Source organism: Rutidosis leptorrhynchoides, chromosome 2 (genome assembly GCF_046630445.1).
Source record: "Rutidosis leptorrhynchoides isolate AG116_Rl617_1_P2 chromosome 2, CSIRO_AGI_Rlap_v1, whole genome shotgun sequence".
Taxonomy (NCBI): Eukaryota; Viridiplantae; Streptophyta; class Magnoliopsida; order Asterales; family Asteraceae; genus Rutidosis; species Rutidosis leptorrhynchoides.
In genome coordinates, this window is record NC_092334.1 from 519,063,753 (window position 1) to 519,135,841 (window position 72,089).

Here is a 72,089-nt window from a genome sequence, read left to right on the forward strand (position 1 = left end):
TGACGTGGCACGAATAACAGTTAACGATCGTTAAATAATTAACGGTAAAAGATAACGGAAAAAGTAGGGTCGTTACAGTACCTTCCCGTTACGGAAATTTCGTCCCGAAATTTAAGCAGGTGCAGGGGTTGACCTCAGCATCTGGGAACAAATGCGGGTACTTCTACTTCATCTGATCTTCACGCTCCCAAGTGAACTCGGGACCGCGTCTGGCGTTCCATCTAACCCGAACAATAGGAATTCTGCTCTGCTTGAGAGTCTTAACCTCTCTGTCCATAATTTCAACAGGTTCCTCAATAAAATGAAGTTGCTTATCAACATGCAACTCCTCAAGAGGAATAGTCTCATCGGCTTCGGCCAAACACTTCTTTAAATTCGATACATGAAAAACGTCATGAACATCACTGAGTTCTTGTGGCAATTTCAAACGATAAGCCACGGGTTCAACACTCTCAATAATCTCAAAAGGTCCAACAAAATGAGGATTCAACTTTCCCCTTTTACCAAAACATATCACGCCCTTTCAAGGCGATACCTTCAACATAACACGATCACCGACCTAAAACTCAATATCGTTCCTTCTCTTATTGGCATAGCTCTTTTGCCTACTTCTAAAGGTTCTCAATCTCTCCTTAATCTGTACGATCTTCTCGGTAGTCTCATGAATAATTTCTGGACCTGCGAGTTGAGCATCCCCAACCTCATTCCAACAGACAGGAGACCTACACTTCCTACCATACAGTGCTTCAAACGGTGCAGCTTTAATATTTGCATGATAACTGTTGTTATAAGAAAATTCAGCTAGTGGCAAATATTTATCCCACCCATTACCAAAATCAATAACACACGCTCGCAACATGTCTTCTAACGTTTGAATGGTCCTTTCACTCTGACCATCCGTCTGCGGATGATAAGCGGTGCTCATATCCAACTTAGTTCCTAAAGCTTCCTGTAAGGATCACCAAAACCTCGATATAAATCGACTGTCTCGGTCTGAAATGATTGATACAGGAACACCATGTCTAGAGACAATCTCCTTCAAATATAAACGAGTAAGCTTCTTCATCGAATCTGTTTCCTTAATCGGCAAAAAGTGAGCTGACTTAGTGAGTCGATCTACAATCACCCAAATAGTATCATAGCCACCCGCAACTCTCTGTAACTTCGTAATAAAATCCATTGTAATACCTTCCCATTTCCACTCGGGAATCTCAGGTTGCACCAACAGTCCTGACGATTTCTGATGTTCAACTTTAACCTTAGCATAGGTCAATCACTTAGCCACATACATAGCCACATCAGCTTTCAAATTAGGCCACCAATACAGCTCCTTTAGATCATGATACATCTTTCTTGAACCAGGATGAATAGAATACCTAGACTTATGAGCCTCATCTAAAACAAGTTGTCGCAGATCACCATACTTCGGAACCCAAAGACGTCTCACAAAATATCTAGTACCATCTGCTCGTACCTTAAACTTCTTAGCCATGCCTCTGACATTCTCGTTCACAAAATTCTCCTCCTTTAAGGCTTCTTGTTGTGCCTCAAGAATCTGCCTTGCGAGGTTTGTTCGAATCGTCATATTCAAAGCTCTAAATCTGCGGGGTTCAACCCTTTCTTTTCGACTCAACGCGTCGGCCACAACATTCGCATTTCCCGGATGATATAAAAGTTCGCAATCATAATCATTCAACGTCTCAACCCATCTTTGTTGCCTCATATTCAACTGTTTTTGGTCAAGAATATGTTGAAGACTCTTGTGATCCGTGTACACTGTACTTTTGACCCCATAAAGATAATGTCTCCAAATCTTGAGCGCAAACACAACAGCTCCCAACTCTAAATCATGGGTTGTATAATTCCGTTCGTGGATCTTCAACTGACGCGACGCGTAAGCAATGACTTTCTTTCGCTGCATCAAAACACAGCCAAAGCCCTGACGCGAAGCATCACAATAAACAACAAAATCGTCATTACCCTCAGGCAGTGACAATATCGGAGCGGTAGTCAACTTCTTCTTCAAAGTTTGAAAAGCAGCCTCTTGTTCATCCTTCCACTCATACTTCTTCCCCTTGTGCGTTAAAACAGTCAGAGGTTTCACTATACGAGAGAAATCTTGAATGAACCTTCTATAGTAACCTGCCAACCCTAGAAACTGACGAACCTGAGTAGGAGTCTTCGGAATTTCCCACTTCTCAATTGCCTCAATCTTAGCAGGATCAACCTGTATTCCCTGTTTACTAACGATATGTCCAAGGAATTGAACTTCTCTTAACCAGAAAGCACACTTAGAGAACTTAGCGTACAACTCTTCTTTTCTCAACAGATCAAGCACTAACTTCAAATATTCTTTGTGCTCTTCATCACTCTTGGAATAAATAAGGATGTCGTCGATGAATACAATAACGAATTTGTCCAGATAGGGTCTGCACACACGGTTCATGAGGTCCATGAACACTGCAGGTGCATTTGTCAATCCGAACGGCATAACAAGGAATTCGTAGTGACTATAACGGGTGCGAAAAGCAGTTTTCGGAACATCAGATTCTTTAACACACAGTTGATGATAACCGGAACGAAGATCGATTTTAGAATAAACAGACGAACCTTGAAGCTGATTGAACAGATCATCAATTCTTGGAAGAGGGTAACGGTTTTTAACATTAAGCTTGTTCAATTCACGATAATCAATACACAAACGAAACGAACCATCTTTCTTCTTAACAAATAGAACAGGAGCTCCCCAAGGGGACGAACTAGGATGAATAAAACCCTTGTCTAACAACTCACGGATTTGACTCGACAATTCTTGAAGTTCGGAAGGCGCAAGTCGGTAAGGAGCACGTGCTACAGGAGCAGAACCGGGAACAAGATCGATTTGAAATTCTACCGCGCGTTGCGGTGGAAGGCCAGGTAAATCTTCGGGAAATACCTCGGGAAAATCCCTAACAATATGAACATCACCAACGCTCTTCTCTTCTCTATCAGAATCAACAACATGGGCTAGAATAGCATGACAGCCTTTGCGGAGATGTTTATGAACTTTCAAACAGCTAATAAGATTTAACTGTCTGCATTTCTTATCCCCATAAACCATCAGCGGCTCTCCAACCACATTAGTAATATGAATAGCTTTCTCATAACACACAATCTCAGCACGATTCGCAGACAACCAATTCATACCAATAACAATGTCGAAACTGCCTAGGTCAATCGGTATCAAATCTATCTCAAAATCTCTACCAGCCAAATTAATGTTACATTTACGATACACAGTCTTAGTAGTAAGCACTTTACCATTAGCTATCTCTACAACATAAGTATTGTCTCGAGGAGTTAACGGAGTTTTGATTTTTGGACTTAATTTATTGGACACAAAACTTAAATCAGCCCCTGAATCAAATAGTACATAAACTGATAAATCGTTGATCGAGAACGTACCCGTAATAAGTTTAGGATCTTCCTCAGCATCCCTGGCATTAATGTTGAATGCTCTTCCACGTGCATTATCAGTAGTCTTCTTGTTAGGGCAGGCATCACTAAAATGCCCCGGCTTACCGCATTCGTAACAAACTCTCTGATTACCACCATTTCTTGGCTTCCCATTACCATTACCATTACCACCATTATTACCAGCATTATTACTACCACATGCAGCAGGAGTAGCGAAACCCGGCATAAGCACCGTACAATCTTTAGCAATGTGTCCCTGCTTGGAACACCTCTTACAAGTAACCGTACAGTAACCATCATGAGCCTTATAACATCTAGGACAAACACGCTGATTACGGTTATTAGTACCAGAAGTATCTTGTTTCTTCTGCTAACCTTGGTTCTGGTTGCGATTATTATCCCACTTCCTTTTCCCATTATCAGCCTTCTTAACAACTTTCTCACTGGCATCGGTCACAGCAGCCTTACTTCTCCTCAAAATCTTATCATTAAGTTTATGAGCCATAGACATAGCAGCTTCAATAGTCTGGGGCTCACTAGACTCAACCTCATGCTCAATTTTCTTAGATAATCCATCAATATAAGCTTCAATCTTAAGATTCTCATCAGCATAAACATTTGGGCACAACAAAGTCAACTCCAAGAACCTTTGTTCATAGGCATCTAATTCGGTGCCCTTCATTTTCAAGTTCTTAAGCTCAGCCTCTAACTTCTTAAGTTCACCCCGGGGACGATAACGGGTGATCATTATCTCTTTAAAGTTGTTCCAAGTCAAACCATACGCCACATCGTTACCCAAACTACTAACCAAGTTGTTCCACCAAGTTAATGCACTATCTTTAAGAGTGCAGCTTGCGAAACTAACCTTGTCCTCCTCTCGGACTCGACTAACCATGAAAATAGACTCAATCTTCTCAAACCAACGAGTAAGTCCAATGGGTCCTTCAGTGCCACTAAATTCTTGTGGACGACTTGCCATAAACGTTTTGTATGAGCATCCCACCTGGTTGTTGTTATTCGCATTAACATTAACATTTGCTGCCATAGCAGCTGCTATTCCTTCGGAGATAAGTCGTTGCATACGGGCTTCGTTGGACTCGCGGGGAGGCATGATCTTCAAAACAGAATAACACAACCGTTAGTACTAAGAATAATACCAGTGTTATAAGGGAATAGATCGAACACGAAAAGATTAACCATTAAAATAATAGTCAATAAACACTATGAGTAATAACATGACAGTTATGATAGTTATAGAAATAGTCACCACATGCATACATACCTTATGATATAAATCATACAACATACATAGCAACTAACATACATGAACTATATTACGCATAATATAACATGCCAAGAGTCACAACATCAGAAATAAAATATGATAATGATAATAGATGTCATAAAGAAATAACCATCCATACATAATGAAAAATATCCCATAACAAAATCCTTAATAAAATCCTCGGCAAAACGTCGTACATCATCCAAAAATGACTGTATAAAAGGACATTAAGTCTTATGAAATAAATAATCAATCATGAATCATCATATCACATCTGCTTAGAGCGGGTGTGATAAGCTGGGCCGGTATGAGGCTCAGCAGGAGTCTCATACTTCCTCAACTTTCCTTTCACCTCCTCCAACTCTGACTTCAGACCACGAACTATGCTCTCAAGAGCCTCGAACTTAGCGTCCACCTCATGGTTACGCTTCTGGGTCTCAAACTCAACATTATGCTTGAAACTGATAAACGAATCCATACTAGCTCTAATCTCGTCCATCATCTCGTTATGCGGCAAAATCCGCATACAGTCGCTGAGAGCATTAATACGCGTCTCATTCGAGTATGCTCTAGTCATATGAGTGATGGTAGCCATGTAGTGGTTAACAGGATCATCGATCAAAGGCTGATCAGCAAGGCGTCTAGCAGCGGACGAAGGAGCAGTAGCAGGAACGGAATTGTTGTTCGAAGTCGACATCTGCAAACTTTAAAGCCACATACCACATACAACATAGAAGTAACATAAGTAATAACTTATAATTATTCCCCATACGAAATGAAATGCATAATAATGCTATATCAAGAAGGGTCGGGCTGTAGACTAGACTCTAATGCACCCTAAAAACCACGGGTTGACCACATTAGACCGCCTAGTTCCCTACAACCTGAGCTCTGATACCAACTGTGATTACCCCGTCAAAACACTTAATGGCTCCGTCACTTGGTCCCACAGCTTGATCGAACTTAAATGAATTTAATAAACAACATTGCATTCTTTTATTCAAAAAGTTTCCTAAAAAGGAAATATACCAAAAATATGTAGTTTAAGTAACCCAACATATTAAATACCAAAGTTGACATAAAACATTGTCAACAGAACCCACAAGTTTAAATTATTCCAAAATAGAATGCAAGTTCAAAGTTTCATAATTATTTAATAAAATCTTTCTAAATGCATGCAGACTCTTCTAACACAGCGGAAGCATCAAACAAACTCAAATACCTGTGAAAACATGCGAGTAAACTGTCAACAAAAATGTTGAGTGAATTATAGGTTTAAATAATTGAATAAACTTTAGACCACAAGATTTAAAATGTTAGAAAACATAAAACATTATTCCATTATCAATGAGCCACCTGGTAACCACTTAACCCTTTATTTACCCTTGCCAAACACAATAATAATATACACTGAACAAGTGTATCTACAACAAAATACGAAGTACTAAATATTCTGATTATAAATTGCTAGCGCGACTAGCTCGAAATGGAGTTGTCAAACCCGATAGATCTATCTGTAGGATTCGCGTTCACCAGTAGAAACCAGTGATTACAGTTACCAGACTAGGGAATATTTTTGTTCAACTCATAATGAATAATTTAAATTTAATTGTCACTTGTGTCTAAACGTAAAATAAAATGCATGTAATTACATCCCAAAAATATACTTTGAAAAGTATGTAAAAATGGGACTATAACTCACCTTAAAGCAAATGAAGTAACCACACAAAAAGCGAACAGCAAACGAAGTAAAGTGATCAGGAATGATCACAACGCCGACCTATAAATACAGCAGGTCGATATAAATAACTAACTTAGGTCAAGTCTTAGTATGATACCTACTATACATGTTGCAAGTAGACATAGAACAACACTCAACATGCATCGGTTTGATCGAAACAGCGTACGGACACACACTTTCTATTTTTAGAAAGTTTTTATTTTTAGCAGGTTTCCTTTTTTGGAAAGTTTCTATTTTAGGAAAGTTTCTATTTTAAAAAAGTTTCTATTTTAGGAAAGTTTCTATATTTAGAAAGTTTCTATATTTAGAAAGTTGCTATTTTTTGAAAAGTTTATAAGTTAGGAAAGTTTCCTTAATTAGAAAGTCAACAAAAGTCAACTGTAAGTCAAAGTCAACCGAAAGTCAACCGAAAGTCAACTCAAAAGTCAACCTTGGTTAAACATAGTCAATGTTAATTTTAAAAGTATAAGTTATATTAATAATATAGGTTATAATGTTAATTAAAGTCATATATGTATAATTATGTCATAACATAAGTTTAATTAAATTAAATTGAATTATTAAAGTTAACATAAGTTTAAATGATATAATTAATATAACATAAGTATTTAATTAATTAATTAATTATTAGTCATAATATAGGAATTATTAATTAATAATAGATTTTAAATCATATCATAAGTATTATTAATTAATAATGAATTATTAATCATATCATAAGTTTCTAATTATAATTTTTAAATCATAAGTATTTAATAATTAAATTATAATTAAATAATAACTAAGCCTTATAATAATTAAATAATTAATTAATCCTTATTATAAGTCTTATTATAATAATTTCATAATATAAGTTTAATACTTACCATAAGTATTTTTCATTAATAATAAAAGTATTATTAATCATAAGTTTAATTAAATCATAAGTAATTAATAAATGATATAATAAATATATATATCATAAATATTAAATTAAATAATTACTTTTTATATCATAAGTAATTTATTAATAATGAAATTCATTATTTATATCATAAGTTATAAGTAATAACCATAAGTTTTAATTAAAAGTTCAACGGGTCATAACTTGAGCCCCGGGAATCAGTTTTCGGCGAGTCTTATATATATCTTTGCCTAACCAACCCACCCGACACATTAGTGTGCTCAAGAACACCCCAAGAACAGCAAACAAGTCGTGACTTACAGCCATGAAACAACTTGTAGCTTTAATCCGTTCAAAAACATGTTTTAGTCATACCGGGTGATCCGTGGCTCGGATTTCGATGACCCGAACATGAAAGTTCATCCCATCATCAATCCTAACACACTAGTACACCCTAAAGACTCCAAAAATAATCACAAAGTCGGACCATACCTGATTCAATTCGTTTTCACATTTTAATCTCAACAAAACACCATTTTAAGCATATCTAGAGCTCCGGGAATCGAAATGACATGAATCCGGAGTCTAAAATTAATGTCTTGATGAGAGGAACTCATCTAAACACTTTTATTTCACTTTTATATCAATTATATTTACAGAAAACAACAATCAAACCGCTTTCCCAAAACAATCAAACCGAAAACATGAATTAACGAGCACTTCTACGCATACAATCAACAATACAATAATATATAAGCATCATACTATCAATATAACATATAAAAACAGAAAAATATAAGAAAAATTGAAAAGCTAGGGTTAGGGTTTATACCCTAATCAAGAATTGATTAATATGAGCGCGTAGAGAACGGAATGAGGAATCCGATTATGTGAAAAGCCCTTTGATCCAAGCTATTAATTGTTGAAGGATGATGATGATGGTGATGTTGGGTGCAACAGCCAAAAGGAAGGGAGGAAGGAGAGAGCAAACTAAAATTTAGGTTTTGATAATTTAGAAGTGAATGAGAAAATGATGAAAAAAATGCAAAGTGGAAGGGTGATGTGTGCGAGATGGTGTATAAAAAAGTTATATTTTTGCTATGAAAAACTATTAAATACGATACAATTTTACACAAGTTATTTATTTATTTATAGAGTGGATATACCTAAACCTTGCTACAACACTTATAGGCAGTGTACCTAATCGTACAGTAGTGTAGTTTTTAGTAAGTCCGGTTCGTCCACAGGGGACTCGCCAAGTTTAACGCTATATTTTTTTAAAACTATATTTGTATAAATATAAATATAAATATAAATATAAGTAGTATTATTATTATAAAAGGGGTTTTTACCGTTTAATGACCGGTTTGTTGATTTTAAAACTTTAGTCGCAGTTAAAACCTAATGTAAAATATTAAAAATAAATATAACTTAATTTAAAGCGTAAAGTAAATAACGATAATGAAATTGCATTAAATAAAAGTGCGATAAAATAAAATTTGCGATAATTAAAAGGTACGATAAATAAAATGACAATAAATTAAAGTGCGATAATTAAAAGTGCAATTAAATATGAAATATATAACATATGCTTATTTAAACTTACGTAATCATGATGTTTGACGTGTTGATTTTAGTTTATTACCATGGGTTAATTGTACTTTGTCCTGGATTATTCAATATGTCCGTCTGGTTTTTGTCCATAACAGTCCATCAGTCATAAATATAAAGTGCGAGTGTCCTCGTCAAATTATCCTTATATCCGAAGTCAAATATTCCAACTAATTGGGGACTTAAACTGTAACAAGGTCTTAATACTTTGTTTAATAATTACACCAGGATATCGACTGCGTGTAAAACAAGGTTTTAATACTTTATTAACAATTACGCCAAGTGTCCTTGTACATAATTCACCCCTGTTTTAATAAGTCTATTAACTATTAATCATTTCCCGTGTCCGGTTAAATGAACGATTATTCGTACATATAAATATCCCGCCCATCGTGTCCGATCGAGTGTATATGGTTATTTATAGGTACGTCCAATTGTAAATCTTTATATTAAACTAACAAACTATCATTTAATTAAACAAATATAAAGCCCATTAATAGCCCATAGTCTAATTTCCACAAGTGTCGTTCTTTTGTCCAAACCCCAATTATGGTACAAAGCCCAATTACCCCGTTTTAATATTTTAGCCCAACATCATGATTACTTCGGCTTAAATAAGCATAATAATAACTTAGCTACAAGACATTAATGTAAAAAGGTTGAACATAACTTACAATGATTAAAAATAGCGCGGTGTTACACGGACAGAGTTTCGACTTACAAAACCTTTAAACATTCGACTAATCTACCCTTATTATTATTACCAACTTAAAATTAAAATTACAAATTGATATTACGAATTGAAGTGATAATTGATACATATGTATATGTATAATATAGAGGGAAGTAGAAAAAGAGGTGTAAAATTCAAGTAAAATTCGTGACCTTTTATAGGCCTACAAACTCCGCGAGTGTGGAGTTTTTATACCTTCAAACTCCGCGAGTTCGGAGCCTCCAGTTTCACCTAACATTCCTTGAACTTTGACTGCCGAAGGATTTTATTATATAAATATAATATATATATATATATATAATTTATATAAATAATTATATATTATATTATATTTATTTACGTAATTAATTTGTAACTTTCGGTCCGTTGCGTCGCGCATTATTAGTTGGTTCATGTCCCGGTTTCGGCTTTTCGAACGTCCTTTCGTACGATTTAATATTTTGAACTTTGCTTTTCGCGGCTCGTTCTCTTGTAACTTTTAGACGTTTCTTATCAATAAATTGAACCTTTTTAATTGTATCTTGTATTTTTTAGCTTTTTGGACCTTTGCGTCTTTAATTCGTCGAATCTGCCTTTTGTCTTCACCTTTTAATATTTAAACGAATATTACTTGTAAATAGGACAACTGCAGCTAAAAGCTTGTCTTTCTTGAGGGATAATGCTATGAAATATGTGTTCGTTTTTAGCATTATCAAATATTCACACACTTGAGCGTTGCTTGTCCTCAAACAATATAGTCTTGAAATAAAAATATACATGAATCACTTCTTTATTCTTCACACTTTGTACATCAGTGATTTTAATACGGCGGTATGAACAATGATAGTAACGATGTGGTTTACAGTCCTGCATGACTATAAAAATTTAGATCCATTAGGAAATTGGATCTTTATGAAATCATTTGATCTTTTGAAAATTTAATCTAGCTTTTACCCTAGATAAGTTTTTCGGAATAACCCTTCACCGGTGTTTGCAAAATATTTTTGTGGGTTTCATATTTGAAAATTTTAGCTCAAAACTTGCGGTTTTGTGTCACCCATTTGCTAACCTTGTATTGGGAAAGCAACACATCCAGTATACTTGCTCCGTATATTACCTTTCGGTAAACTACCGTCCGGTTGTAAAGGAAAGCGTTGAACAAGCAACTGTTAAGGCAATGTCCAGTGACATGCTTTTGATTATGGTCTATATCGTGTCGGATGCAATTACTATCCCTTGTAGGAGCATTAGTAAAGATCACCCTATAGTTTTTTCGATCTGGCACAAGGTCCTATCTTCGACCATGCTATGCAACCACCGTTCTTATGGTTGACACCCGATTTGATTCAGGTGACCTAATGAATTCCAGGTGAATTCCTAGGATTTTACGTTCAATAGTAATGAACACATTGAAAATGGGTTTTCAGAAAACAAATCGGTTTGTAATTTTGATCAAAATATTTTCTCGTTCAAGCTCGAGTTTAGATATCATCGAATTCCATGAGTTTGAATTCTCAATCTTTAAGGTCAATCTTTAGGATTGAGTATTATCAGTCTTAAAAGCTGATTTTTGATCTTTTAAGGAGATTATCCTTTCTGAGGATCTGATTCATTAGTCTTATAAGCTAATTTGCACGGTGCCCCCCATTGTACGAGATAGATCCTCTCATGGTTAGGATAAGTCTGAGCACTTGGCGACCCTGTTTGATACTGAGGTCCGTAGATTTCCAACTGATTTTCGAGAAAATTTTTCAAGGTTTTTCGTAGACTCTACAACTGGTCTGGACGATAACTTCCTGACCTAAATCAAGAAGCGCGTGTCTTTTTTAGAAGACTTTACTTCCTTTTAATGATGGAATTGATTCATCGTGTAGATCCATCTTTATTTCAAATATATTACAGTAAATCAGGTAAAACTGATTAGTATTGTCCAAAGCAAAAGTATCTTAAGTTATTTGTTACAAAAATATGTGATATATGTTCAAAATAACTTGGTAATTTTTCCCACACCTGGCTTTTATTTTCCTTTCTTTGCCTTTTTATTGTCCTCTATTCCATTTTAAATGAATTCTAACATTTTGGGTTGTTTCTCAATTTATGTCCTTTCTGAGGTAACAATAATTTCGGTGTTAACACCTAGTTTTATTGCTCATAAATATGTATAAACATGATTTTTAGTTCATTTAATTGAAAATTTTTCAAATTTTCACAAAATTTGGCAATTAAACTAAGTGTAAACCCGAGAGAATTTATAACCCTTCCCCACACTTGAGATCATGCAATGCCCTTATTTGCATGAAATCAGACTATAATTATAAATTCATGAGGGTGATTAGTGTAGAAAAGTGATTAAAAATACCGAGTTTGTAATTACTAAGGTCGTCGAATGATAGATGGAGCGCCTCATCGTTCATTCCTTTTGTTGTAATTTCACATATGTTTTGCGTCTTATCGTCAAAATTAGTAGCTTTTGCTGAACTTAATCTTTACAAGTGCGATGTTTTACCCTGTTTTGTACATAAGATAAACTACAAACATATATATATATATATATATATATATATATATATATATATATATATATATATATTATAAAAACCTTTATTTATTAAAACAATTTAAATGAATAATTTTTTTAAAATTGTGTTTCCTTTTACTTTAGGTAGTTTCGGTATGTTTACCTAGTCCGTCCCTTGACAAAATTTAAAATTTGTCGTTTTTAAAGCGATTGTTTTAAAAGCAAAGATTTTTGTGGTTTTTTAAATTATATTTTTTTGGTATACTTTAGATCAATAAATTAAAAATAATGATAACAAAATTTTTTGCCCCGCCCTCGGGTAAAGCAACTTCGGTTCCATGACCTAGTCTTCAACTTACGATGAATTTTAGAAATCATTTTTTAAACTTAATGAAATAAAGTAATTTTTCGGGTAAAATTCACACAAAACTTAAATTTAAAAATGCATATTAATTTCATACAAAACCTACAAAACAAAAATTCAGAATGGGGGGAGAAAACTAGTTCTTTAGTGTCTGTTAGTGGAAAAGGCCAATCGGATTTCATTCTCGGAACTACACGAGAACAGAACAATTAACTATAGACAGCATTATTTCTTAGAACATTTGAATCTCCCCACACTTAGGTAGCTGTGGTTTTGAAATTGTGATTAACTTCATCGTCAATTTCGTTTGGACCATAATCAACTTGCATATATGTGACTTTTGCTTTAAGCCATTGGTCGGATTCCTGTGTAATTTCCACAAATTCAACTAGTTTCGCCTTTTCTTTAGGCGATAGATTGGATACTAACCGGTTACATAACTTAAAGTTCCCCATGGTTCTAGCATCGCGAATCCGTTTAATAAGTTTCTTCATTGAACTGTTAATAACGGAGTCATTAAATTTTGTATCAACAACGGGGTTCTTTGTTATCAAGTAATCATTATATTTTACTTCATTTTCCCCACACTTAGGCGTTGTATTATCGTTAAGCACTACCGTTGGAGTTGGTAAAACAACATGGTTCTTACCAATCATTTTTGTTGGTTCAGCGGTTTTGGTTGGTGGAGATTTAGACTTTCGACTCACAAAGGTGATCGATTTTTCATCATTACTAAGTGTCATTCTACCTTTTCTTACATCAAATAACGCCCCGGTGGACGCTAAGAATGGTCGAACTAAAATTAGAGGAAGGTTTGGGTCCTCTTCTATGTCAATGACAATGAATTCGACTAGAAAGGTTAAATTACCCACTCGAACAGGTAGGTCGTCAGCAATTCCAACTGGGTGCTTAATGGTTTGATCAAAGAGTCGAACACTCATTTTCGTTGGACTTAACTCACCTACTCCTAATCTCTTATATAATGAAAGAGGCATAACACTTATACTCGCACCTAAATCTGCTAGTACATCATACATGACACAATCACTAAGTAGACAAGGAACAATAAATTCTCCCGGATCACCCAACCTAGGTGGAGGTTTTGGTGGAACTGTCTTCACCGGGTTTACTTTTACGGTTTTTGTTTCTTGTACCTTCTTATTTTTCTTCTTCTTTTCAGAGGTTTCACAAACTTTATTACCTATTACTTGCTCATACTCAACTCCTTTTCTTGGAAACGGGATGGGTGGTCTGTATGGTGCCACCACTGGCTTTACATACTCGAGTGGTGGTGGTGTTGTAAATTCTTCATCGTTACTCACATCTAAAACCTTCCCATCTTCTGATGATGGTTTTTCAGAATTTGTTGATACCATATTAACATTCTCTTTTCGAGGATTTACTTCAGTATCACTCGGTAGCTTTCCTTGTTCCCTCTCACTCATCATGCTAGCAAGAGTACCTACATGTTTTTCTAGATTCAAAATGGAAGCTTGTTGAGTTCTTAATGACTGATCAAACCTCTCATTTGTTTGGGTTTTGAGATGTTATAAATTGTGTTTGAGATTCCATTAGCTTTGCCATCATCTCTTCCAGATTTGGCTTTTTCTCTTCGGTTTGTTGTGGTGGTTTATATAAGCCAGGTCTTTGTTGATTGAAAGTGTTGTTTTGAGTTGGTTGGTTATTTGGACCTTGTTGGTTATACGAGTTATTGTTTGATCCATTTGGATTGTAAAGAATGTTTTGATTTCGATTAAAGTTGTAACACCCTAACTTAACATGACCACAATATTGTCCGCTTTGCCCGCAGGCGCACGGCTTTTTCTTGGCGACCACACACGAGAAGCACTTTCCCAGGAGGTCACCCATCCTGGTAGTGCTCTTGCCCGAGCACGCTTAACCACAACGTACTCGCACTTCTACTCAGCCTGTGATCCCAAAACGCGTTGTGTCATTTAAGCGTGAGTATTACCTTATAATCCCATGATCACTCATGTCCGTGGGCGATGTGGGATTTGCCTAGGGTGTTACATTCACCCCCCTAAGGACTCATCGTCCTCGATGAGGTTTGCCCCACCACCCCCAACGGCACATGAGTGGCTCTGATACCATTCTGTAACACCCCAACTTAACATGACCACAATATTGTCCGCTTTGCCCGCAGGCGCACGGCTTTTTCTTGGCGACCACACACGAGAAGCACTTTCCCAGGAGGTCACCCATCCTGGTAGTGCTCTTGCCCGAACACGCTTAACCACAACGTACTCGCACTTCTACTCAGCCTGTGATCCCAAAACGCGTTGTGTCATTTAAGCGTGAGTATTACCTTATAATCCCATGATCACTCATGTCCGTGGGCGATGTGGGATTTGCCTAGGGTGTTACAAAAGTTTGGCCTTGGCGGTTGATAATTATTTTGATAATTATTTCCCGACCTTTGGTTCATGTAGGAAACATTCTCACGTTGTTCCATCGTTTGCTCGATGTGACAATCTTTCGTTAAGTGTGGTCCATCGCATTGCTCACAACTGATTCGTATTGCGTGAATATATTTATTCATATTTTCCATTCGTCTCTCGAAAGCATCTATTTTTGCGAAAACGGAATCAAAGTCATGGCTAGAATCGGCTCTAGCCGCTTTAGATGAACGAAAAATATCTTTTTCCTGATGCCACTCATGTGAGTGGGAGGCTGTGTTATCAATGATTTTGTGAGCTTTAGTTGCGGTTTTCTTCATAATGGAACCACCAGCTGCTATATCGATGTCTTTTCGTGTAGCAATGTCGATACCTTGGTAGAATATTTGTACTATTTGATAAGTATCTAAACCGTGCTGAGGACATCCTCTCAACAACTTTCCAAATCTTGTCCACGCCTCATATAGAGTTTCATTTGGCTTCTGCGTGAATGTAACAATTTCTCCTTGAAGTCTCACGGCTTTAGATGCCGGAAAGAATTGTTTAAGAAATTTTTCAACCAAAACGTCCCATTTATCAATCGCCCATTCAGGTAACGATTCTAACCAATCTTTGGCTTCTCCCTTTAAAGTCCAGGGAAATAACATGAGATAGATTTGTTCATCCTCCACTTCTCTAATTTTGAATAGAGTACAGATCCTATTAAAGGTTCGAAGATGTTCGTTTGGATCTTCTTTTGAAGTACCACTATATTGGCATTGATTAGTTACCATGTGTAGGATTTGTCCTTTGATTTCATAATCTGGCGCATTAATGTCTGGCTTAATAATGGCGTGACCTTGGCCAGTGCGTTTAGCTCTCATTCGGTCTTCCATACTTAGAGGTTCCAGATTCTCCATAATTGAATTTGTTGAATCTGAATCACTAAAGGATTCTGATTTAATGGTTGGTTCCTCTACAATCTCTGTTTGAATGATTGGTGGTTCCGGAGGAAAGATTAATGGTTTAGGATCTCTGAATTGTCCCTGAATATCCTCCGGATTCTCAATTGTGAGGTCGGGTTCAAAAAATAGATTATCAAAAATTTGAATTGGAGTACTTGGTTGACTAGATGACGATTCTAAAAAAAAATCAACGGCGACAATATTTGCTAGATGTCTTGATCGAGTTACAGGTGGTGAACGTATGAAAGGTAGTGAACGTTTTGCTCGGTGCATTCACAGAATATCCTATTAGTTATAAAAAGATAGAAAAATTATATAAGTTATCAAATTAATAGACTATTCTGCTTTTGCTCACGTTTCGAATAGCCAAAAGATGTAGCAGAGAGCCAGAACCCTTTAAATCGGAAGCTCACAACTCAGCCACTAACAAATCCAACTATTACTACGAAGCAGAAAATTTGGATGTCTATCAATTTAACTGCTTAAAATAATTTTTCGTTTTGAATTATTAGAGAAGAAATAGAGAAAATTCTAAGTCCTAAAAACTAGAGCGGCGAGAAATAAGAAAGAAAAAGAGTAGCGTCGAAAAACGTCGAAAAATAAAAAATTGAAAAATAAAATAAGAAAGTAGCGCGTCGAAACTTAAAATTCTAAAAATTAAATATTAAAAGTTGCGTCTAAAGGTATTAAAACATAAAAGAAATTCTATATCCAAAACGGCAATATCTTAATTAGGCACTAAATTTTATTAAATACTAAAACGATAAGCGACGTCGTAAAATTCTAAAGCGCCTAAATTTTAGTCTAAAGAAAAAGCACTTAAGGGATTTTACGGCAAAGCCTAAAAATCTAAAAATAAAAAAAAAATACTACGGCAAAAACTATGTCTTAAAACTAATTACGAGCAGAAAATACAAATATTACGCTAAAACAAATAAAAAGATATAAAATATAAAATAAACTTAAAGTTAAAAAAAATACAATTTTTATTAAAAATATTATTTTTATATTATTATTTATAAAAGTATTAATTTTATAAAACTAATTAAAACTTAAAATACAAAATTAATTAAACTAAATTAAACCTAATTATAATTAATAATAATTAAATTTTAACCCTAAATTCGTAATTAATGCTGTACCAGGTTTGACCTGTCAGAGGGGCTCCGCGAGTGCGGATTTACGATACCCCCAAACTCCGCGAGTGCGGAAAGTGCAGGTTCAAATGAGGTGCAGGCCAAAAAATTCGACAGGTTCTGTTTTTATTATACTTTTTATTTTATTTTCTGTTTTATATATATATATATATAAAGTATTTATATAAAATAAATAAAAACTAAAATAGAAATATAAATACTTAATAATTTTATAAATTTTAAACAAATTCTTAAAAATTATATAGATATTTTTTTAATATTTTTGTATTTTTAATATTTAAAGCGTATTTATACAAAAACGTATTTAAAACTTTAATAAAAAATCTTTTTTTTATTAGCGTTGCGCTTTCGGCGTTTAACTTTCCCCGGCAGCGGCACCAAAAATACTTGATGTGTGCGAGGTGGTGTATAAAATAGTTATATTTTTGCTACGAAAAACTATTAAATACGATACAATTTTACACAAGTTATTTATTTATTTATAGAGTGGATATACCTAAACCTTGCTACAACACTTATAGGCAGTGTACCTAATCGTACAGTAGTGTAATTTTTAGTAAGTCTGGTTCGTCCACAGGGAACTCGCCAAGTTTAACGCTATATTTTTTTAAAACTATATTTGTATAAATATAAATATAAATATAAGTAGTATTATTATTATAAAAGGGGGTTTTTACCGTTTAATGACCGGTTTGTCGATTTTAAAACTTTAGTCGTAGTTAAAACCAAATGTAAAATATTAAAAATAAATATAACTTAATTTAAAGGGTAAAGTAAATAACGATAATGAAATTGCGATAAATAAAAGTGCGATAAAATAAAATTTGCGATAATTAAATGGTACGATAAATAAAATGACAATAAATTAAAGTTCGATAATTAAAAGTGCAATTAAATATGAAATATATAAATTATGCTTATTTAAACTTCCGTAATCCTGATGTTTGACGTGTTGATTTTAGTTTATTACCATGGGTTAATTGTACTTTGTCCTGGATTATTCAATATGTCCGTCTGGTTTTTGTCCATAACAGTCCATCAGTCATAAATATAAAGTACGAGTGTCTTCGTCAAATTATCCTTATATCCGAAGTCAAATATTCCAACTAATTGGGGACTTAAACTGTAACAAGGTCTTAATACTTTGTTTAATAATTACACCAGGATATCGACTGCGTGTAAAACAAGGTTTTAATACTTTGTTAACAATTACGCCAAGTGTCCTTGTACATAATTCACCCATGTTTTAATAAGTCTATTAACTATTAATCATTTCCCGTGTCCGGTTAAATGAACGATTATTCATACATATAAATATCCCGCCCATCGTGTCCGATCGAGTATATATGGTTATTTATAGGTACGTCAAATTGTAAATCTTTATATTAAATTAACAAACTATCATTTAATTAAACAAATATAAAGCCCATAGTCTAATTTCCACAAGTGTCGTTCTTTTGTCCAAACCCCAATTATGGTACAAAGCCCAATTACCCCGTTTTAATATTTTAGCCCAACATCATGATTACTTCGGCTTAAATAAGCATAATAATAACTTAGCTACAAGACATTAATGTAAAAAGGTTGAACATAACTTACAATGATTAAAAATAGCGCGGTGTTACACGGACAGAGTTTCGACTTACAAAACCTTAAAACATTCGACTAATCTACCCTTATTATTATTACCAACTTAAAATTAAAATTACAAATTGATATTACGAATTGAAGTGATAATTGATACATATGTATATGTATAATATAGAGGGAAGTAGAAAAAGAGGTGTAAAATTCGAGTAAAATTCGTGACCTTTTATAGGCCTACAAACTCCGCGAGTGTGTGCGGAGCCTCCAGTTTCACCTAACATTCCTTGAACTTTGACTGCCGACGGATTTTATTATATAAATATAATATATATATATAATTTATATAATTAATTATATATTATATTATATTTATATACATAATTAATTTGTAACTTTCGGTCCGTTGCGTCGGGCATTATTAGTTGGTTCATGTCCCGATTTCGGATTTTCGAACGTCCTTTGGTACGATTTAATATTTTGAACTTTGCGTTTCGCGGCTCGTTCTCTTGTAACTTTTAGACGTTTCTTATCAATAAATTGAACCTTTTTAATTGTATCTTGTACTTTTTAGCTTTTTGGACCTTTGCGTCTTCAATTCGTCGAATCTGTCTTTTGTCTTCACCTTTTAATATTTAAACGAATATTACTTGTAAATAGGACAACTGCAACTAAAAGCTTGTCTTTCTTGAGGGATAATGCTATGAAATATGTGTTCGTTTTTAGCATTATCAAAGGGGGTATACCCCTCCCCTTGGTTTCGGCCAAATGGGGTGAGTGGGGTAGGGCCCACTATCCCAATTTGATAACTTGTAATTTCCTTGTGGCCCGAATGCCCGATCGAAACCCGAAACGCAAAAACACGACTACGCGATTAAAAATCCGGAGAGATAACAAATACGAGACGGAAAATATATATAAACACTATATATAAATATATGACATTAAAATATCATATTTAAAATAATTAGGACTTAAAAATCCAAAAAGCTCGACCGTTGATTTGAAAACCGAAAAGATTCGCCGGATAGAAATCCGCGACACGTAGAAACGTATGATTTAAAATATGAATACAAATATTCATTTAACACATAATAATTAATATATTATTACTAAAATAATAATATAGGTCATAGAAATGACGTGGCATGAATAACAGTTAACGGTCGTTAAATAATTAACGGTAAAAGATAACTGAAAAAGTAGGGTCGTTACAGTACCTTCCAGTTACGGAAATTTCGTCCCGAAATTTAAGCAGGTGCAGGGGTTGACTCAGCATCTGGGAACAAATGCGGGTACTTCTGCTTCATCTGATCTTCACGCTCCCAAGTGAACTCGGGACCGCATCTGGCGTTCCATCTAACCCGAACAATAGGAATTCTGCTCTGCTTGAGAGTCTTAACCTCTCGGTCCATAATTTCAATAGGTTCCTCAATAAAATGAAGTTGCTTATCAACATGCAACTCCTCAAGAGGAATGGTCTCATCGGCTTCGGCCAAACACTTCTTGAAATTCGATACATGAAAAACGTCATGAACAGCACTGAGTTCTTGTGGCAATTTCAAATGATAAGCCACGGGTTCAACTCTCTCAATAATCTCAAAAGGTCCAACAAAACGAGGATTCAACTTTCCCCTTTCACCAAAACGTATCACGCCCTTCCAAGGCGATACCTTCAACATAACACGATCACCGACCTGAAACTAAATATCGTTCCTTCTCTTATTGGAATAGCTCTTTTGCCTACTTCTGGCGGTTCTCAATCTCTCTTTAATCTGTACGATCTTCTCGGTAGTCTCATGAATAATTTCTGGACCTGTGAGTTGAGCATCCTCAACCTCATTCCAACAGACAGGATACCTAAACTTCCTACCATACAGCGCTTCAAACGGTGCAGCTTTAATACTTGCATGATAACTGTTGTTATAAGAAAATTCAGCTAGTGGCAAATATTTAACCCACCCATTACCAAAATCAAAGATTTTGGTCGGATATTCCAGGGAATATGGAATATGAGGGCGGATTTGAGTTTCTCTCATTAGGGAGATTGGTTGTCGAAGGGTGTCGGATAGTATACGTTTGACCGGAGCTCAGGTTTTGGGTGATGATTGGTTCAACAAACGAGCAGTTTCTTCGAGGGTGACCGATTATGAATCTTTAGGTAATTGATGGAGTGGATAGTCTTGTAAGTCCCGAAAGTTGAAACTTATTGTTGAGGGTGTCGGGAACTAGGTGAGAGTTTGGTAACTGACGGAAGTATCGAGTTAGTGGGAGTTGGACGACTCGTGAGAGTTGTGTAGATATTATTCGTAACGATTGAAATTGTAACTTTTATAACCCTTTTTTTTGTTAATAACTTTAAAACTTATAGGTTATATGTATATGTATATCGATATGTATATGTGTATGCATATATAGTTTAGTACGTAAATATGGATTGATAGATGTATTTCGGGTGAAAATGGATATATTCATGGATAATAAATTGTCATTCATATTTTATCCACAAAATATTTAGATCATCCATATGAATATTCATATCCATTATTCGTCTATTTAGATCGTCCATATCTATTATAAATAGTGAATCGGATCGGATGAATCAATAAACAGAACATCCCATCCCTAACTACGGCTATTATTATGCTTTCTATAATTACAACTCCAAACTTGTACTAATTGTTAATTATGAAGTATTAACATTCTTTTCTTATAAACACATTTCTTTTTATAAACGTTGGCTCACTCAAGTGTAAAAATCTAGCCCTTTTATGCAAATGGTGGTGGCGGTTCCATACCGAGTCTAACTCACTTTGGGCCAAAATCATCACAAGCATATACGGGCCGGATGGGGGTCTAACACATAATATTACGACTTCACAGTTTTCTTTTTGCATCAACTGGACTAATATTATTCGAGTTGGCAATTCACTTTCTTCTTTAGGGCTGCAGTTTAAAAATTCCTTCCAGAAAGTCGTAGGAGATGGTGCATCAACAGAATTTTGGAAAAGCGTGTGGGTGGGCGATGAGCAGCTACAGTTCAAGTATAGCATATTGTTTCGGCTAGAGGCAAACAAGGAGGCAAAGGTATCTGATCAAGTGGTTTGGGGAGACAATGGTTGCGTTTTCAATTGGGAGTGGTCCAGGGATCCAATGGACAGAACGAAGAGTGATCTAGATGATTTAATCGCCTTGATCAGCTCGTATACCCATAGCAGCGAAGCATCTGATTCATGGAGATGGTCTTTCTCATCTAACGGTAAATTCACAACCAAACAATTGAATAGTATCATAATGGATAAAACATTAGCAGGTGATCGAAGTCTTCCCGAAACCAAACGAAATATGTTGATCCCAAAAAAGATTGAGATATTTATTTGGAGAGCATGTAAAAAAAGGTTGTCGTCATTAATGGAACTTGATAAGAGAGGGGTCGACCTTCATACGGTAAGGTGCCCAATGTGTGATGATGATGTTGAGAGTATTGATCAGGCCTTGATTTTTTGTAAAAACGCTTTTGAGGTATGGACAAGAGTTTACAAATGGTGGGGTTTATGTTGTTTTTCGAAAACTAGTATCGTGGAAGCTTTTGATGGGTCGGTTGCTCAAGGATGCTCGAAAACCGGGGGTCTAATTTGGCAAGCAGTCGAGTGGTCGTGCGGGTATCTTTTGTGGAAAAGTCAGAACTTGAAGATTTTCAAAAGTAAAGTGTGTTGTGTTCCATCGATAGTAAATGAAATACAAATCTTGAGTTTTGATTGGATCTCTAGAAGATTAAAGCACCCGAAGATCGATTGGTGCACGTGGTTATCGAATCCGAATAGTTACTTGGCGATTACATAGTTAAATCAATTGTATGTGTAATATGTAATGTGCTAACTCAGTATATATTTAAGTGATTAGATTGCGATGTATTAGGAGCTTATGGTGTATGCTGCTACCCATTTGCAGCATCTTGTATTTGTTTTTAGGTTTTGGAAATTTTTATTGCTTTAAAAAAAAAAAAACATTTTCTTTTTCTTTTTTTATTACTTTAAAAGTCAGCAAAATTCTTAGGGGTCAAAATGCACGTCAAGAAACGTTAGTTGAAACTTGAAACTGTATGACGTGGCATTTTCATATCCTCTGACACTCATTAAGCACATTATCCATCCACTTGTTGAAAATTAAAAATGAAAAGAAAATGACAAAACCAAATAAGCAGAGGACATGAATGGGAGGGAACATACAGCCGACATGACCGTCGCTACTGCTTCTTCTCTGCCCACCATTTCCCTTAATCCACCTATAGCCGCCGTTAACCTCCGCTCCACCACCTCCCACGTCACCTTCTCCTCTCACCGCCGCCGTCTTATCCCAGTACGAGGTTTATATCTTTGTTTATTACTTTTCTCATATTCATTGAATCTAGATTTTGTAATCTTTGGTGATTTAAATGTGATTATTTAATATTTGATTGATACGTAATAAGTTCTAGGTGTTCGAGTTAATAGATATTTTTGCTTATTACTTTTCCCATATTGTCATATTGATTGAATCTGGATTTTGTAATCTATGGTGTTTTAAATGTGATTATTTGATAGGTAATTAGTTCTGGGTGTTCGAGTTAACAAATACTCCCATTATAATAATGTACATGTTAATATAAGCGTTGTCATAATCATGAGGGAAGCATTTTTTTTGGGGAGTGGGGGAAGTAAAATTTTCTTTAAATTTTGGTTTTTTTTTTAAATTGTTTTTTTCAGACATCAAAATTAGGTAAAAATATGAACATTTAAAAAAGACACTTTGTGACGAATATTATTATTTTGACGGTAAAACGCTCGAAGAAAAAAATGAAAACATTCAATGAATTGAATGTTTTGATTCTGAGTTTATTTGCATTGTTTTGTTTTCATCTTGTGTGAAGTGTTTTTTTTTCGAAATTTAGCCCATTTTTTTTTTTTTTGGTAACCGAGGAACCACTACTACGAATAGGCACATTGGCCTCCGCGCAGCGCGTAACCCTTGGGGCAGCAGGCAACCCAGGTATCACCTGTGCCAGGAAAAGCACCCTCTTGTCAGGGGCCACTATTAAGTTCGTCTGCCTATGGCAGGATTCGAACCCGTGACCTCCCGATTTAGAGTTTAGGGTTTAGGGTTTAGGGTCCTTAAACCCTAAACTCTAAACCGTTCGTGATAAAATATTCAATCTAAACCCTAATTTCTAAACCCAAAACCCTAATTTCTAAACCCTAATAGCTAAACCCTAATTTCTAACCCCTTAAAAAAAACTCAGAATCAAAACATTCAAATGCATTGAATGTTTTCATTTTTTTCTTCGAGCGTTTTACCGCCAAAATAATAACATTCATCACAAAGTGTCTCTTTTAAATGTTCATATTTTCATGTGATCTTGATGCCTGAAAAAAAATTTCGAAAAAAAGTGCTTCCCTCTTGATTAAATCTTAAGCGTTCATTTTGTTGTTTAATTAATCCAAAAAGACTTATGTTGGTAGAGATGAAACTGATTCGTGAATAATTTATAAGGACAATTGATATGTTAGTCTTCAAATAAAATCAAATAACAATCACACATGCAAACACTATCGAGGTCGTGTATATTGAACTGAGTTATAAGATTGTTAGGAACTGAGGCATTGGTCGTGGTGTTTTTTAGTTGGAGTTATTATTTTGGATTGTTGTAATCAGTAGCTTCTTGCTAGTTTATTTTTATTTATGAATTATTGTCTTTAAAAAAAACTGCAAACGCTATCTTATACACCCTAATTTGTTACAGTTGGTTATTTGATTCTGATTATTATATTATATGTCTATTATAATAATATTAAACGTAATGCCAAATATTTGTATCGTGTTTGTATCTCTAGTTTATTAATCATGGCCTGTATTGATATGGATTCTGTAGTTTCTAATGCAAGTTACTCCGTAATACTTACAGAGTAATTTAGTAACTTCTTTAGGATATTTATGTAATTGTTCATAATAGATGTTTATAAAGTAGTTTATTTCAATTATAGATAAAAAAATCTATTATGGTGACATTAAATAACTAAGTTGTTTTTATATAATTAACTGCAGTAGCAAATGAGTCGAAGGCAACAGAGGTGTCTACTGAGCGTATAGTTGAAAAATCAGAGGCTGATAAAATCGTTGATGGTATGGATTTTGGTGAATTATGCAACGAGTTTGAATGTATTAGCAGTCCATCTGTTGAAGCTACTGCAAGACAACTTGTACGCGACATTTTAGAACTGCGAGATGGAAATCGTGCTCTTGGAACGTATGCAGTGTCAGTCAAATATAAGGTATCGAATACAACAGTATTATAATTAGAATGGAAAATCTACAACCGTGTTTTACGGGAGGATTAGTATTTATTGTGTTACTAAATGCAGGACCCCATCAGAAGTTTTACTGGCCGCGAGAAATACAAGAGACCGTTATGGTTTAATGATGCATTAAATAAACCTAACGCGGTGAGAATGTTATGTTGTTTCTTTTAAAACGTTATCGTTTTGGATAAATGATACATAATGGTTCCCAATATAGAAAGATTCACATCTAAATAACTTAACTTCTGTTAATAAAGCATGTTAATAAAGCACGTTGTAAAAAACCCTGATTACTCTCGATTAATCCCCAATTACTTCTTTTTAAGAACAGATAGAACAGATAGATCCGATTTTTCAAAATTCTTTTAATTAATCGGTAAATGTCGGTTAATGGGTCAAAATCGGATTTGTTGGTCAAGGTTGGCTAAAATCAAATTTGGTCAACATTTTAATATAAATTTAAACCAGAATTTTAGTGTTTTTGAACAAATGAACGATTGTGTTTATGTTTTTAGACAATTATGTTATAGTTTATGTTCTTGTTTATGGTTTCTTCTATATTTACACGGAGTATAGAATTTTGAAATTTATTATTTAAGTGTATGAAAGTCCAATCCGATTAATCCCCTAATTTCCGTTTACTCAATCCAAAGTCTCGACCGAGTACTCCCTGAGAAGCGAGTTCTGCAACCTTTTAAAAAAGGACCACTTAAGATTTCAACTTCGATACATTAGTTAATTGAGTCAAAATGGACAAACCCGTGTTAACCACTTACCCCCATCTGACCCGCCCATTTTGACAGAGTGTGCAGGACATGTCAATGTTGTCTACTAGTGTTTTGAATATAAAGTGGACACTAAAAGGGAACCCTAAAAATCCTCTAGCTAGTATAGGAGGACCCGTGATTCTCAAAGTCAACTCTCGATTTACACTCAACCAAATTAGTGGTCAAGTGATCGAGCACGAAGAGCTTTGGGATTTATCTTCGTCATCAGCTATTGCTAAGGCTTATTTTTGGGCTTCACGACGTCTATATTCAACAATCCAGTCGTCCAAAGATTTGTCAGATTCGCTCAAAAACTTCTCTAGCCGTTTTTCACCAAAGAAAGAAGAAATGAATATTTATCCAGATCCCTCCGGTGACCCTGCAAAGGTACATTATTATTATTATTATTAATTATTAATTGATTAATTATTAAATTAAATTAAATTGTATGATCTATCTTTACCATCTATTGCATGTTTGTTGTAGTTTTTCCAAACTGGGGATGATTTTCAAAGGGATGCTTATCAACTAGCACTGTTTCTTGCACTTCTCTACTTTTTAGTGCAGTTTTTAAGGACAACCTTGTAAACACACACTTACTGTAAGTATATATAATATCAACTGTGTAAATCATATTACTGTTACCTTATCTTTCTATATACAAGAAATTTGTTGTAAAACATGAGTTTATATTGTACGGAGTATCTTTTTAGAATGATTATATTTTTCAAATTATAATCTTCACACACATGTAAACAAACAGTGCCTATGTGCATGCATGCGTGAGATCCATCGCGTATATACTAACTTTGTACCCTCTAATTTAACTTTTCAACCAAAAATATTGCTTATACGATGCGTCGATACTTAACCTATTTCTTCATTAAAGTGACGTTTTCTTAACATGGAAGTTGTATAAAAACGACATTTGAGCAGTTATATCAATCTGTTAGAGCCACGGATGTTATCTTTTAACCTTTGTATGAAAAAGACTTGGTTAAGAAACTCATTGATGATCTCATAAATAGGATGAAATTGTTGGTAACATGATAAAACAATAAGAGAGACTTGGCAATATATCTAGCAAATTTTATATATTTAACTCGTATATTCATCTAAACTTGTCAACCGATTAGCTCAAGACCTAACAACCCACTTAGTTTTTCGGACTGGGTCGGTTCAGGTCAAGGTTTAAATTAACGCGTCAACCCACCAACCTCAATAGTCACCCACAAATTTTAACTTGTTGATGCGAAATTAACCCACCAACTGATTATTTTTTTCGATTTGGCTCGGGCCGAGGTTCAAATTATCAGGTCAACCCACCAATCCAGAGGTAACCAATTAAATTTGAACAGATTTGTTAGAGCGGAGATTATGTTAGGCATGTTTAGTATAGCCCGACCCGTTTGTAGGGTTAGGGTTTCTAGAGTTTGCATGTACTATATATATATATATATATATATATATATATATATATATATATATATATATATATATATATATACATATATATACATATATACATATATATATATATATATACATATATATATATATATATATACATATATATATACACATATATATGTATATATATATATATGTATATATATACACAAGAGGGATTCTAGCCCTATCATATCATTGGTCCAAGTTCCTATTCATGTATCATATATAGAAGAGGGATTCTAGCCATATCATATCATTGGTCCAAGTTCTTATTCATGTTCCCCCATTACTATTCCTTTTATTTTTTTGTAATACATTTGCTTTCCTAATACGTCTTTATCACTTTGAGAAAATAGGTGGGATAACATATACCAACACATACAATAACTATCTGTTAGCTCATAAACATGCAGATGAATAGAGAAGGCATTAAATATATTGTTGACATGCATATGAATGCATTAAATGTATAGTAGGCATGCATACGAATGCATTAAATGTATAGTGACCATGCACTCATAGTTAGTTACCATCATAATCTATTTATACCGGATGAAATTAATGGAAGTGCAAGACACAATTTATAATATCTAACATGGTATCAGAGCGTTTTCGTGCCTCTCTTCCTCTTTTGCATAATGATCTGACAAAAGAATGAACCTCTGACCAATCTCTCTACAATGTTGGCTAATTTTGATAGTTGAGTGGTTATCTTGGTTAAGTGAAAAATAAATGCATTGTCATAAGTTTAGATTTGTTTTAATATTGTCTCTTACTTTAGTTTAATTTAAATTAAATGAGTCAAATTTAGTTGTTGGAATTGGTAGTGTGTGACCGGTTCTTTTGGAGTTAAATGTGGCAAGTGGGAGAATGGAATGGAGTACTACTAGGTTGAAAGAGTAGGAATTAGATCATATTTTTATGCAAGTCACTAGCTATATAAAGCTAGTACTGGTGACGAATAAAAGTGTGTCTTTTGTTTTTACTATCTCTTTGTTTTCATATCTGAATACATACACGCAAGCCTTGTATTTCCTTGTTAAATTCACATTTACATTTCAAACCAAAGGTACTGAACCTACATTCGGTATCAGAGCTTAGGCTCAATCCTATGAAAGAAAGGCAGTGGCAAAGCATGCTGATAATTCATCAATTAGCAGTCAACAATAGCAATTCTAAAAGCAGTGTAACGCAAGGGGGTATTCAAATTGATGCAAATTTTGAGCCCTTCTTAGCATCAAAGGAGTAATACTTTAGAGAAATCTATATTTTGTAGATCATCCTACATGTCAGAGTATTTGACCCATTTACTTCATTCATATGGGACACTTTGGACTTTGGTTTATATTCAATGAGTCAAATTTAAAAGCACAAAATCAAACTATACAATCGCCTATAGTCTATGATTAATAACTACAGGCTCCTGAACATTTTAACAATAAAGTTTTTTTGAAGTTGGAAGTCATATAAAGCTCCCGAACCTTTACCATATAATGAGTGTTTGATGTCAGGTTTGTCATTTTGAGTTTTAAAATAGGTGTCAAAAGTTGTCGTTTTACAATGTAGTGATGTGGCAATTTTTAATTAAATATAATGTACTGATATTTACATGCTAACCAAGTACGTGAAAAGTCTTTGTCGGAGATTCAAAAGATACTCATTGCAAGACAATAATATGTGACATTATTCACACTATTCATGTTCACCTATAGAGATTAATGACACACTACCACAATTCTGGTCTAATACGGCGACACTATGTCGCCACATTAGGCACACATTTCGCCACAATAGACTGATTCTGGCGACAAATACGTCACAAAACGGTCGCCGCAATAGATGCGTCACCTTTGATATTATGCGGCGTCTTTTGTGCACACGGTAAAAGAAAAGAAAAAAGAAATTCTAAAATATATTTTTTGGCGACAAATTGCGGCGACATTTATTTTTCAAATAAAAAGAAAATTAAAATCTATTATGACGTCATCTATTATTAGCGGCGACTTGTGGCGACATGTCGCCACAAAATGCGAAAATTTGCACAGGAGGCAGCTGCTTTTCCTGCTTCCCACGCGAAAATGCCGGGTTTTCTTCCGGCATACAAAACCTGTTATTGCTCGTTTTATAACATGCCAATCAACAAACAAATCTAGTACAAACTAAGCGATTTCTAATAACACAAATTACAATCATTTAACATACGAGTTACAAACCAAATTGTTCAAAATATCAAATTCTTCAACATCCGAATTACTAACTAAAGTCTAAACACCAAAGTCACGCGCCAAAGATCCCTATGCACCATCGCCACTATCACCACATCCATCGTCTTCATCACTATCACCACATCCGTCGTCTTCATCATTATCACCACAATCGTCCTCATTATCCTCGGAATCAACATACAAGTAGGGCTCTTTTCCTTTAACTACCGCATCATAGAGTTTTGAGGTGTAATTCTCATGGTAGTGCTTAATTTGTTCCTTCATCTCCTTTCGGAATTTTTTTTTCCATTCTCATCATTATCTTCTTCTCATCCGCGGCCCGTAAAGCCTCAACCTCGTCCAAAGTATAATATCGTTTGCTTGTTTGGGTTGAGGATGTCGTGGATGTAGACGATGAGGGTATTGTCATACCAATACCTCTCCTCCAACCACGTCTTGCGCCCAAAGCCTCCATCATAATCTCTATCTCACTCAGTTGGGGCTTCTCTTTCTGAAGGCGTTGCATTGAAAGCTGCATAATTTCAACAAAAGAATAATTGATATAATTGATATTATATATATATATATATATATACACACACACACACATATATACGAGATCCGGTCAGGCCAGCGCGTTGCGGCGGGGATTTTCGGTTTCGCACCGTTAGAAGATAAGCAGACATGATATTGGTATTTACACTGACAGATTGACCGCGTGTAACTGTTGCCTGATTCCTCGACAGCTTTCATTGCGGGTGCGCATTTAGCAAATCCTGAGAAGAAAGTAAATATTTGAAAAAATGTGGTACATATCGTCAATCTGGGCAAATTAAAAGTGTAGTGAGACATGGGTTCTGTAATATGAAACATTAACATACAAATATAAATATCTGTATATAGCCATTAAATAATTGATCTATCACAAACACAATTGCTTAACGAAATCAATAGACTACACTAATTTTGACAGCGAAAACCTAATCCTAACTGTTACAAACACAAAAACTAAGAAAATCATAGATGCAAAAACTTACTTATAGTGTCATAAACATTACCTCTGGTGAAAGGGGTAACCGATAACGAATGTGAAAAAGTAAAGTGTCGCTGTGTCCCAGAACTGCAAGTGGATAACTGCATATTTCTTAGTTAGTGTTACCATCTATCTTTTACCAAGAATATGTAGCGTAGATGCAAAATGACAATCTGAAAGATTCGGTACCTGGTTGTTGCAAGTTTGATCAAATAAACCGTTTAGGATGCAGTAAGCAATTGTAATGTTATTGTAAAGTAGAATAAAGTTCAAAGACGATACAACAACAACAACAACAACAACAACAACAACAACAACAACAATACCCAATCCCGCGCAAGCAGGGTATGGGGGAGGTGAGATGTAGACAATCCTTCCTCTAACCTGGAATAAAAGAGGAGTCGTCTCTCTAACCACGAGTTGGGAGAAAATCCCACCCACCGAAAGAGAAAGTCATCCCCCTCTCTACTCCAGGGTAGAGAGATTGCTTCAAAGACGATACTTTTGACCAAAGAAACAAACAGAAACGACTATAGGAAAAAATTTACAAAATTGCGATTGAAGCCAAAAGTCACTAACTGCAAACTCGTATTAGTTCAGAACGTAAAACATATTGACGAAACCCGCAAGTGTTATCACCAATTGCAAAATCCGGATGCAAATCATATTACCAATTGCAAACTCACCAACTACTCTAAGGCCATGAAAAAATGTAAAACATTTTAACAAAAATTGAAATCGAAAGACACACTTACCAATTGCAAACTCCGAATAGAGATACTGAAACTAATCTAGAAGGTAATGGTTACGGTAGATATCTCCCTTCATCTCTTTTCGAGTCTTAAAAATCGTTATAAAGAGTATTAGTAGCCACTTTTTTTTACTGAAACATATTAGCAAACGCTTGATATGCATAAAATATACTTGTAGTAAACTTCAAATAAGAATCAACACATATTAAAGATGTTGCATAAACAATTGAAATATGATCATTTAGGAATCAAATACAAATACCTTTTGAGGTTAAGGTTTCAAAACATAGAACTGAAATTTTTTTATCATTGTTGCGTTGTAAATCTTGAAAAAACATGTTACCGAAATCAAACGTTACTACCATCGATACAGTCACACCCGTCCGCAGCAACGTCACAACCATAAAATCGAACGACGACGAAATAAAAAAAAAAAAAAAAAACAAATCTTGAACATATTACTGCATATATGGATTTATAAATTTACAACTAACAAAACATATACTGCATATCCAAAACATACATGATATAATATAAATTAAGTTCAACATAGCAACATAAATGCAGTAGGCTAGTTAGTAGTTTCAGTTGTACCCTTTTTCATTCATTTAGCCTTTTTCATTCTAAGTGCTCAATAATCCAAAATTACCAAATATAATAATTTCTAAGTTCAGAAATCAACAAACTTGCAAATAAATGAAAATATAACATATATAATATCACGGTTTTGCTAAAATCGTACAATTGAAAACGAAAAATCTAAAATTTCATATGATTTTGCTCAAATCCGAATTTTTTAGCAATAATCTTTAGAAATTGGAAGTTTTGAGAAATTGAAGGTTAGATGTTTACCTTATACAAGATTGTGAGGTGAAATCTTGGTTAGATTCGCGTTTTAAGTTGTAACCCGAGAAGAAGAAGAATTGGGGTTAAAGAAATGAAAGAAAAAAGGGTTTTGAGAGAAGAATTGCGGTTACAAAAATGAAAGAAAAAGGGTTTGGGGTCTGCTCAAAATTTTCATTTATTTTCCCTCTAGCGGCAAATGAAAATTTTCAAGGAAAATTGATGAAAAGTTTTCTCAAGTCTTTCTTATTTTATATATATATATATATATATATATATATATATATATATATATATATATATATATATATATAGAGGGGAGATCAAGGGATAAGTGGCATTTTTGGAATAAGGGGATAAGTAAAATGAGATTTTTATATCTTTTACATTAGAGCTCCAATTTAAAAAAAAAAATCCGTAATCTACTGACATTGTGTAGATTGATAAAAAAAAAAAATTCAACAGGAGCTTAAAATGCACCTGATGCATGTTAACGTTTTTTGAGGTTTTTTTTAGTTTTTTTTTAGAATTTAGCCCGATTTAGGGTTTAGGGTTTAGGGTTTACGGTCCGTAAACCCTCAACCCTAACCCCTAAACTCTAAACCGTTCATTTAAAAACTAGTTCTACATCAAAATCAACTTTTTTTATTTAGCCCGATTTAGAGTTTAGGGTTTCGGGTTTACTCCGTAAACCCTCAACCCTAAACCCTAAACCCTAACTCTAAACCGTTCGTGTAAAAAACTCATTCTAAACCCTAAATATAAACCCTAAAATCTAAACCTTATACCATAATATCTAAACCCTAAAACCCCTAAACCTAAACCCTAACTTAATTTGATGAAAATTTATGTAGAACATGTGCATGTTCTACATGCTGTTCTACATCCTGTTCTACATAAAATGTAGAACCAAGCAAAAAGATCAAAAATAAAAATTGTTCGACTACAAGAATTTTTGTTCGGTCGCATCCTATTTTTTGCTCGACTACCTTAGTTCTCAGAGTTCTCATTGTTAAAAGTTCTCATTTGATCCCTCTACTATATACATGTGTGTGTGTGTGTTAAAAACCCGACTATGTGAGCCCAAACAAGGCTAGATAACCCCAAGTTATCAACTCACTTCCAATGAACGAAAATATAGTGAAAAATCGTAAAGCTAGCAAGAATGATAAAAACACGAGAATTTAACGTGGTTATATTCAATGTTTAAACAGTGTTTAGTGACACTTTTTCCGGCATGTTTAAATGTCTCCACACCTCAACTATATATATATATATATATATATATATATATATATATATATATATATATATATATATATTGTCTTCGTCCTTCTTATCGTTCTATTGGTCGTTATCGTATATCACCACCACATTCCACAGTCATACATCACCGCCAAACTCCGCCTTCTTACATAATAATCACATTTCATCATCTTACATCACCACCACACTCTGCCATCTTACATCACCGTCTCATTCCGCCATCTTACATCACCGCCAAATTCCAATGTCATACATCACCGCCAAATTCCACCGTCATACATCACCGCCTCATTCAGTTATCTTACATCACCGCCACATTCCACCGTCTTACAACACTTCCTCCGTTCACAATCATACATCACCACCTCACTCCAACGTCATACATTACAACCAAATCCCACCTTCTTACATAACCACCACATTTCGCCCTCTAATTCCACAGTCATACATCACCACCGCAATCCACCATTTTTTAGATCACCACTGCATTATATTGTCATTCATAACCACCACATTATATCGTCATACATAACCACCTCATTCCACCATCGCAGATCATCACCTCATTCCACCGTCATACACTACCACATTCCAGCGCCGCATTTTGTTATCTTAAATCAATATGAACCAATTGCGGCGACATTTAGGGCGACATGTCGCCCCAATTGAACTAGCGCGAAACTTTCCCGCTACAAGGTAAACTTTTTCAGTTTGATGGGAAAAATTTAATTGGAAAGTAAATCGAAATTTTTTTTATTGCGGCGACAATAGTGGCGACTGGTCGCCACAATAGGGATGGCGGGAAACTTTCCCTCCACTTGTTAATTTTTACAATTTGGAGAGAGAGAAAATTAATTGGAATATAAATAAATAAAAAATTGCGGCGACTTTTAGTGACGACATGCCGTCACAATTCAATATTTTCAAACTTTGACCAGTTTATTATTGAGAAAAAAGAAAAGTAAATGGAAAATTAAGTTTGCGACGACATTTTTGGGGACATGTCGCCACAAAAGTTAACTTTGACTCAAGAAGTCAAGAAGTGAGGAATTTTTGTCGTTTAGCAGGTTGTTTGCGGCGAAATCTATGTCGCCACAAATGGATTCGTGGCAAAAGAACGAATTTCTTGTAGTGACATTAACGAATATATGGCAAACGAGATCATAGAATTGAGAACAACATCAAAAATTTACATTATCGCCGCCTGCAATTTTATACATCGAACCTCAGATAGGAACCGTTGATGACTACTACTTTCGAATTTAAGTCCGGTACTTTATTTTGAAAAGATTTTTTTTATTTGTATTTCTACACATTTGAACTTTTAGAATATTTTATTGTTTATTTGTGTTATCATAATTGAAGATTGTCTTAAAATATCAACATATTATAAAACCCATGAAATCACGGTTCTTTAACTAGTAAATGTTTAAAGACAAACACATAATCGTTAAATCATTCAAACTTCAAAGACTTCAAAATTCTTACTGTATTAAAATGTTACCAACTTTCACTTTGTCCAATTTCGAACAACTAATATGACTTTCTCCATTTAAAATCCGATTTTAACCGCAGAAATGAAATTGGACTGTTTAAAGAAAGTATTAATAGAGATTAATCCGGATTTTTGCAAGATTATTATCAGAAAGGTGATAAACTGATAATTATGCCTCTTGCAGAAATTGATAACTTTGGCTTGAAACATCAAGTCACATGACTCACACGCCAAATTTCTTTTCTTTTGCCTTAGGTTGTGTATTACATGTGTCAATATCATAAATGTAGAATATATTCAAAATTTTCCTTAAATCGGCTCAGATCATGCCCACAAAGGGACAATTTTGGTGCATGATTTTCTTCTTTTTGCTTAAAAACTTACTTTTTACAAGGATTCGAAGGTGTGACTTGCAATGGCACCTGTTATTTCACATGACAAGTAGTCACATGACTTCTCACCTTCACATCACTTACATCCTCTATATAACGACTCGAATACAAGCATAGAAGACACAAAACACAATTATAAGCTTAACAAATATAAAAATAGAGATTTTGATGTCCCTGCAGAGATCCTAGGAGACTATTGTTTTGCCGTTTGTACCTACAGTCACTATGGTGGTGCACTACCATGCAATGAGAACCACAGTAAAGTTTGAGCACTTATGGCACAACCAATTCCAAGGGATTTCATTAGTACGTAGAGACGTACCTAATGAAAACCCTTGGAATAGGATGTGTTATAAGTGCTCCAGGTAAACACGTTGTTCTCAAATACATGTTGAACGTCTATATCATTATAAACGTTAGTCACTCCTTACAAGATAATTTGTATGTGTCAGGTACTGAATTTGCCTCGTACGAGGGACTTGATCAGGAAACGTATCCATCATCACATAATGCATGTATGGGCATTCATCATGAGGAATAAATAATTAAGAATCTATATGTATGTGAGGTTTTCTTAGTTTGTAAGGAAATTTTCTATCAACTGAATCACATATTCAGGATTGCGTGGGACACCTATGTGTAACAAGATCTTACTGTTTTCGAAGAGAAGCTAAGGATGGAATTCGAATACTTACAAATAACTTAAGTTGAAACATATGGATTGTTACATTATAAAACATATGGATGGATTGTTACATTATAAACATAATATCGTTGTTTAACTGGACCTAACTTCCTCCATGGAAGCAACTAAATTATCAAACTTAGCCCCAGTAACTTCTTTCACAATCTTACCATGTTTGAGTATCTTGAAGGTAGGAACCACCTTTATCCCTAGCTCCTTTGCCAATGGCTGCTAATAAAAATATTAAAATTACCGACATCAAAAAATAAATCAATTATAATTAAATCATCAAAGAACGGTCATTAAGTGGGGCAAAAATGATATGTACTCGTAATTTGTAATTTCATCACTAAAATCCAGTTACAATTGGCAGTCAACGATTTATATCAAATAATAATAAGATTATAACTGGATATATAAAGGATTCAACTGGCATGATTATAAGAATTTTATCCTCGGACCTTGTTTTTCAATTATCTAATAGGAATAAAGGTGAAACTAAAAATTTAGTTTTTAGCCATAGCAGCCTGTAAAGTGAAATCTTGTTTTGTAGCTTGTACTGATAGCACAAAGTATACACGAAATTATATTATAACCGTACCTTGTTTTCTTGATTGCAGTCGAGCTTTAAAAAGACGACATCAAGATACTTCTCAGCCAATCCTTGGAACTTCGGAGCGATTATCTTGCAAGGACCACACCTACAAATTCAGATAATCAGAAACCATCTGATTTAGAATAACAATAATTACTGGAACGTGATTAAGTATTAGGCAATGTCAGAATTATAATAACCAAAATAAATATTTACAATTGTGTTGTGCAATATAAAATAATCAAGTTGGTAATTAAACAAACATTTACTCTTTCTATGGTTAATTTGCAAGATTTAAATTTAAGTTCTAACATAGATACTATACATAACTTTATGGATCATACTTTATTTAAGCTAGCATACATTAATCTCTTGTCGCTTTGTTATTTAAAGAGATTAAGCCAGCCATATAGTCATTCACTCCCTTCACAAATTACTTAATTCTTTCTTCCATGTTTGGTCTTCTGTATCTCCCATATTATATAACAATCATTAACAAAAGTAGATAAAAAAAAATAAAAAATCTTGTGTGGTGTCCATTGCAGACAAAAATCTATCTGAACTTAAGCAACTTACAAAGGGAGACACGAGGTCTGCAAAAACAAACAACTCCCGAACGTACCAAATAAAGATTTGGAAATTAGTTCATAAAAGCTTCTCAAGTACTTATAACTCAACTGGCAATGTATTTCACCATCTCTAACCACAATCAACATTCTGCTAACCAGTAGTAACCACTACATAAATATGGAACGTTTAGAGTGAAATGCAAAATGGAATCATCTTGCACTACCATATCAATCATACTAAACTAAACTTCCAACTTTCATAATTCAAGTTAGTTCCAAACATTAACACACAATCCAACAGTACCTGTGAATACAATAAACAATCTATACGTTTGACCTGGTCAAAGTGATATATTCCATAATCGAACACACCACGCCTTTTGTTAATTCAGCTAGTTCATTACACAATCGAACACTCATCACATTTAATAAATTCTACATATTCTTTCCATGATCATACAGTCTATACACAAATTAAGTTAATTTTACCAATTTATTTTATAATCAAAGACTCTACACATTAGTACATTACTCTAATTCTACTAAATTATACAGTAATTTATTTTTCTACAGGATTCTGTTAATTTTATTGAATTTGTTACATGATCAAATACTCCACAGATTTGACCTAATCAAACAATCAATAGCCACACTCTACAGGTTTTACCCGGTCAAACACAAACACAAGTGCATACATACATACATATACATACATATCAACTATATAAATAGCAGATAATGTAGAATAATCAATTAACCTAATGAATTTACCATTGAGTATACATATCGAGAACGACAGTCTTATCACCGGCGGCATTAACGATCGGCCAAAACGTATCCTTATCAACTTCCGTAACCACACCAACAACCACCGCCGGACCGGAAGTCTCCAGGCTCGATCTCACCGTCACCGTAGACCTAATTTTTATACTAGCTTTACTACTCGTTAAATTGACCGTCCGGTGACCATCTCCGACGATGGTGGAGTGTTTAGTCGGCCATGAAGAGAGTGATTGGAGTGAAGAAAGCGCCGGCGCCGGAGCAATTGGCCGGGAAATGTGATGAAATTGTAACGCCATTGTAGTGATTGGAAGACGCTAATCAGTGAGGGTTGGAAATGATCTTTTTGAAGAACATGTGACGGAGAAAGCTTGATATGTAATTTAAAAGACGGTTTTGCCATTGATGATGATGGATTTGATGCGAATATCTAAGGGTAGTTTGGGTATAAATTCTTTTGTGGTTAGCATGCAGCTTGAGAACAAAGTACCAACGAAATACAAAGAAATACAGTAGTTAGAGATAACTAGTATTGTGGGCCCCACGATGTTGGGGCAATTTGAAAAAAAAAGTAAGAAAGAAAAAAAAAAGGGGAAAAAAAAAGGGAAAATTGGTGAGGGTGGAGTTGACAAGTGGACCAATGAGGGATGATTTAGAATACACCATTTAGGGTGCGTTTGATAAAATTGAATGATTTAGTGCTGAATAGTTCATAATCTGAATGGTTCAGAGCCTCTGAATAAAGTTTGCTCTGAATGAAAATAAGCTGTTTGATAATCATTTAGAACGAACGATATGAACCGAGTAAAACTACCTTATTAACATGTTACATTAATAAAAAATTTAATATACTTGTTAGTTAAGTGATCAGGATATGATTTCACAACAATATTACAGAAAATTTAGGTTCTTAATGGTTAAGAGAGTGTTTCTGCTTTGAATGGTTCAGAGCTTAATTCTGAACCATTCAACACTATATGTCATTCAGAGGTCAGAAACAAACGCACCGAATGCTGAACGGTTCAGCATTCAGTGCTGAACCATTCCATTACAAGTTTTTAGTCACGCGCTTCGCTGCGGTTGAGAAGAATTTTGTTGTACATTACAATATGTTTTCGAGTGAAATAATTTGACGCTAATAAGTCATACATAAGCCAAAAAACAAAAGTCGATTTAACGGACCGAACACGTCTACATTATTTTTCTAAAGAAAGTTAGAATGTTTTTTTTTTTAAGATTGTAAAAAAGGTAAGAGAATAATTATGAAAATAACAAATATTTAGTATGTCTTTTTAAAATATTAAATTGAAGAAAGAATTTTAGGGGACATATTGGAAGATTAGAAAGTTAAAGGAAAAAAGATAAAAAATCAATATTGGAAAACTAAAAAGTTAAAGGGTTAAAAGTAAAATATGGAAAAGGTTGTGAAGTTGCCATGTAGACCAATGAAATGAGTGACTTTTTACACTAATTAGTATATATAGTAATGACATGGAGTAATGTATTAACGCGTGTGAAAGTGCAACATTCCAACAACATTAAGGTACTTATTTTTTATTCTAAAAATGTATTTTCGTCATTTTCTTGATGTTTATTCTTCACCTACCCTAGAAACTTTAAACTGCGAATGACAGCGCAGACGTTTCTTGCAATTTTTATTAGAGTCTCCATCGCCACCCATCGTCTCCATCACCACCAACCATCATCTCCATCAACATCGTCTCCATCGCCACCAAGGAAATTTTTGGAAAGCTTTATTTCGGTGCTTTGTTGCAATAAACGTTTTTTTACTTCGATTTCGTAATCGTCGTCGAGTTAACGCTCAACCTACGATGTAATCAATGAACGACTGTTTGACTTTCGAAGTGATTGCTAATGGTGAAAGGTTGCGATTTAATTTCTCTTTGTTTCTTGTGATTTTTTATCGGTGAACAAATGTTTAACGTTTAAGGCCATCGATGTTGGTAAAAGATTAGGGTTTATTTTATGTTTTTTTTCTTGCTATTCACGGTTAGTTTCTTGTGTATACTTAATTTTAATCGTTGCTATCCATCTATGTTATTTACATAAAATCAGTGTCACTGTTTTGTTTGTTGTCGCCGATTTTCGCAAGATATTTGTCACCAAAAACTATTATGTTGTCGGTATTTTAAATATAGTAACGACTTTGTTTATGTTATAGAATATGACTTTAGTATTGATACGATATATATAGTGATAGTGATTACAACCCCTAGAATGCTAAGAACCCCAACGGACCCAAGCCCACATATCGGACTTGGGACGAACCTATTATCTAACACTCCCCCGCAGTCCGAACGGCGAAATCGCGAAAGTTTGGACTGAAGATAAAACAGTTAATATTAAACAAGGAAATAAAAGAAACTTTTTTTGTTCTCTTGTTTGATCCACTGAATAGACTGATATTCGCGGATGTGGTTGCATATTGTTTGACTGCGTATTTCTTTTCCGTAGCGTTTTTCTTTTCTTTTACGACGTGGCTTACTTTGCCTAAGGATTGAGCAGTCTTGGGCATACAACTTTTGTCGACGATAACAGTCATCTTCAACGCTGCAAAAGTGTATTATTTTTTTTGTATTCCTCTTTTTTCAGGGTTTGGAACCTAGTCAAGTTATGCGGCTCAGCCCCACGCCGATTATGGTTGCAAAAATAAAAGCAATCTAACAAAAATAAATAAAAATAGAAAACATAACGTGATAGTATAGTCTTGAACACCAATTAGGATTAGTTGAATAATTAATTGATATTGTTGCCATGTGCTTGCATCACGAACAACTAAGGTTGCGACAGCACAATTGATAGATATAAATGGTGTAAGAACGGGGTATACATAGGATTTGGCTATTGGGTGTGAAGGTAGAGGCTGCTGCCGGATGTTTATTGATAGGTAGATTTAGGGTAGTAAGAGATGCTAACAGAAATATTTGACGGGTGGTCTAGATCGAGTTTCGGGATCAAACTCGGTCTGATACCATGTTATAGAATATGAACCCGTGAATATGACTTTATTATTGATACGATATATATAGTGATAACAAACCCTATAATACTAAGAACCCTAACAGACCCAAGCCCACATATCGGACTTGGGACGAACCTATTATCTAACAGTTTACAAATAGGGTTCATAGTCTCTGATGTGGTGTATATGATTTCCACTTTCGAACTAACTGTTACGAATTAATTTGTAAAATTTTGGGTTTCAGATTGTAACCATTGCAGCAAAATCTGGAAACTTTCATCATGAAGATGTTCTATGTGTGCTAATATTTTTTAGTTGCTTTTTTCAGCGTACGAAAGCTTTGATGGTGCATATGTGTGCTCCCGATTATCCCTTGGCAAGGCATTGATTAGTTGCAGCTGCCTGACTGATTACATGTGTCTGATGCGAATGTATATTAGACGGATATCTGATGATGAACATCTGTTAGTGCTTCTTGCAATAAGAAAATAAACGGATCATATCTTGGTAAGGCAACAAATGAGTTGCAATCATATGGTCATTCGTCTTCTTTTGCTAACAATTCTGACTACAAGGTTCTGATGCGTATATATTACCATTGAAAAGAATGGTGAAAGGCTTAATCAATTGAGATTGAATTTGATTTGTAAGGGTTTTAAATGTGAGATCTAATGATAAAAGTCAGTTCTTTGAGTCTTGCCATGAGAAAAACGAGTAATATCTTGGCGAGAGTAACGTATTAGTTAAATCCATGGTGATTCGTGTTCTCATGGTTGGAATCATATATATTTATCTTAACTTCAAAAGATTTTTTAAAATTTCAAAAGCCACACTTGCTAGAGTTTTGAAAGTAAATTTGGTGAAATCTAATGTTCCTGCTATTTGATCTATCAATCTAGCCATTGATTCTATCTTATTTACTAATTATTTTTTGATTCAGTTTATGTAGATTATTCGTTTTGGTATATGAATCGACGATTTTGTTTATCGAGCAGAAGTAACCATGTTAAGGGAGATATATTTGTAGGATTAATGTGCAAGGTATAACATATAACTATGTGGCCAACTTCATTTGAGCCTTCGGGGTCACACACATATACACCGAGAAGTCAAATAAAATATATATATATGATGTATATATATTACTCAAGTAACAAAATAGTAAATCGAAATTAATTCATTTACTATTCACCTGAATAGTAGATGAAACGAAATTAATTAATTTACTATTTACATGAAAGCGACATGATAGAAATTATTAATTATAAGTTACATAATATACCCCTAATGTATTTGAGATATACGACTTTGAAAAAGGAAATTACAAAAGAAGTTAAAACCTCAATCATGTTTACGCGTTTTAAAAATCAAGTGGTTTACCTCAATCATGTTTACGCGTTTTAAAATCAAGTGGTTTACTTTTGTATATATATATATATATATATATATATATATATATATATATATATATATATATATATATATATATATATATGATCAGGCTTTTGGAATGAGATGAACGAACATTTGAAAGTTATCTCATATAATAATTTTAGTTCCTTTTGGAAAGAAAGACGACTAAATAGTACGGAGTATTATTTAGTTGTTTCATAAAATTAATCAAGGGTTGATTAATTTGTTACTTGGGTTTGGACTAGCATCCATTGGCGTTGTTTGAAAGTGTAGTGTGGACTATCCAAAGAGACAGTCATACTTTTGATCGTAGGTTTCTCTCCGTTCTTCAAGAAAGGTATATTGTTAACTCATCTTATGATTTAATATTCATGACAATTATTATGGTGTAACTGGATCTTTGGGATCGTTAATCATGTGCATGTTTTATTAAATTTAAATATATGAATATTTATTTTTGTAAATGGTTTATAAAATAATAATTGACTATTATTTTAACTATCCGTTGCGTTTATCATATTTAAAAGTACACACGTTTTTCCATCAGTGGTATCCGAGCCGCTTTTACACCATCTTAATTTTCGTGTGACTATTCTTTAGATTTAGCTTTGTGGTATATTGGTGAAAGTCGAAACCTTTTTGGTTTTTAAAGTCAACTCGGTTGATCTAGACTTAACCTCATGACGCACAAATACGATTGAAAGAACATCACTATTTTAAATTGTAGATTTAATTATTATGGCTTGAATATTTATTATAATTGTTGATTGTTCTATTCCATGGTTGTACACATGCATTGTAACCATGGACAAACCATATGTAGGTTTTAATAATGTAGTTATTAATATTGTTATTGCACACATAACCCATAATGCCCCGACCTATGTATGATTATTGTGATTGTTGATTACGGCAATATTATGTCATGTTGATTATTTATTTTATTAGAAAGACCATTTTGAAGCCAAAGTTGTATTATATTTATTTTTCATTTTCATAGTATTGTATTTAAGTTTATTCTAAATTGTAAAAGTATTAGATTAGTTATATTTTTCAATTTTAAATAAATGTAATAAGATGAAGATTAAAGATAAAGATGCAACGTGGAGTTTGACTTAGAAGATGGCGAACAGGTCAATTTGACAACGATGACGTTTGTCAAGTTTTCACTTGATTCTTGAATTAAGTGAGAGCTACGATATTACTCTTAGTTTGACCTCTTGATCCCATGTCTGCTCATGTGATCAAGCATAGGATTATTGGGCTAGGCTATGTGTGTGTGTTGCATGGTATGGTTGTGTTTTATTTTTACGCATTTATTTTTAATTGTTGATTATAATGTATGCTAAATGTTTTTGATGAAAACATCAAATAAAACTAGTAACGAGTTTCAAATGTTAAAATTGATTATTTTAAAAAGTTAAACTCTAACGAGTTTAAAGTTAATTTTTTTTTTTGAAACTCAAATAATATATATGGGCGACATCTTTTAAAAATGTTTTAAAATGATACACAATGTGTATTTGTTATTTTTTATATAAAATAAAATAACAAACTAGACGCATAAATACGATCGACATATATAAATTTGGTTAAAATGATTTTTAACAAATAGTGTAGCGAATCTTGTGTGCATGCATTATTTGTGACGATCGCTCCAAATCCATATGGACGAACACGTCATTCATCAATTTCATTGCGAGGTATTTGACCTCTATATGATACGTTTTGTAAACATTGCATTCTTTTGAAAAGGCATACCATAAATGAATATTTAAATCAAAGGTTTTCGACAGCTGATGATTTCTACATATAGACAATCACCGTAAATAATAGTTTACAATAGTACTTCTGTTGACAATGCAGTCAAAATAAGATACATGGTGATGATTTGGTGAATGCAACGTTTCCTTGGAAAATATGCCATATAAGACTCCATGCACATAGCTTGTCTAACATATAAGCAAACAGCGGAAGACTTTTAGGGAACCTGAGAATAAACATGCTAACAAGTGTCAACACAAAGGTTAGTGAGTTCATAGTTTTAATGTTTCGTATAATCTGTATATAAAGGTGGATCACAAGATTTCAGTTGTTTCATCCAGAAACGTTTATCAAAATATTCTACAAGATTGAGCACCCTGGTAACTAAACTTTAACGTCTATATAATAAGTACCCCTGTTTTAACATACATGCAACCAACATGTACAATACACTCAAATAGCATACGTCTGTTTTATAGTTCAGGCTAGGGTTTCTATACCTGGAACAGACGGGGATGTCAATCCCTATGGATCCATATACCTCTATTCGCTCCCATCGGTTCTTATAACCGACAGTTACTAGTTACCAAAGCTAAGGGATTTTCGATTCAGACTCAGTGTAGAATTTAGTATGTACTTGTGTCCATTGCGTTTAAAATAAAGTGCATGTATTCTCAGCCCAAAAATGTATAGAGTAAAAGGGATCATATGAAACTCACCTTAGCAGCATATAAAGTCGTTCACCAAAATGTGACTGAAACTCGGATTACTAAATAATCGTAGATCTTAACCTAGAGAACATATGTTGGTCAATAAATGTCTATCAAGCTAGGTCAGGTCATAGTGTATCACAATCCTAATGCTCGAGATCAACATACAAAAGTTTATCAAAAGTCATTTCAAAAAGTCATTCTGACTTAATACTATAGTTGAATGATCATGGCAATCGAAACATTTTAACATTTCACATAGTTTCCCAATTCTTGTAAAATTAGTCTATAGTTTTTATAAGGCTTTAAAACATGATAAACAGTCAATTTTTACAATTGTTCAACAAAACGAGACGTGCCTTAAATAAGGATTCATTTACTCGGCTGGTAATATTTAAAAATCCATTTTATCAATCTCGTAAACAAGTTGTTTAAATCTTAATTGCAGATTCAAAAGCAATTTCAATTAACGTCAATCATAATTCAGTTGATCATATCTTTTAATCCGTTCATCGAAACTATTCGATATCTAAATGAAAAGTTATTGATTTTTTGTCAGCTTTCCAAAAACATGCATATCATATACCTTTTATCAGTAATATATGTATTTAATTCGTGATTCATCATAAACTGTTTAACGACGAAATTTAGCATACAAGCATGCCTAAACATATATACTCGAGCACTAGAAATGTATACACTATTAATATATAAAAGATAAGATATGATTGCTCACGTATCAATATTGTGATTCAATATTGCAGGAAAGTACGTAGACGCAACGGAGATGATAATCACTAGGTTTGACTTGCCAATAATACCCATGAACATTACCCATAACCTCCATAGTTATAACCCATAGTTTTCTTAGCTCTATCCCGCTCGAAAACCCATTTTTAAAAGTGACACGCTCATAACCTCGTCGTAGTATTTTATGTATAATACTAATTAATAATACTAATAATAATAACCTTACTAGTAGTAATAATAATATGAATCTTAATAATAATAATAATAATAATAATAATAATAATAATAATAATAATAATAATAATAATAATAATAATAATATAAATAATAAAAATATTGAGAGCAGAGGGAGTAATATATATCGGATGTATATGTGTGTGCACAAATGAAACGAAAACGTTCGAATTTAAAGACATGGCCTCATTTCCTCAGCCATGCGATCGCATGGTTCAGTAAGGCAAATTCCATGCGATCGCATGGATGCCTTTTCCAGCTCACAATCCATTGTTTTTATTCTCGTCGACATGATTTTATAATATTAATATAATATATAATTTATATAATTAATTATATATTATATTAAATTCATGTGCATAGTTGACTTGTAATTTTCGTTCCGATGACTAGTACGTCGTCACTCGACTTATGTCCCGGTTCCGGTTTTTCGAACGTCCTTTCGTACACTGAGAAAACTGGCACTTTACCTTTCGTGACTCGTACCTTTGTCAAAATATAGACTTAATCATTGATAAACTATGTCACTTGAAGTGTAGCTTTAATCAATTAAGTGTTTTGGTTATTTTCTTCTATAAATCATCGTCTCGTAGTATATACATATATATATATATATACACATTTTCATTCTAAAATAGTGTTTTACTGTAGCACAGTTACTGTAGCGAAGTTTTTTTACTGTAGCAAATAGTGATTTTTGAAAACACTGTAGCTTTTCAGGTATTGTAGAAATTCGAAAATACTGTAGCAAATTAGTGTTTTACTGGTTCATCTTAAACGTTTTAGTTAACTTATCTAAATATCAATCGAATCAATAATCGAATGTTACTATCGTTTACTAAATAACTTGAAATCATATATATATATATGTATATATATATATATATATATATATATATATATATATATATATATATATATATATATATATATATATATATATATATATATGCACATTAAGTTATATATATATATATATATATATATTGTTCGTGAATCTTCGAGAACAGTCAAAGAATAATTGATTACATGAATATTGTTCCAAAACTTTCGTTACTCAACATTACAGACTTTGCTTATCGTGTCGAAAACATTAAATCATTTAAAGATAAAGTTTAAATTTGGTCAAAAATTTCCGGATTGTCACACAGAGGCTATTTGATCAGCCGGAACAACTAACTACAACCACCACAATGAAACCACGAAACCACCTGTTACTCGCAACCTTTCTCTTCTGTTTCTACCTCCTTATTTTTTCTGATTTCCCACGTATTCTATTTCTATATTAATGATAATGATAGAATAAGTAATTGATGACGAATTGTTGTTGATCATGGTGGATTGATATTAATGATGAAACAGAAAAGATATAAATATGAATTGGGTTGAATATGGACACAATTTAGAGTTTTGTCAACATGGTTAATAGAATAATATTATACAGCTCAGATTATCAAAAGTGATACAAAGTGGAACCAAGTGAAAGTTTATGGCCGACCAGTGGGTTCTCCTTATCGATTTGCCTTTTAATTTTTCCTGGTTCTTGTTTTCTCTTCACCACTACAAAAGCAAAACCAACATATTAAAATTTCCTTTGGCCCATTTTATTTTGTTTGAAGATAAAGTTTAAATTTGGTCAAAAATTTCCGGGTTGTCACAGTACCTACCCGTTAAAGAAATTTCGTCCCGAAATTTGGTTGGGATGGTCATGGATGACAATAAGTATGTTTTCATGACTTATACAAGTTGAAAATTAGAGTTTTATCACCATTGAATAATATGGATAAAACAATCCAATTACTCGAAGCGTATGATCGAAATTATCGTAAAAGAGTGAAATGAAGGAATAGAGATTCGTCTTAATTTTTGACGTCGTAACGATTGATTTCCGGAATTTAAGGAATAGAAAATCTTCATATTCTAAATAAGATTTGATTCTTCGGGAATTAAGGAGATTAAGATATTCTTTAATTAAATGCGTACTCTGCCTCGATTGCTATGTCTGATATTTCACTATAAATTGACCTCTTCCGTTTCATTTATTTTCACCACTCCTATAAGTTTCTTCCTTATTTCATACTTCCTAATAGATTGTGAAAATGCTTAATCCAGTTCTGATTCTTGATATTTTCTTGGCTATCGTATCCTTCATTCTTCTTTTTCATCTGCCACCAGAGGAGGTTATTTTCTTCTACTATTACCTTGGAGTTATAGTGTTTTTCATTCTCCCGTGTCTTTATATTGCTATACGCATTGATATACATGGTTTGTAATTTCGGGGTTTTTATCGGGCTTTTTATTCTCCATTATATTTCGGAGCTTCATGCTTTTGTTTTCTCTACCAGACCTTAAGTCAAGCGGACAATGGTCCAGAATTCGTAGTTATGCATTTCGGAATGAACATAGTCAATGTTTAAAGAAAGAAATTGTAATGGCACGATCTTGATTTGTCAAATTACCAGAATATCCGAAAAAGACCGAATCATCAAGAAAAATATTTTCTTGATATATTTAGGGGTTAAATAGAATGAAAGAGTTATGTAACATGGTTCATGATGAGGGTATGATCCGTGAATCTTTATCACGTTCCATTAGAAATTCAACATGACTTACTGTAATATAATCACGTTGATCAAGTGTCATTATATTATACTAACTCATGCTTCAATTCCCAACATTACTTCAAACATCCATTTTTCGAATTTTTCAGATTTTTGAAACTAAAATAGTTTCTTTTATGATGTAACACAGATAGCGTGAAGAGATGAATGATTTCAGATAATAATAGTTATGAAGATATCTTTAGAAATATCGAAGATATTTATAATGAAAGATATGATGATATCTTAAAATTTCTAATATTGAATGATGATGAAGAAGATTTGTTCCTAAAAGTTTAGAGTCAGGAGCAAGGTATTCGTTAATGACTTCAGCAGACACTGAATCATTTGGATTCTTTGAAGGCTCGTTTAGTCTTTGTGATTTATCCACAGTCTTCTTCATAGTTTGCTCAATCCGTTTTTCAGTTCCAAACCTTCTCTTTTTCTGTGCTTTTCCAACACACTACTCTTTATCATCAAACTTTCGACTGTTAAGGTTGTTTACAGTTTTTTTTGCTGCTTCATCAGCATTTTTCCAAAATTCAAAGAACTAGTTTCGCAGTTTGGGGTATTTTTCAGAAACTTCACATTCGAAGTAAGTAAGTCTAGGAGATAGACATTATATGTATATATATAACTGTTGGCGTAGAATTGCTGTGAAATTCGAAATACTGATTGCTAATTCCCGAAAGTTGGTATGACAATTATTGTTACAAGATGTAGATGAGTACATGATAGGGTTTCAATGAGTATTATGATTTTTCGGAATGTCAAGGATCAATGAAGTTGTTGGTAAATTTACTGCTAATGTGGTGGGACATGAAAGGTTCTCCGGTAACAAAAATTTATATATCAAAGTTATAATAAGGTTAATCTGAAAAGTTGAAGTTGACTGGTTGGAAGTGTGGTAAAGCTGGATACTTTGAAAAGGGATTGAAAGATTATTTTCGGTAATAACAATGCTAAAGGACCTTGCGCAGTTTTGAAGTCAAAGTATAGCTTTAAAAGATGTAGAGATCTAAGAATGATGTCACTTGTTAAAACTTGACTTGGATTCTGTCAGAATATATAATTGAATTTGTATGAAAACGATTGTATATCGCTGTGAGTATAGTTAATAATTTTTGAATCACAGTTGAAGAATGTACAGTGTAACATATTAATTGAGAACTTATATATTTCCCGGGTATTACCTACCCGTTAAAGATTTCACAATTAATACTTTGTACAAAAGAATTTTTATTACCGTCTTTATGAAAATATATGTATGTATATTTTCTTCAGATGTAACACAGATTTAATGAGTTAATATCATATTAAGCTCATTTAATTTTCGGTTGGATTAGAAATGAATAATCTCTAAAACATTAAAGATTTCATAATCTTCGTGGAGTATTTTACTAATGTAATCAATACTTCGTTATTCAGTTTTATTGATATTTCCTCAGTGAATATGTTGGTGCTTATGGAACTCTTGCTAACTTTGCAAGGTACGAATGATGTTTTCTGGAAAGTTTCAAGTACATCGAAAATGAAAGTGTTAAAATCAATCATGTATTTGAATAATACACCTGATTTATTATGAAATGGAATCTATTAAGTCGAAGCAGAGATTATAATTAACGATTGTTAAGTCATTAACGAAGGATGTATAGCATATTAGTAACATGAACTAACCGAGTAGTACCTACCAGTTATGATTCACATGTAATAGCTTAGTACAAAAAGATTTATTTTGATTTCAAATTTCACACATATATATATATATATATATAAAATATACATATAATTTCTTCAGGGGAATTGAGTTAATACTTCATAACTCATTGATACAATATACACGTTATTGATTTGTGATGATGTTGGTGATTATGGAACTGGTGGAAATCGTGATGTTATAGATGCTGATAGTACTGACGTGCTGGTGATGCTGACGGTACTGTTGATGCTGCTTGTATAACAAGTCTAGCTTGTAAATCGCGCACTATTCCTGTCCGGGTTTCACTTTATTATTTCTATCTGCCCATTACTAATTTACAATATATAATCTCTAAAACTTTTAGAAACTACATATTCTCTGCAGAATATTTCTTCGATGAAGTTATGAATCAATACTTCATCATTTGTTGTTGTTGATATTCCTTGGTATCTATAGGGCGTATGACGTTGATGCTCGTGGGACAGATTGTGAAGTTGAGGTTTGCGGTGCGGTTGTTGTTGGTGGTGGTAATGGTACTGTTGGTGTTGTTGTCGGTGGTACTGTTGATGCCGGTGATGCTTCTGGTGCTTGTAACCTTTGCACCATATTCTCCAAAGCCACTACCCGAGCGCGAAGCTTGTTGACTTCTTCTATTACACCGAGATGATTGTTGGTTCGAACGAGCCGATGAATAAGATTCAGAATTTGAGATAGTATATTATCGTGAAGAGATACTCTGGAAATGAGAGAGAAAATAGTGTCTCGAACAGGTTCGCCGGTAAGTGCTTCAGGTTCTTCGCCAAGAGGGGAATGTGGTGGATGGAAGGGATCACCTTCTTCTTGTCTCCAATGATTAAGTAGGCTACGAACCCATCCCCAATTCATCCAGAATAGGTGATGGCTGATTGGTTGATCCATTCCGGTTACACTGTCTTCGGAATTCAGGTGAATATCCATATCGGAATAGCTGTCAGAGTTTAAGGAATTTGAACTAGATACGGGATCCATCTTGTATAATTAGGGAGATGATTTTTGATATGAATTAGATTATAGAATTTAGTTTGGTATTCTTCAATACATAATTTACATATGTATATATAATACCAAATTCCATAAATCACGGAGAAATTTTCGGAAGATGTCAGGAAAAGTTTACAGTAACAGATACGCTAAGATATGAATTTTTGTCTATACACTATTTATGCAATAAATGCAGGAAAACATGTCTAGACTTAAGAATGATAAGCATGAAATTTCAGACAAGAAATGATAAGCAAAACTTTTAACATGCAGAAACGGTCGAAGTCCAGACTTACTAATTTATCTTAACAACTATCAGTTAGACACACTATTGCAAGACCTGGTTCGCTAGGACCAATGCTCTGATACCAACTGTGATGATTGCTCCAAATCCATATGGACGAACACGTCATTCATCAATTTCATTGCAAGGTATTTGACCTCTATATGATACGTTTTGTAAACATTGCATTCTTTTGAAAAGGCATATCATAAATGAATATTTAAATCAAAGGTTTTCGACAGCTGATGATTTCTACATATAGACAATCACCGTAAATAATAGTTTACAATAGTACTTTCGTTGACAATGCAGTCAAAATAAGATACATGGTGATGATTTGGTGAATGCAACGTTTCCTTGAAAAATATGCCATGTAAGACTCCATGCACATAGCTTGTCTAACATATAAGCAAACAGCGGAAGACTTCTAGGGAACCTGAGAATAAACATGCTAACAAGTGTCAACACAAAGGTTGGTGAGTTCATAGTTTTAATGTTTCGTATAATCTGTATATAAAGGTGGATCACAAGATTTCAGTTGTTTCATCCAGAAACGTTTATCAAAATATTCTACAAGATTGAGCACCCTGGTAACTAAACTTTAACGTCTATATAATAAGTACCCCCGTTTTAACATACATGCAACCAACATGTACAATACACTCAAATAGCATACGTCTATTTTATAGTTCAGGCTAGGGTTTCTATACCTGGAACAGACGGGGATGTCAATCCCTATGGATCCATATACCTCTATTCGCGCCCATCGATTCTTATAACCGACAGTTACTAGTTACCAAAGCTAAGGGATTTTCGGTTCAGACTCAGTGTAGAATTTAGTATGTACTTGTGTCCATTGCGTTTAAAATAAAGTGCATGTATTCTCAGCCCAAAAATGTATAGAGTAAAAGGGATCATATGAAACTCACCTTAGCAGCATATAAAGTCGTTCACCAAAATGTGACTGAAACTCGGATTACCAAATAATCGTAGATCTTAACCTAGAGAACATATGTTGGTCAATAAATGTCTATCAAGCTAGGTCAGGTCATAGTGTATCACAATCCTAATGCTCGAGATCAACATACAAAAGTTTATCAAAAGTCATTTCAAAAAGTCATTCTGACTTAATACTATAGTTGAATGATCATGGCAATCGAAACATTTTAACATTTCACATAGTTTCCCAATTCTTGTAAAATTAGTCTTTAGTTTTTATAAGGCTTTAAAACATGATAAAACAGTCAATTTTGACAATTGTTCAACAAAACGAGACGTACCTTAAATAAGGATTCATTTACTCGGCTGGTAATATTTAAAAATCCATTTTATCAATCTCGTAAACAAGTTGTTTAAATCTTAATTGCAGATTCAAAAGCAATTTCAATTAACGTCAATCATAATTCAGCTGATCATATCTTTTAATCCGTTCATCGAAACTATTCGATATCTAAATGAAAAGTTATTGATTTTTCGCCAGCTTTCCAAAAACATGCATATCATATACCTTTTATCAGTAATATATGTATTTAATTCGTGATTCATCATAAACTGTTTAACGACGAAATTTAGCATACAAGCATGCCTAAACATATATACTCGAGCACTAGAAATGTATACACTATTAATATATAAAAGATAAGATATGATTGCTCACGTATCAATATTGTGATTCAATATTGCAGGAAAGTACGTAGACGCAACGGAGATGATAATCACTAGGTTTGACTTGCCAATAATACCCATGAACATTACCCATAACCTCCATAGTTATAACCCATAGTTTTCTTAGCTCTATCCCGCTCGAAAACCTATTTTTGAAAGTGACACGCTCATAACCTCGTCGTAGTATTTTATGTATAATACTAATTAATAATACTAATAATAATAACCTTACTAGTAATAATAATAATATGAATCTTAATAATAATAATAATAATAATAATAATAATAATAATAATAATAATAATAATAATAATAATAATAATAATAATATAAATAATAAAAATATTGAGAGCAGATGGAGTAATATATATCGGATGTATATGTGTGTGCACAAATGAAACGAAAATGTTCGAATTTAAAGACATGGCCTCATTTCCTCCGCCATGCGATCGCATGGTTCAGTAAGGCAAATTCCATGCGATCGCATGGATGCCTTTTCCAGCTCATAATCCATTGTTTTTATTCTCATCGACATGATTTTATAATATAAATATAATATATAATTTATATAATTAATTATATATTATATTAAATTCATGTGCATAGTTGACTTGTAATTTTTGTTCCGATGAATCGAACGTCGTCACTCGACTTATGTCCCGGTTCCAGTTTTTCGAACGTCCTTTCGTACACTGAGAAAACTGGCACTTTACCTTTCGTGACTCGTACCTTTGTCAAAATATAGACTTAATCATTGATAAACTATGTCACTTGAAGTGTAGCTTTAATCAATTAAGTGTTTTGGTTATTTGCTTCTATAAATCATCGTCTCGTAGTATATACATATATATATATATATATATATATATATACATTTTTATTTTAAAATAGTGTTTTACTGTAGCAAAGTTTTTTTTACTGTAGCAAATAGTGATTTTTGAAAACTCTGTAGCTTTTCGGGTACTGTAGAAATTTGAAAATACTGTAGCAAATTAGTGTTTTACTGGTTCATCTTAAACGTTTTAGTTAACTTATCTAAATATCAATCGAATCAATAATCGAATGTTACTATCGTTTACTAAATAACTTGAAATCATATATATATATATATATATATATATATATATATATATATATATATATATATATATATATGCACATTAAGTTTTGTTGGGATTTAACAAGTTCCATAATGTTTAAAACATTTTATGAATCATATTAAAGCGGAAGCATGAATATATATTACCAACTGAACTTGTTAATCTTTAACCATTTAAAGTTAAATCCCAATTAGGATCAAGTTGTGAAACATACTTACAAACTACAAGTAAGAAAGGGGTTTATATCTTCTCCAAGCTAGGTAGTAAATGATGAAGATGATGATGATGAATGGAGCTCCAAAAGTATGAAACCTCAAGTTGTTATGCCCCAAACTTTGCACCAACACCTTGCACTTTGGTTAGGATTTATTATCACTTGAATTAAACTTGAAAAAACCAAAATTTGAAACCCTTTTCTTCCTCTATTACCCACGGCCTGGATAGCAGCAAGGAGAGGATTTTGTGCAGTTTTTTTGGGTGTATTTTTGCATATATCACTTGAGAGAATGAGTCAATACTTGATGTAAGTGTTAGGCATGCTCATGAGGAGTTGTGTAGTATTAAAAGTAACAAAACAAGCATGTGTGGTCATTCTTGGAGTCCAAAATTCTGCCACACATGATGTTTAATAATAATACTTGTAAGTTTATAAAAGTTTATAAACTTGTTATAAACTTATGTATTATTTTGTTACTTATACATTTTATAAAACTTTTTATAAAATATAACACAATATAATCATTTAAACCTATAAACAATTATATATAAATTATCCAAATAATTTATCTCAAGTGATAATATTTTAGAAACCCGATTTTCTAAAATCCAAGTGTCGCGTATTTGTTTAATGATCCAATCGTTAAGATCAAATACGTATAAGGTGTCGATAAGCTTGTTATTGGCTATGACCCGACTTGGATCAAAACATATTAGCCACGTTAATTTAATATGTCTCTCGGGCATACGAAATACCTTCAATCTCCCACTTGCACGAGAAACATAAGAAATTAATGCAAGTGACAGATACCACCTAACGACCGTCCATCACCCCCAATATGTTATGACTTTGTGCCATTCAATAACATCATCCTTTTCGAGTTCCCATCTCGAATATGATTAGGTGAATCTTTTCATTATTTCCTTTCGTCCTAGATGTCATGTTAAATCCAAGAGATACAGAGTGATCACTCTCTTTTAGATTTAACTTTATCAGGCCTTAGACATCTGACTCTCAATGAATAAGAGGGACAAATTCCATCTTGACTACATACGTTCTAGATATATACTTTGTATCACACCTGAGCTCTTCCTTATGAACTACCATATTTCAGAATAGTGAAGGAAAGAATCAAGGCACAATACTTGGTAAATATCCGAATCCAATATGTATCTCAGGTCAGATGTAACAACCCAAACCAACCCGCGAACAAACCACGTGAAAATACAAAATAAAAAAAAATTTGCTGCACAGTGAACTGGCGCGGCGTGCCAGGATGGCCGCGCGGCGCGCCATTCGGGTCTGTCCGGAAAGTCTCAAAATGCGAAAAAGATTGACTAGTTCCCGACACTTTTAGGCGAAATGCTTTTTACCATACATCCAAATATGTAAAACTAACCTGTTTCAAATATAAAATCAACGTTTTGCAAGCGGGGCCCACATCGGCCGTTTTACGAGTTTAATACAATTTACGAGTTTCGACCACCAAAAAAAGTTTAAGTTCCAAACTACACAACGAGCATGGCGTTTGGGATTAAACTACCCAACTATCGGTCAAAATCCAAGAGCTACTAATGCCAAAAGCGTTCCCTAGCATCAAGCGGGATCTCTAGTCCAAAACGATGCCCTTACCCTTGTCCAAAACCGAATCTATAAAATGGTAAACAATGAGAGGGTAAGCAAAGCTTAGTGAATGCAATAATTATACGAATACATATATAATTATACCTACTTGCATACACTTACACACCAACCCGCAAACACGCTAGCATACACATTTAGCTTATCGTCACAATAACAAGCTATAAATCTCCAATACTGCAAGCTAGCATAACAACCGCATATGAATATAACTCGAATAATATAATACGCTTACAACACAAATAACCATGGTTAACCAATAGTACAAGGGAACGACGCTCGCGAAAACGCCATCGGTGTTTGTAACATCCGTTAGGGCACTTAACACCTCGCACCACTAACCCCTAGGGTGGCACCTTAACACCTCGGCACATCACCTCGAGTGGCATCTTAACACCTCGATGCATCACTCATTATTTTACGGAGTGGTGTCTTAACACCTTGACACTACACTCCTAGGTGGCATCTTAACACCTCGATGCTACACCCGAGTGGCATCTTAACACCTCGATGCTACACTCTTCACGTGAAACATGGTGTCTTAGCACCTCGACACTACACGTTTCACGCTACAGCAAATAGATACATTATATACATACGCATATAATTATTCCACTCACCTCGAATACTTGAAGAACGTATTCCGCGATCTTAACTTCCTCCGCCGACTTCACGCAGATCACCTACGCAAAGTATAAATGCAAATAAGCTACTCACTATGCTTATTCGACCTAAACAACACTTATGTTCTTCAAGAACATCCTACTTGACCAACTTTGACCAACTTTGACCAATGACCATTTTTCGCTCGAAAACCTTCATAATCACAAATGACTTGTGATTATGCCTCAACAACATCATTTAAACATGGCTTGGTCAATCGATCACTCGTTTAAACACAAGACCCGCCCATTGGGTCCCTAAGTGTGTTTTACACCATTTTATGCATAAAACGATACTCGAAAATCCAAAACTAACGAGACCACTTCCCACGTTCCCGAAAATACCTAAATACACCTCTTTTAGGCTTTAAACGCATTTTAGATTAACATTTACACAAAACCCATTTTGACCTAAAAACTAGTCAAAACACCAAATTTGTGAACTTACACTTCTAATCACTTATAACCTAAGTTAGCTAGTGATTTAAACACTTGAACATGCTCATGAACTAACCAATTTCATCATCCAACCCTAAACCCACCAAAATGGTCTTCCTTATCAATTACTAGTTTAAATCTTCCATTTAACAACTAGTGGGTTTTGTTCAAGAACATACAATCAAAAGCCCTAATTATGAACATAAACTTGAAAACGAATTTCGGAGTTAAGACTTACCACTACTATCTACTAGTAGCCGTGAACGAGGTGAACAACTTTGCTTCCTATGCCTTGACCCGAATTCTTCTTCTTCCTCTTCAATTGGAGCTTTATCCCACTAGAACTTTTTCTCTCTCAAGGGTTTGAAGTGTGTGGGTGAAGGAGAAATGAGTTAGGATAAGGTTTTGGATCAGTTTTGATGACCCCAAATCGACCCCAAGTGAAAAGACCAAAGTACCCCTCATTTAAGCACTTAAAAATGCTAAAAAAACGCATCAGACACTTTCGGCGCGCCGCGCCAAATGGTGGGGCGCCGCTCCAACATGCAGGTCAGATTTCAGAAACTTGTTGTGGCCATAACTTTTTGACCGTAGCTCCGTTTTCGATGAATCAAATATCGTTGGAAACGTAATAAGATATTATATCCAATGGTAAGGCTTGAAACATCAACTCAAACTTTATTTGGGGTTGAAAAGATACGTACACACCTTGTCACTTCGGACAACGTCCAGTTTCCTTCGACGTTCGAGCAAGCAACACGTACACTTCATACACGCATCGTACACCATAAATACATTATGTACAATAAATATTTGGGTCTTACAACTCTCCCCCACTTAAACTCGATCACGTCTTCGTGATCTCCTCCGCTTAACCAATCCGGAACTACTCAACGGTCCTCAATTATAAGTCCCAATCCTACTTTTCTAAGCAATTCTTCCCAATGAATCGCCTTTAACAACTAAAATCGTCACCTGCGATTTTATCGAAACTAAAATCCGAGCATTAAAACCTGCTCAATCCCCCATACATCAGGAAAAACTCAACCGATCTCGTACCGAGATATCAACCCTATAGTGTACCCTTTCCAAGTACAATGCTAAAAACAACCAAATATCGACCTAAGGTCAACAACCCAAACGATGAAGACCAAGTAAAGACGAATCCTTACGGATAACACTTACCATATAACACCCTTAGTAGTGCGCAAACATAGCTAATACGCAACTACCCGATTACGTGAGCAAAATACGACTATTGCATCACTAATCACACAACATGGTCCTTACGACCGAACCATCAGAGCTTAAAACAACCTGTGGTTCTGAAGTCCAACGACGCGAAGGTTAGTTCACACGAAACCCAAGGTGTACAAAAACAGCTATTGTCACACCCTCAAGTTCACGAAAAACGGCTATCGTGATATATCCGTAGTGTGCAAAAACGCTATTGCAACACTACCAACCATATGTGAGAGAAACACGGCTATCGCATCACTATTTACCAACGTGTGAGTAAAAATCGGCTATCACTCACAACCACGAGTGGTTAACGAAGAGCTAATCCTTCCGGATATCCCTCGTCACCTATCTTAAGTCAAACGCGGTCAACATAGAGATAACCCCAAATAAACACCACATAATCACCTTGTAGTTCACAAAATGGCTATTGTGTAACTACCACCCAAAGTATACGATAATGAGGCATCGTAACCTTTCTCAAAGTCCCATTACTCTATTCCCAAAGGTAACCACACGGCTACCACAATAGAGCCAAGAACCACCCACATTACTCATAGACACAACAATAATTCCCTAGAAGAGAATCCGGCATACACATCCTTTTACCGAGGGATCTTACCTTACTCGTCGAACACGTAAATTATCTCCCAATGAGATTTACCACCTTACCACCTCGGTGATAATTTAAATCCAAAAACCATAAGTACAATTTATTCCAAATCGTACTTTTACCACAATCGACCAATGTAGGTCTCAACACTAGCTTCGAATACCTACGAGCATCGTCCAAATATCACTGCAATAGAACACCTTCGTGCAAGAGTACAAACTCCCCCACTTAGAACTCCGCTTCGTAACCACATCATCGAACAATATCATCCCGTGGAATGACCACTAACCTAACAACTAATGCGCCAAATCGCATTACCGTAACTCCTATGAGAGAGACGAGGTTCACCCGTCTTGCATCTCTTAATACGCACGTTACCATAATCTTGCTCCAACCTTGAGCATACGAAGGAATTTAACCTATCCTTAAACTCTTTGAACGAAGAGTCTACCACAATTTACACAAACCTTACACTTGCAATAATCCAATTGCTATAGTTTGTCAAATTTCCACCTAGTCACTCATGTACCTAAGGGTTTCTATCCGGTACCCTAAGTACAATGTAACCGCAACACCATCGGAGTCGAATACCACGCTAGTAGGTATGAAAGAGGCACCTAACGTTGCGTTCCGTAGACTCCATTTCCAACATACATCGAGACCCAAAACACTCGATCTCAAGGGTTCTATCCACCCGTCGAACCTCATGGTTCAATAACTGCAAAACGAAAGCAAAAATGCTCTAATAATCGAACACCAATGCACATACCTATGGCTTGGTAGAAACATTTCCTAACACTAAAGAATGCATGGTTGCACCAAGTCTTACGCCCTTCGCCCGACAACCAAACGTCACTATAGGGTACTTCCATTAGGAACGTCACCCGTGTCAATACTACGTGTTACCGCCATGCATTCGTCCCCAGGGCGCGTTCCAACGAGTCAAAGACTCAAGCGCCACCCCGGCGCACTATCATCAAAACCACCAACAAACCGAATCTTCACCGAGCTCACTAACCCCGCACCCTTATGAGTACCTTTGAAAAAAATTACGTTCACTTGAGACTAATTAGGTCTCAAAACAAAGTTTAAGTCTCTAATACATACACAAATCCATCGACACACAATAAACAATAATAAGGCATATTTGTACCAAAGACGAAAATACCTGAAACATCATCGTTGAACTTCTGTGCTTCACTATACATCGAATACTCGCGCTCTAACCTCTTAACTCGATCGGCGAATGATTCGGAACACTCCGACCTTTTGTGTCCCTCCTTCCGGCAATTAAAGCACATGATCGTACTTGAAGGCATATTTGCACAATCGCGTGTCATATAACCTCGTTGTAGATGATCATAACCCGTAGGCGCGAAATCCCCCAACTTACAATCTCTTTTAGCAATCAATTTAGGACACTTTGGCTTTTGGTGCCCTTCCTTCCAACAGTAAAAACATAACTTCTTGCCCGACGAGCACTCGCGAGCCTCATGTCCCCTTTGCCCACATTTGTAACACTTCAACCTACAGGGGCCTGACGCTCCCTTCTTCATGCTACTAGCCGCCTCAATTACACCTCTACTTTGATTATTAAACAACTCGGGACACTCCGACCTCCGATGTCCCTTTCTTCGACACTTGAAGCATATGTCGTCTTTAGGAGGCGCAAGCGTGCAATCACGCGACAGGTGACCCTTTTCAGCACAATTATAACATGTAGGTACATGACCTCCCTTACTCCTCTTCTTCACGTTTCCGACGCCTTCAGGCGCACTTCTTGTCCTCTTACCAGGAGCACTTGGCTCCAATCTTGCAAGTACATCCTCATTACTACTACCTCGAGGTTTAGAAAACCTCTTCTCAAACTCTTCCCTTACAACCTTAGTCACTTGGTCTCGGACCATTTCGGTTACTCGTCCTTCGATTGACTCTTTGACTACTTGACCAACTCTGTTGGCGAAACCCGAGACGCATTGCTCAATCGCGGCTTCAACCATTACCGCTAACTCGCCCTTCCTTTCATGAGTAGGCCCTTCCGTTCCGTATTCATCTTCCGTCTTCATTCTTAAGAAATGAAATAGATTAACCAATGGAACGAAAAGATATAACACGTATGTATATATATATATATATATATATATATACATATACCACACTACCCCATCTTGCTCAACAATCATTGTACATCGCTTGTTTGACATGATTTGCACCCGTAACAACGGTAGCTAGTCATTGTTACGCGAGCACGTCGCGTTAACTCGCTAGTACAACGTCTATCTCGCTTGATGATTGCTAAACACAACACAAACAATTAGTACATGATTCGTTCACATAAACCTATGCACTAACCAATCCCGTTCCGACTCAAAGTCCTACAAGTCCCGCATAACGCGCACACAAAAAGTCTAAGTCTAGGCGCCTATCTCAAGTCACCTAAATCTCTTAGACCATGCTCTGATACCACTTGTAACAACCCAAACCAACTCGCGAACAAACCACGTGAAAATACAAAATAAAAAAAAAATTGCTGCACAGTGAACTGGCGCGGCGCGCCAGGATGGCCGCGCGGCGCGCCATTCGGGTCTATCCGGAAAGTCTCAAAATGCAAAAAAGATTGACTAGTTCCCGACACTTTTAGGCGAAACGCTTTTTACCATACATCCAAATATGTAAAACTAACCTGTTTCAAATATAAAATCAACGTTTTACAAGCGGGGCCCACATCGGCCGTTTTACGAGTTTAATACAATTTACGAGTTTCGACCACCAAAAAAAGTTTAAGTTCCAAACTATACAATGAGCATGGAGTTTGGGATTAAACTACCCAACTATCGGTCAAACTCCAAGAGCTACTAAAGCCAAAAGTGTTCCCTAGCATCAAGCGGGATCTCTAGTCCAAAACGATGCCCTTACCCTTGTCCAAAACTGAACCTATAAAATGGTAAACAACGAGAGGGTAAGCAAAGCTTAGTGAATGCAATAATTATACTAATACATATATAATTATACCTACTTGCATACACTTACACACCAACCCGCAAACACGCTAGCATACACATTTAGCTAATCGTCATAATAACAAGCTATAAATCTCCAATACCGCAAGCTAGCATAACAACCGCATATGAATATAACTCGAATAATATAATACGCTTACAATACAAATAACCATGGTTAACCAATAGTACAAGGGAACGGCGCTCGTGAAAACGCTATCGGTGTTCGTAACATCCGTTAGGGCACTTAACACCTCGCACCACTAACCCCTAGGGTGGCACCTTAACACCTCGGCACATCACCCCGAGTGGCATCTTAACACCTCGATGCATCACTCATTATTTTACGGAGTGGTGTCTTAACACCTCGACACTACACTCCTAGGTGGCATCTTAACACCTCGATGCTACACCCGAGTGGCATCTTAACACCTCGATGCTACACTCTTCACATGAAACATGGTGTGTTAGCACCTCAACACTACATGTTTCACGCTGCAACAAATAGATACATTATATACATACGCATATAATTATTCCACTCACCTCGAATACTTGAAGAACGTATTCCGCGATCTTAACTTCCTCCACCGACTTCACGCAGATCACCTACGCAAAGTATAAATGCAAATAAGCTACTCACTATGCTTATTTGACCTAAACAACACTTATGTTCTTCAAGAACATCCTACTTGACCAACTTTGACCAACTTTGACCAATGACCATTTTTCGCTCGAAAACCTTCATAATCACAAATGACTTGTGATTATGCCTCAACAACATCATTTAAACATGGCTTGGTCAATCGATCACTCGTTTAAACACACGACCCGCCTATTGGGTCCCTATGTGTGTTTACACCATTTTATGCATAAAACGATACTCGAAAATCCAAAACTAACGAGACCACTTTCCACGTTCCCGAAATACCTAAATACACCTCTTTTAGGCTTTAAACGCATTTTAGATTAACATTTACACAAAACCCATTTTGACCTAAAAACTAGTCAAAACACCAAATTTGTGAACTTACACTTCTAATCACTTATAACCTAAGTTAGCTAGTGATTTAAACACTTGAACATGCTCATGAACTAACCAATTTCATCATCCAACCCTAAACCCACCAAAATGGTCTTCCTTATCAATTACTAGTTTAAATCTTCTATTTAACAACTAGTGGGTTTTGTTCAAGAACATACAATCAAAAGCCCTAATTATGAACATAAACTTGAAAACGAATTTCGGAGTTAAGACTTACCACTACTATCTACTCGTAGCCGTGAACGAGGTGAACAACTTTGCTTCCTATGCCTTGACCCGAATTCTTCTTCTTCCTCTTCAATTGGAGCTTTATCCCACTAGAACTTTTTCTCTCTCAAGGGTTTGAAGTGTGTGGGTGAAGGAGAAATGAGTTAGGATAAGGTTTTGGATCAGTTTTGATGACCCCAAATCGACCCCAAGTGAAAAGACCAAAGTACCCCTCATTTAAGCACTTAAAAATGCTAAAAAAACGCATCAGACACTTTTGGCGCGCCGCGCCAAATGGTGGGGCGCCGCTCCAACATGCAGGTCAGATTTCAGAAACTTGTTGTGGCCATAACTTTTTGACCGTAGCTCCGTTTTCGATGAATCAAATATAGTTGGAAACGTAATAAGATATTCTATCCAATGGTAAGGCTTGAAACATCAACTCGAACTTTATTTGGGGTTGAAAAGATACGTACACACCTTGTCACTTCGGACAACGTCCAGTTTCCTTCGACGTTCGAGCAAGCAACACGTACACTTCATACACGCATCGTACACCATAAATACATTATGTACAATAAATATTTGGGTCTTACATCAGAGGATACAATGATATTTGCCTTTACTCAAGATTACATGTGATCAACCACAAAGGCTCCATTTAGTAAATCTTGAGGGCGGGTCTTCCAATATTTGTATCCCACAAATATCTATGAACCTTGGTTGGAACCTTGCCCTACATTAATCCTGTGAATGTATACCAATCCAAGTTCATAATAGTCTAAACCTCACACTTGTTCCCACAAATGTGATCGACTACGGAATTTAGAATAATTACTTATTCATGGATAAAATATGCAAAATAGGAACATGACTCAAGATTAATAAATTAATACCATAATTATATTAATGAGTTTGAACAAATTTCATTCCGTTATAATACATAAAACAGATCATGACCAATCACTAGAATATCGAAGCCCTAATGCACAAACATGTCCTGCATGTTTTGCTCCATGTAAGAGCTTCGTGAGAGGATCTGCTATGTTAAGATCTGTATGAACTTTGCGAATACATATCTTTCCCTTTTTCAACTTCATCCCTTATGTAGTTGAATCTCCGCTCAATGTGACGGGTCTTTTGGTGAGCACGAGGTTCCTTGATTTGAGCAATCGCACCCTCGTTGTCACAAAAGATCTCAAGAGAGTCCTGAATGGAAGGGACTACTCCTAAGTCATCGATGAATTTCTTCATCCATGTAGCTTCCTGAGCTGCCAATGAGGCGGCAATGTACTCCGACTCTGTAGTGGATAATGCAAAAACATCCTGTTTTGAACTCTTCCAAGAGACCGCACCTCCATTTAACGTGAAGACATAACCGGACTGTGATCGAGAATCATCTCGATCAGTTTGGAAACTCGCGTCCACGTAACTTTTTACAGTGAGTTCCTCCTCACCAGACCCATATATTAGAAACATATTCTTAGTCCTCCTAAGGTATTTCAATATACTTTTAACAGCAATCCAATGACTGTTTTCTGGGTTATTCTGGTATCTACTTGTCAGGCTAAGAGCGCATGACACATCCGGTCTAGTGCATATCATTGCATACATGATTGAACCAATGGCAGACGCATATGGGACTTTCTTCATTTTCTCCTGTTCATCTTTCGTGTTGGGGTACTGAGATGAACTGAGAAGTGTTCCCTTTTGAATAGGTACCAAACCTTTCTTGGAGTTCTCCATCTTGAACCTTTTCAAGATCTTTTCAATGTATGCACTTTGATTCAAACCTATCAATTTTTTGGATCTATCCCTGCAGATCCCAATCCCCAAAATGTATTGTGCTTCTCCAAGATCCTTAATGGAGAAGCATTTACTTAGCCAAGTTTTAACACCTTCCATTGCCGGAATATCATTTCCAAATAACAATATATCATCCACATATAGTTCAAGGAACATGATAGTGCTCCCACTAGCTTTCTTGTATACACAAGCTTCATCACCATTTTTAATGAAGCCAAATTTCTTGGCCTCCTCATTAAAACGATGATTCCACATTCTAGATGCTTGTTTCAATCCGTAGATTGATTTCTTTAACTTGCATACCTTTTTGGGATATTTTGGATCAGCAAAACCTTCAGGCTGAACCATATAGACATCTTCCTCAAGATGTCCATTTAGGAAAGCGGTCTTGACATCCATTTGCGATATTTCATAATCATAATGAGCAACAATGGCAAGTAATATCCTAATAGACTTTAGCATTGCAACAGGCGAAAAAGTTTCATCATAGTCAACCCCTTGAGTTTGAGTGAAACCTTTTGCTACAAGTCTAGCTTTATATGTATCCAAGTTTCCATGTATGTCAGTTTTCATTTTGAAAAGTCATTTACAATCAACTAGCCTTGAGCCAGTAGGTTGTTCAACAAGTTCCCAAACTTGGTTGTCATACATGGATTGCATCTCAGCGTTCATGGCTTCCTGCCATTTATCCTTATCAATCCTTGATAAGGCATCTTGGTAGTTTGTTGGTTCATCCAAATCAACCACATAGCAACCATCCATGAGAAACCCATATCTCTCAGGAGGATTACTAATCCTACCAGATCTGCGAACGTCTTGTGTATTTTGATCATCCATTTGATCACTCTCAACATTTTCATGTTGAGTCTAGTGTCAACCAATTGTGTATCATCTACTTGATCTTGAACCTCTTCAAGATCTATCTTCCTTTCACTATTTCCTTCCATTAGGAACTTAGTTTCAAGGAATTCAGCCTTCCGAGCAACAAATACATTTTTCTCGGATGGATCATAGAAATAGTATCCCATATCATCCTTGGGATATCCTATGAAGATACACTTCGTGGATCGAGCATTCAACTTATTATGGACGTACCGCTTAGGATAAGCTTCACATCCCCATACCTTTAAGTATGATAGAGATGGAGGTTTTCCAAACCACATCTCATGAGGAGTTCGTTCCACTTTCTTGGTTGGGGCCATATTTAAAATACGAGCCGCGGAGCATAGACAATAACCCCAAAATGATAGAGGCAACGAGCTTCTAGCCATCATAGATTGAACCATATCCATTAGGGTTCGGTTCCTCCTTTCAGAAACTCTATTAAGTTGGGGTGTTCCAGGAGGAGTGAGTTGCGAGATAATCCTACAACTTCTAAGATGATCTTGGAAAGCTTCGCTTAGGTATTCACCTCCTCTATCGGTACGAAGTACCTTGATTGTCTTATTGAGTTGATTTTGTACTTTGTTTTGATACTCTTTGAATGCTTCAAAAGTTTCATCCTTATGTCTTAACAAGTAGACATATCCGAAACGACTGAAGTCATCAATGAAAGTAACGAAGTATCTTTCACCATTCCTAGCTATGGGCTTAAAGGGTCTACATACATCCGAATGTATTAATCCCTATAAGTCTTTAGCCCTTTCATAGGTTCCTTTGAAAGGTGCTTTAGTCATTTTGCCTTGTAAACAAGATTCACATACATCAAACGAGTCTAGTTCATTTGATTTCAAAAGTCTATTCTTTTGAAGTGTATGCATTCGATTCTTTTTTATGTGACCAAGGCGGCAATGCCATAAGTAGGAATCACTCAAATCCCTTTTGAGTTTCTTGGTGTTTGCATGGAACATTGAGCTATTGTATGATGTGTCATCATGAACCAATTCATAAATACCATTCGAAGGCGAGGCCTTGAAATAGAACACATTATCTAAAGAAACATGGATATCATCATTAATGAAATTAAGATTAAAACCATATTGTTTCAAATGGGATACATAAATAATGTTTCGTGATAAATAGGGTGCATATAAAACATTTTTCAAAATAAGCTCCAAACCACTTGGAAGCTTTAAAACAAAGTCTCCATGAGCTTTCACTTGCACCCTTGCTCCATTTCCCATGAAGAGACTTGTTGTTCCCGCATCTTGATCACTTCTTTTGAACCCCTGCAAAGAATTGCAAATATGAGTTCCACATCCTGTGTCTAATACCCATGTATTAGAAGAAGTAATACTAAGCTCAATGTATACCATATATACATTACCTGAGGTTTGCCCTGCATCCCTCTTTTCCTTCAACTCCTTAAGGTAGACCGGGCAGTTGCGTTTCCAGTGACCCATTTCACCGCAACCAAAGCACGAATCTTCCTTGGGGTTAGCCTTTCCGACAACCTTTTGCTTCTTCTTGTTGTTGTTGGTTGGGGTAACCATCTTCCCCTTTCCCTTGCCCTTGCCTTGGTAGGTGGGTCCTTTCCTCTTAGCCGCCTTCGGCTTAGAAGTGTTATTGTTTTTAGACCCGCTGTGACGACCCGGAAATTTCCGACTAAATTTAAACTTTATCTTTATATTATTCTGACACGATAAGCAATGTTTGTTAAGTTAAATCTCAAGGATTTTAAACTATGTTTATACATTCATTTAAACCTCGACCAAATTCCAATGATTCACGAACCATTAAATATATGAATATGTATGTATATGTGTATATGTTATAAATTGAAAATGTCAACAAAGTATTTAAACGTATAATGCTTTATATGAACGTATTTGTTTCAATATGATTATCGACGAAATTAAAAAATATATATTAAATGATTGAGTTATCAGAAACATTGAATTATGATTACAAGTCTCTGTTGAGAGGTCCACTATGATTTGAGAAAATCTATTCATCTTAACGATATTCGGAATAATTTGTAAAGCTATTTATAAATAAAAATAAAAAGTGTCATTTACGAAAGTTAGACAAAAGCTAGTGGAGAATTGGTTTCCATAATATTCTATTAATCTATTTTCAAACGTACAAAAACGTTTTCAGTTTAAAAAGAACTTTATTATTAAAACGTATATAACTTTTATAAATATCTAAAATCACTTTTGACAACTCATTACTTAACCAGTATAATAAATATAACGATATTTATATTTTATTTCATTAAATATATATAAAGATTTAAATTAATATTATATATATTTATACGCGTATTATACATACATAGTTTTTATACTTTTACTATACTTTAACTTTACCTTTACTTTATTTTACTTTACCTTAACTTCAATAATTCATACTTTAATAATTCACTTTAATAATTCATACTTTAATAATTCACTTTAATAATTCATACTTTAATAATTTATACTTTAATAATTCACTTTAATAATTCATACTTTAATAATTCACTTTAATAATTCATACTTTAATAATTCACTTTAATAATTCATACTTTAATAATTCACTTTAATAATTCAAAAATCTATTATAAATAGAATTCAATAGGTTTCATTATTTGATAGAAACTTGAAAATATTTTCTCTAAACTCTCTCAATCGATTTACATATATATATTTACTCCGTATTATTTCAAGAAATTATCAGTATACATAAAATATTACGACGGAGTGCTGTCCGAGTGATTTCGAAATTGTTTTTCGAGCGGGATAGAGCTAAGGAAATTATGGGTTAAAGCTATGGAGTTATGGGTATGGTTCGGGAGTATTGCTCGTGAGTTAAACTAGTGTTTATCATCTCCGTTGCGTCTACGTACTTTTTCTGCAATATTGAATCTCAATATTGATACGTTCGTGAATCCAAGGCCAACATTGCACTTGTTCAATGACATCATATGTATTTTTACTACAAAATACAGTATTGTGAGTTTCATTTGCTCCCTTTTATATATATTTTTGGGACTGAGAATACATGCGCTGTTTTTATAAATGTTTTACGAAATAGGCACAAGTACTAAAACTAATTCTATGTGGGTTTAAACCAGAAATATACCCTTAGCTTGGTAACATTAAACTACTTGTCTATGTACGGTAGGCGCGAATCCTAAAGATAGATCTATTGGGCCTGACAAACCCCATCCTGACTATGGGATGCTTTAGTACTTCGAGGTTATTTTAAACACACCTGATCTGGTGTACTTCAGAGGGTAAAACATGAATGTTAAGGCTTGTTACCGGGTGCCTACAACTTATAGAATACTTTTATACACTTGCGAGTGTACATATATTTATAAACGGAAATCTTGTGTTCTATTAATATATTGAAATGATTGTTATGATAAACCTATGAACTCACCAACCTTTTGGTTGACACTTTAAAGTATGTTTATTCTCAAGTATTAAAGAAATCTTCCGCTGTGCATTAGCTCATTTTAAGGATATTACTTGGAGTCATTCATGGCATATTTTGAAAGATGTTGCATTCGAGTTATTGAGTTCATGAAGATTATTATTATGTCAATTATAGTTGGATGTATTATGAAATGGTGTGCATGCCGTCAACTTTCATTGTAAAGAAAGTTTGTCTTTTAAAAACGAATGCAATGTTTATAAAATGTATCATATAGAGGTCAAATACCTCGCGATGTAATCAACTATTGTGAATCGTTTATAATGTATATGAACGGGTCCTTTCACCCGCCTTCATTGATCGTAAACACGGGTGAAGCCCTTTTTACCCATGCTTGCTTCTGCCGTCTTAAGCATGGCATGTAATTCGCCAATGCTTTTATCCCAACCATTCATGTTGTAATTCATTACAAATGTGTCAAACCTTTTTGACAATGAGTTGAGAATAAGGTCCGTGGCTAATTCATTAGACACATTGCAATTTAGACGGTTTGCTCGATCAATTAGGATTTTCATCTTAAGGACATAAGATGAAATGGATTGGGAGTCGTCCATCCGACATGCATGAAGCGCTCAGACCGTTTTAAAGCGCTCGACACGAGCTTGTTGAAGGAACATCTCCTTCAACTGTGTGACTATGATGCTCAAAATCCTTTTGGAGTTCGGGTATCATAGTCCCAAGCATGAGGCAAGAAACTGGCAACGAATCGGTGCAATATTTCTCCCAATAAGCCATGCCTTCCGTATCATCCTCATCCGGTTGATCGAGAATGGGGTCTTCCAACACATACACCCTGTCCTCTAGTTTGAGGACAATTATTAGATTGCGAAACCAATCCATGAAGTTCGTATGGTTAAGTTTTTCCTTTTCAAGGATTGACCTCAACGATAGGTTGTTAAAGTTTATTGGTGCGTTTGGAATGTTGTTGTTGTTATTGGTGGCCATCTACAAAATTTAACAAAGTCGTTTAAGTATTAATTTTAATTTAACAATCAATACCCTTTAAATCCAATTGATATTTATTAAATTTTAGAATCCAACGGCAAACCAAATTTCGGTTAGGTGACCTTTATCCCATCATTTGATTTAGCTAGGTAGTCATTATATGACAATTGCAATCCTTTTGCAACTTCTAAGTTATGGGATCATGCAATCCTTTTGCATGGCATATTTATCCCATCAACGCCTATTTGTTCCTCATGCTTCGGTGACCCTAAGTTCATGATTCCCAAATCAAGTCGTCCTACTAGTGTAAACGTGTAAATTCAACACACAAGTGGTTAGGTGGCCTTTATCCCACAAGTGTGCGAAATCCACCTTAATCATATTAGTTTGCTCATAACGGTTAGGTGACCTTTATCCCATTATGAGTTCCCTAATATGCCTAAGTGTCACACAATAAGGATGGTGTTTAACTTGTTTACCTTGTTAATTAAAGGGATTTTAAGTTTCCATTATTTATAGTTTAAGAAAACTTTTATGCCATACACCAACATGCATTTAGTGTATGGTTCATTTGAAATCCATTTTCAAGTCTTGTAATTTTAGCCAATTACTTGATATAAACCATTTTATATATATGATCCTTATCATGTTCTTAATAACCGTTTATTAATGTCTTTTTAGCAGTTTTTAATTTAACCATTTAAATTGACGTTTTGCATGTCGTTAATAATGTTTAATTTAACCAATTAAATTGCCATTTTGTTTGTTGTTAACTTGTGTAATTAACTTGTAGCATACAAACATATAATCCACAATCATACAATAAACAACCATGCATGCAAAACGAATATGTTCACAATCAAGCCAATTTGGTGAACATTTGTTTAGCCGAAATCAAATGCCACCGGTAAAGGGTTATAACACAAAGTAGGAGATTTAAAATCTCCCACTTAATCTTCCATCTTCCTTGTCTTCATCTTGCATCTTCATTTTTACAAAATATATCCTAATACATTTTTCTAAAAAATAAAAATACAACCTAATCTATTTTACATACCAAATATAAAATAAATTACATAACCAAAATAATAATATTACAAACCAAATTGAATGAATATTACAACCACATGAATGAATTAATATTACATACCAAATGAATTATTAATAATCATCCAAACATGCAACCATTCAAACAAAAGGTCAAGGCTTGATTGTGAACTTCTACATACAACAAATATGACCAAAATGGAAGAGCCCAAAACCCATTTTGGGACTCAAACAATTCGGCCTAAATAACATACCCACCCAAACCCATTAATTTTTGCATTTTTCTTTCATGCATGTACATAAAATGCAAAAATATAGTGGGTATAATAAATCATCTCGAAGCATATTCCATCAACTTCGGCTCTAGATACCATTGTTGGGATTTAACAAGTTCCATAATGTTTAAAACATTTTATGAATCATATTAAAGTGGAAGCATGAATATATATTACCAATTGAACTTGTTAATCTTTAACCATTTAAAGTTAAATCCCAATTAGGATCAAGTTGTGAAACATACTTATAAACTACAAGTAAAAAAGGGGTTTATACCTTCTCCAAGCTAGGTAGTAAATGATGAAGATGATGATGATGAATGGAGCTCCAAAAGTATGAAACCTCAAGTTGTAATACCCCAAACTTTGCACCAACACCTTGCACTTTGGTTAGGATTTATTATCACTTGAATTAAACTTGCAAAAACCAAAATTTGAAACCCTTTTCTTCCTCTATTACCCACGGCCTGGACAGCAGCAAAGAGAGGATTTTGTGCAGTTTTTTTTGGTGTATTTTTGCATATATCACTTG

The 72,089-nt window shown here is 34.7% G+C and overlaps 2 protein-coding genes and 1 long non-coding RNA gene across 4 annotated transcripts; 1 reads left to right on the plus strand and 2 right to left on the minus strand.

Annotated features, from left to right (window-relative positions):
* Window positions 1-22,835: 22,835 nt before the first annotated feature.
* LOC139892869 (uncharacterized) lies at window positions 22,836-26,456 on the plus strand. The gene is made up of 5 exons (XM_071875994.1): window positions 22,836-23,038; window positions 24,754-24,980; window positions 25,071-25,151; window positions 25,811-26,161; window positions 26,261-26,456. Exons 1-5 carry the CDS (start codon window positions 22,882-22,884, stop codon window positions 26,360-26,362), a joined length of 918 nt encoding a protein of 305 aa, XP_071732095.1. The 5' UTR covers window positions 22,836-22,881; the 3' UTR covers window positions 26,363-26,456.
* A 4,038-nt stretch (window positions 26,457-30,494) lies between these two features.
* LOC139892870 (uncharacterized) lies at window positions 30,495-32,116 on the minus strand. Its single transcript, XR_011774278.1, has 3 exons — window positions 32,068-32,116; window positions 31,219-31,346; window positions 30,495-30,652 (listed from the first exon to the last, which is right to left on the minus strand). It is a non-coding gene; the product is annotated as an uncharacterized lncRNA (long non-coding RNA).
* A 3,737-nt stretch (window positions 32,117-35,853) lies between these two features.
* On the minus strand, window positions 35,854-38,195 carry LOC139892871 (thioredoxin F-type, chloroplastic-like). Of its 2 annotated transcripts, none has more exons than XM_071875995.1 (3): window positions 37,832-38,195; window positions 36,498-36,597; window positions 35,854-36,127 (listed from the first exon to the last, which is right to left on the minus strand). In XM_071875995.1, exons 1-3 carry the CDS (start codon window positions 38,137-38,139, stop codon window positions 35,990-35,992), a joined length of 546 nt encoding a protein of 181 aa, XP_071732096.1. In that variant the 5' UTR covers window positions 38,140-38,195; the 3' UTR covers window positions 35,854-35,989. The 2 variants fall into 2 exon arrangements, with proteins under 2 accessions (XP_071732096.1, XP_071732097.1); XM_071875996.1 differs by having other exon boundaries at window positions 35,903-36,124; window positions 37,832-38,193.
* Window positions 38,196-72,089: the final 33,894 nt, after the last annotated feature.

Bases quoted from the DNA above. Each gene is read 5' to 3' on its own strand.
- LOC139892869 (XM_071875994.1), top strand. From the start codon at position 22,882: ATGAATGGGAGGGAACATACAGCCGACATGACCGTCGCTACTGCTTCT. The intron at 23,039-24,753 runs GTTTATATCTTT...AATTAACTGCAG, and splicing joins CCGTCTTATCCCAGTACGAG to TAGCAAATGAGTCGAAGGCA. The intron at 24,981-25,070 runs GTATCGAATACA...TACTAAATGCAG, and splicing joins CAGTGTCAGTCAAATATAAG to GACCCCATCAGAAGTTTTAC.
- LOC139892871 (XM_071875995.1), bottom strand. From the start codon at position 38,139: ATGGCGTTACAATTTCATCACATTTCCCGGCCAATTGCTCCGGCGCCG. The intron at 36,598-37,831 runs GTAAATTCATTA...CTGAATTTGTAG, and splicing joins CTCGATATGTATACTCAATG to GTGTGGTCCTTGCAAGATAA. The intron at 36,128-36,497 runs GTACGGTTATAA...TATTTTTATTAG, and splicing joins ACTGCAATCAAGAAAACAAG to CAGCCATTGGCAAAGGAGCT.